Consider the following 72,089-nt stretch of genomic DNA (forward strand, 5'->3'; position numbering starts at 1 on the left):
TTCCTGGGGCCTCTCAGCTTGCCTGCCGGCCCAAGGCCTGAGAGCCCGGAGGGCTCCGAGGAGACGGCCAATCCGCCTCTCACCACACTCTCTGTTATTACACATTTTGAGCTGGAACAATCTCCAAGACAATATTAGTATGAAAAGGAAGCTGCAGAACAGTATATTTTACTGCCACTTGTGAAAGAGAAAAGATATGTATATAAAACTATTTTTTTAATCTCTGGAAGGGTATCTGAAAAACTGGTTGCTGGCGGATTGTGGGAAAGGAAATCAGAAGGCTGGAGAACAGGGTTGTGAGGGAAGCCTACATTTTATTCTACATCCCTTTGTATTTGTTTGGTTTTAAAACTGTGTTTATGTACTATCTAGCTTGATAAACATGAATGTGAACATTAAACATAACAGTACGTACAGGTGTAATGTATTCGTTGTCGCTCTCACACGCTGGGCTTCTGCACTGTTTGTGTAATAAACCATCTACCAGCCCCCAGTGCCGTGGGAATATCCCTGGAGTTGGGTGTTCCTGTGGCTCCATTGGAACCACTGCCTTGGCTGGTCTGTAAGATGCCTTTCCACCTGGGTGCTGGGGCTCCTCTGGCTGCTCCAGGCCGGTATATATCAGGGTGCTTTGGGGTGAGGAACTCTCAGTGGGGTGCAGGTACAGATACCTGAACTTGCTTAAGTAAGAAAGGACCACAAGGATGTGAGGGCCTTGTGGGATCTGAGATAGGGCGGGCCCCAGAAAGATGGGAACCACAGCTTCTCCTGAGTGCTGCTGCTTCCTTCTCCTCCCTGCAGCCTGGCTATGATCCTCAGTCCCACGGCCACCCTTCAGCTCCCAAACTTATGTCTCCTCCACTTAAGCCCAGATGGAACTCTTAGTCTCAGATCCACATTTTCCAGTGGGATAAATATGTCTGAGCTTAAAGCAAGTTCCTGTCTGTAGGGGGAATGACTATCCTGAGGGCTCTATCTTCTTTTATTAGTCTAAGGGTCATCATGAGGACTGGCTGGCAGGACCACTGTCTGTGTTGCTTCTTCCTCTTCTGCTTGCTGCTCTCTTCAGTTCTGTGCCCGTAGGTGCCCATGGCAGGACAGCGGCCCTCGGAATTTAGCCCTGTGGTGGTCACCATAATTGCTCTGCCTTACAGAAGACTCTGCTCGAAGGTGTCTGACTTCTCCCGGGGGGTCATTCTCTCCTTTGCATCAAAGCCCTTTCCATGGGGTGTCCTGCACCCCATGCCCACAGCACTCTGCACTATGCTAATCTGATCAATAGTTCCATTCTGTGGTGTTATTGCCCAGCTTGGCTGCTTTGTCAGCAAGCAAGCTGAGAGGTATGATCTGATTTCCAGTGGGTTCTGCTAAATTTGGCTGGAGGATCAAGAGGATCAGTGTGGGTAGATTTATTCCTCAAATAATCCTCCCCAGACACCTGTGTTGGCTGTCTTTGTGGAACAAATGGATATCGTCAGTGTTATTGATTTGACCTTTTCCCCCTCTCTTGGTGGGCAGTGTCTGTGTCCTCACCACTCCATTCTCTCGGGTGCAGCGAGACAAGTTAGAGCCATTTCTAGGAAACCCATGCTCTTCCCTTTGGCATTTTGGAGAAAGAAAAACATTTTTGACACGAGCACGAAATAATGGGGTTGCAATGCCCCAGATACAACTCTGATTGTGTGTCACACCGGCCCCCATGGAAAACAATTTGGTGGACATAGTTCTAATGCGGGCTTTTATTTCTGATGGAGGTTCCTTCTCTCCTGGGTTGGGCTTTTCAGTGATTTGTGGGTGGTACACAAAGGGGAATGTTCTGCTTTTTCCTTCATTCTGCAGCAGGGGAAGAATGTGGGCTCAGAGAACTTTCTTTTTAGTCTAGTAGTTAAATTGCCGCTGGCTGTGGCACTGTATGTTCCTCATGTAGGGGGTGGGGAAGGGCAATGTGCTCAGAAGTGTCAAGCTTGTGTAGCATAGTCAGTTTTTAAAAGAATAATCTTTATATTTATTTGGTTTTTTATTATGAAATTATACATGTTCATTAGAGAAAAATCAGAAAATCAAATAAAGATAATCAAGAAAGAATTATTAAAACATCACAGTGCTAACAGCTTACAGATATTTATCTTTTTTGACTTAGCCTGGCCATTTTTTGGGGTCAGGGGACAGAAATGGCATAACTCCTTCTCCACCACTGAAATAAAAACCAGGGCTGCTTTATGTGAACTGAAGTTAATAATAAAAAATCTTGTATTTGTATACTTTACTGAAGTTACAAAACACACTTAAGTATACCATCTTATTTAATCTTATAATGACCCTTTGATTTAGGTTATTATCACCCTCATTTTATAATTAAAAAAACCCTGAGACTCAGAAAGGTATGGCAACTTCCTCCAATTAAATAGCAGTAAATGGCAGAGCTGGGATTTGAACTGAAGTTTTTTGATTTCAGATTCAAGTGCAATTTACTAGATTCCAGTGGCCTCATCATTTTATGGAGCCCTGTGTATCAATCAGTGATTGCTACAATAATGCTGTGTAACAAACCACCTCAAAGTTCAGTGGTTCACTACAAGTATGTATGCTATCACTTATGGGTCTGCAGATTGACTGCAGTTAGCTGATTTAGCCTGGCCTCTCCTGGGAGGCTCCGCTTCAGGTTTCAGATTGGCCGTATTTGGCTTAAGCCTGTGTCTTGGGTTCACATCTGTTCCAAGTCGTGTTTATTCTGAGGACCAGTTGGAAGAAGATGCTCTTCTTATGGCAAATCAGTGGAATGCAAGATCTACGATGAACCACATAAGCACACTGAAAGTCCTTATTCCTACCATGCCTGGCCATGTTCCATTGGCCAAAGCAAGTCACATGGCCAAGCCCATGCAATGAAGAAGGTTATAATACCCAAAATGGGAGGGGAAGGGGAGTGAATAATATAATTCATCACAATCTGGCCTCACATTCATTGTTCTCCTGTATGTAAAATACACTTACCCCCATCCCAACACTCTTAAATTACTCATCCTATCTATATCAGGCTTGATATCTAAGATCTTGCAATTTTACCAAATCCTGATATGGCTCCTATTGACTGAGACACTTAGGAAACAAAGAGACAAGTTATTTGCTTTCCAACTACCCAGCATACAATGTTAACAGAAGCAGAATAAATTCAATAAGTATTCCCATTTGAAAAAGGGAAGAATGGCAGCAGGCACATCGCAGTCACTGATCCACAGCAGTTCTGAAATCCTGCTCTACAAGTGTAGCCAGGTTTTCTTATTGTATAGGTGTAGAGTGTTCTTTTACTAGGCCAGGGGTTGACAACTTAAAGCACCAGCTAATGAATATTTTAGGCTTTGCAGGCCAGATGGTATCTGTTGCAACTTCTCAACTTGGTGTTGTAGTAAAAAGCAGCGTAGAAAATATTTAAATATGTGGGTGTGGTTGTGTTTCAATAAAACTTTATTTACTAAATCAGGTAACAGGCAGGGTTTGGCCTGTAGGCCATGGTTCACTGACCCCTGGATTAGGTCCTAGTTCTGTTCCCTGGAAGTGACTCACTGTTCCATTGTTCTCCATGTCTTTTGGCTCCAACTTCCAAGAGGTCTTTCTTTGTCCATCATCTATCATGCATGTCCACTTCTGAAGAGAACTTTAGAGAATACTCCTTTCTTTCTGGATCAGCAACTTTTTCAGCCTGCTTTCTGCTTATAGAAATTTGAGGACCAGAGAACTTTTGACATCTCAAACAGTTAGTCTCAGGTTGATGACATTTTACCAATATCGATGTCTCAGAAGGTTTGTGAGTCTCTTATGTTTGATTTCAGTCAACTCCATGTTAGTTACATCTATAATAAATTTTGAGAGATGCCTCTCTCTTGAGACTGATTTTGGCTACCTTGGGTTTGTTAAGCCTCCATGGGATCATGCTTTCTATCTTTCTAGGAGCACTTTGTTCAGCTGAAAAGAACTGATAGGCACCAATTCAGTCCTTTCAAAAGTGACAAAGGTTGTGACAACTGCACCCTTGATATAGTCTTTGTCCTGAGGCTGATAAGATGGTAAAGTGAAAAACAGTTTTACTTTTCAAACCTTCAAGTCCTGGAATTTCTGGGCTTTCTATATTCTCTCACAGTCTTGTTGGCCAGCTGCTCAGTAAACTCAACTTTGTCTTGCAATACCTTACCCAGCTGGTAACAACCAAATTATACTATCAACGTTCTGCCCTGACACTTTCTTACTCAAGTTCATTAGGCACATTTTCTACCTTCCAAGTTATCACAGATGAGTTTTGCCAAGGGCTTCATCACTACATAACATGGGATGGCATGTTTCCAGCTCTCCATAACAGTTTCCTCATCATCTGCTGCCTAATCATCAAACCACAGTCACATATTTTAGATTTACGTGATGGCAGTACTCCACTTCTGCTAACAATTTCTGTGTTGCCCAGCTATTGCTACAATAATGCTGCATAATAAACTACCCCCAAATGCGTTACTTACAATAACAAGCACTTATGCTCGCATCCACAGGTCTGCTGGATGATTTTCATTCAACTGTTCTAGGCTGAGTTCAGCAAGTGATCCTGTTTTACGTTGCATATTGACTGGGGTTGGCTCCAGGCTATGTTTTGGGCTCAGGTCTTTCCCATCATTTCAGCCCAGGCTAAAAAGGGATAGCAGCAACTTGGGGATAAGCTCTTCTTATGATGTTATCACTGGAGCACTAGCCCAGTTGAACTACACATTTAAAGCTTCTTCTTGCATCATATCCGCTAACATTCCAATGGACAAAGCATATGACATGGCCAAACCTAACATCAGTGGAACAGGGAAGCATACCCTGTCCACAGTGGGAAGGGGAAGGAATGAATTTTTTGCTGAATAATAATTCAAATGATCACACTAGGATTCACTCTCAAGATATTGGTGTCAAAAGGAGAAGGAAAAAAATGGACATTTATCAAATGCCTTACTCAAGGCATCTGGTTTTTCAATTTATTCCTCATAACAGCTCTGTGACCAGGTTCTGACTAGTGGGATGCAAGTGATGTGTGCACTTCTAGACTGTATCCTTGAAAGAAACGGGCATGCTCTCCTGTTGCTCCTTTCCATCTCCTGCTGGCTGGGACGTGATGGTGGGAATTGAGGAGCCTCTTTGATCCCCCAGTGGAAGCCACATGTTGGTGATGGAAGGCTGCTTTCCCAATTCATTATGTGAATAAGAAACTTTGCTCTTGTTTAAGTCACATTTAAAAAAAAAAATCTTTGTTACAGCAGCTTCGACTGTACATGATACTTCTAGATTGTTACCCAATAGGGGAAAAACTACCTGGTTTAAACCATTGTATTTTTGGTTGTCTTTGTTAAAGGAACTTAGTTTGTTTCCCTTTTTTTTTTTTTTTGACTTTTTATTTATTTTTTATCTTTATTTAATCTTATTAAGAGCATTACAAATTTTATGTTTTTTTTTTTAACTTTTTATTTTATTTTGGAGTATAGCTGATTAACAATGTTGTGTTAGTTTCAGGTGTACAACAAAGTGATTCAGTTTTACATACACATATATCTATTTTTCAAATTCTTTTCCCAATTAGGTTGTTACAGAATATTCAGCAGAGTTCCCTGTGCTATACAGTAGGTCCTTGTTGGTTATCCATTTTAAATATAGCAGTGTGTACCTGTCAATCCCAAACTCCCTATCTCTCACCCTCCTCTTTCCCCCACCACTGTAACCATAAGTTCATTCTCTGTGAGTCTGTAATAACGCAATTGATATAAATTTAAACATATCTAATCTAATGTATAACATACAATTCATATAATAATAACTATTATAATTACTACCAATCAAGTGTGAGCCATAGCCAGGGCAGATTATCAAGCTCTTCCAAACTGTCAGTCTTAGTGCACAGGGGAGCTCCTCTTTCTTCTGCCTCCATATCCCCTTCAGTGTAGTAGTTGCCTCTGTCATCGTCAACTGTGGCCCACTTAGACTGCAACTAGGTTGTCTATAAGTGGTCCTGAGAACAGGAAGAGTTAGAGAGGTTTATGTGGGAGAACTCAGGCCTTGAGTGAGATATACTGAGTGTGGTTGGGATGTTGCAATGGTTTCCAAAATAAAATAGCAGAAGTGTTGTGTATTTTGTCCCCTTGGAACCACATAGTCCAGATTTTTAAATTATAGCTCAGTCCCTGCCAGACCCCTCTCAAATGCATATCGGTGGTTCAAGGAAAATTCATCACCATTTCTGGAAAAACAGCCTTACATTTAATAGGCTATGGACAGATGATCAAGAATATTCTCTATGCATAAGAAGAATAATGTATTTTCATTATATATTCAGGGTTTACGGAGAGATGTCATGAGACTGGCAAAAAGAGTAACTACTGTGCCTCAAAGAAAATCTGTCCTTTGTTCCGGCAATAAGCATTTATTGAGCATTTTCACAAGCCACGTGCTTCATTGGGGATACAAAAATGAACGAGATGTGTTTTCTACCTATAAAGTGCTCACTGTCTCATAGTTGCAAGAAGGCAACATATGTCATGCTTAAGAGAATGGACTCTGGAGTTGGTCTAGTTGGGTTCAATCCCTGGCTTTGATGCTTAGTAGCCTTATGACCTTGGGCAATTAAGTGATTTTTGCCTCACTTGCTTCCTCTGTCATATGGAGATAATAATGGTAATGTACTTCTTAGGGTGGTTTAAGCATTAAGTAAGTTAATACAGGTAAAGCACTTAGAACACTGGCTGGCACATACTAAGTACATATTCTATGTTGTCCACTATTATTCACTAGACCCTAAGCTCTGTGAGGACAGGGTATCTTGTCTGCTTTGCTCACTGCTGTATCTTTAGCAGCTAGTCTAGGGCCTGGAACCAGTAGGCATTCAATAACTATTTGTTGACTAAATTCATAAGTATTCAATTTATGTTTGTTGAATGAATAGATGATTGAATATAATGGCATTCAAGCTTTTTGCTCCTTGCAGACCCACCACCCTCCAAAAATGGGTTTTACTGAGCACTTACTATGCTCCAGACTCCATGTTAATTGATTTCATTTAATTATCCACAAGTTTGATGAGTTAGTTATCATCAACACTATTTATAGATATGGAAACCGAGGCTCAGAGAGATAATGTAACTGGCCTGAGGTCACACGAATGAATGCTAATTGACAGATTCAGGATTTGAACATAGCGCTTTCCTACTCAGGTGCTTGTGCTTTTGAACCCCTGCTCTCTCCTGACTCCTGATGTCCTGTAGATGGGCAAGCTGATGGCACCATCAGTGCTCTCACATGCACCAACCTGTATTTCCTTGTGCAGGTGCCATCCATCTGCAGCATGCAAAGGGAGTCGGGCACATTGGGAAAGAAAACACAGAAACCTGGTGTCTTGGCTGCCATGTGCTCTTCATATGGTTTACCAGCTGAGAAGTGGAGAGCGAGCTTTGGCTCTGAGTGCTGAACGGCTCATTGCTTTGGCTGCTCCTGTCTTCCTTCATGTTCAGGAAACAGAAGATGCAGTTGAACTTGGAGCTAATGGGTTTGTTCCATTCATTATTTACCCAGGACAGTGCTTTATCACAGGAGCTCCTAAGTGTCTGACAAAGAAGAAGGCATCTCATTAGTGCCTGAGAGGTTATGGGCTGGGCAGATGGTGGCTGTTTTCTTCTTTTCATGGACAGAAACACAAATGTCTCAGAGAATGGAGTGGAAGCTTAAATTCTGCAGACTTCAGCAGGCAAGTCAGACAATCTCTCTCTCTGCCCCTTTCCTTATCTTTTGTTAAATGTAAAATAAAACTCTTCCTAGCCGCTTGCTGTCAAGTTGGTATTTATAGGCAGTACAGTCCTAAAGGGACAAGAGAAAACTAGGAACTGCTGTTCCTAGATGTACCTTGATATACATTCTTGACTTAGCAACTGACCCCAGCCCAGTGTGAGTAGATGGGGTGGGGGTGGGATCTGCAGGTGACCTGGCACCCTTAATCATTGGCAGTGGTGTCTATACATAACAAGGTGTCATGTAGTGTCAGATAATTCTAGTTAATTAAATCTAGGTCTTTCATCTCCAGGAACAAATGGCTGGAAGAACCATGACTTGATGATTTAATAATATCCTCATGTTGGATGGAAAATAATAATAATCACAATAATAGTAACCACGCTGATAACAATAGATAATATTTACTGAATGCTTCTGTATGCCCACATTGAGCTAAGGGCTTGGCAGGCACTATCTAATTTAGTCATCAGGACAATCTTATGAGGGTTTCTTGTAACAACAATTAAGCACCTGCTCTCTGCTCTTCATTGTTCTAGGCATTTGGGATAGATCAGTAAGCAAAACAGTAGGGAAGAATAAACAATAGATGAAATAACTGAGTTATATGGTATGCTAGAAGGTGATGAGCTCTATGCAAAAAGAAAAAGTAGAGTGGAGAAGAGATTATTTAGAGTATGCAGAGGGACAGTTTGCGATTTTAAATAGGGTGTCATGGAGGAGGTGATGTTGGATCAAAGACGTGACAGAGGTGAAGGAGTGAGTGGTGCAGAGAACTGGAGGAAAGGGAGCCAGCAAAAGCCAGGGCTGAGAGCACTTTGGGTACTTCTGAGGAGCGGCAGGGGGAGGGTGGTGGCGCAGTGTGGAGTGAATTGGGGGAGGGGATCAGGAGATGCCACCAGAGAGGCGACGGAGGGCGCAGGTAGTGTAGGAATGTAACGAGGAGCCATCAGAGGGTTTTGAGCAAAAGAATATGATCTGACATATTCTGGCTGCTGTGGTAGATGATTAATTTATCATTCCTATCTTATAGCTGAGGAAACCGGGATTTAGGTGGGTTCACCTGTACAAGGCGACAGAGCTGGTAAGTGCAAGAGCGGGACAGACTTCCAGGTCTACCTGATTGCAGACCCCATGCCTTTACTCACCACACTCTATTAACTATATAATATACTCAACACTACCATTTCCCGCAAACAGATGATTTTCATTTGCTCCTCTTAAGTCTTCCCTCTGCTGCACCTGCCCCTCCGCTCCCTGCCCAACCAAGCTGGGATGTGGTAATTTTTGTTCAATCTTATAAAAAGCTTTAATTTCTTGCTATCAGTTCATCCCCTTGCGTGTTTGTTTATTTACAGATTCATTCATACTAAGAGGGAATATTTTGAGGTCCCATCTTTATCTTTTGTTACCCCACTAAGGGGGTGGTGAGTGTGCAAGGGTCGTGTTTCGGTCCATGGCCACTTTGGGACTAGCAGAACAATTTCAGGCACTGACCACTCTTAACATCCTCTTCAATGGCCTGGGGAGTTGATGGCAAAGGGATCATAGCCACTCAGTGGGAAATCGGGGCTTATTTCATTCCTTTTCCTGGAACTAGCACTTCTGTCTCAGTAGGGGCCCCTTTAATGAATCAATTAAGGAGGGCATTATTATTGGAAGCTGTTTTCAACCCAGTTAAAACCTTGCCACATGTCAGTTGTGATAATAAAAGTGAGTTAAATCTCAATTTTTCCTTATTAGGGTGTTTATTAGAAGATTGAAATGTTCATTAGCAGGAGTAAAGCCACACATCCATCTTCTGCTCAGCAGAAGCACAGTGGAACCTGTATCGCACTTAGGGTTAATGCGGTGGCCTTTTTTTATACATGGAGCTGAGTTCAAACTCTGCTTCTGCTGCAGGTAAAAATAAATTCTTCAGGTCCACAACTCGCGGTAGGGAATTTTCTTTTGCCTTGTGTGACCATGGAAAAGTTGACTATGTTTTCTTGTTTAGAAGTAAGATAATGGGTCAATATTTGCTATATTGATGAGCCAAATATAAAGTTTGGGGAGGATAGAGGCTCATGCCAGAATTTGTGATTAGCTCAGGGACTAAAAATCACAGATTTTGGAAGCTTTATAATTTTTGGCCATAAACATTTTCAAATATATAGAAAAGCCTAAGGAGCAAATTGTTAACACCCATAAATTCCTCCAGCCTTATCAAATCTTAACATTTCCCTTATATTTACCTCCACATTTTTTTGTTAAAACATTATGGATTTAGTTGAAGCCTCTTGTGAAGTCCTCTCTGACCGGATTACCTGCCTCTGCTCTGTTCCCAAGAGCTAACTATACTGTGACTTTGGTATTTGTCATCCCTTACAAGTTTTTATACCATTACTCTACATAATGTATATGTGTATTTATAACAATACATACTATTGTGTTTTTTGTTTTTGTTTTTATTTATGGCATGTGGGATCTTAGTTCCCCGACCAGGGATGGAACCCTTGCCCTCTGCAGTGGAAGCCTGGAGTCCCAACCGCTGGGCCACCAGGGAAGTCCCTATTGTGTGTTTTTTTAACATCTTTATTGGAGTATAATTGCTTTACATTGTTGTGTAAACTACCAATGACATTTTTCACAGAACTAGAACAAAAAATTTCACAATTTGTATGGAAACACAAAAGATCCCAATAGCCAAAGCAATCTTGAGAAAGAAAAATGGAGCTGAAGGAATCAGGCTCCCTGACTTCAGACTATCCTACAAAACATACTATTGTTTTGCTTGCTTTCAAACTTTGTTTAAATTTTTAGCATATAGTGTGTATCTTGTGTATATCTTTCTGTAGTTTGCTTTTACTCATGCAATATTTTGTTTTTGAGATTTATTCATGTTGACATACATAGGTTTAGTTTATTTTCTTTGTTGTATGTGTATTTACCTCAATTTATCCATTCTCCTGTTGATGAACTTTTAAGGTATTTCCCATTTTTCCTGATTACAAATAATATTGCAGTGAACTTCATAGTATGTCTTTTTGCTTACACTTGCAAGAATTTCTCTAGGCTAGGGTTTTTCCAACTTAAAATTAAAAAAGGAAGAGATGCATTTTCCATCACAAAGTAGTACATGCACATTTGCCTACTCATGTGCACACACACCACAAAAGAAAGCTTTGTGAGACGATATATCCTTATACCCATGAAGCTCTGTGATATTTACTTTGATTTCTATTCTGTTCTGTCTCCATTCTTTCCTATGCTATTCTATTTATTCCTTTTCCCACCCCTTTTTCAAAATTTAAAAAAAAAGTGTTGGTTGTGATTCACTAAATTGATTCCATGACCCAGGAATGGGTCACAGACTGAAGTTTGAAAAACACGCTTCTGTGATATATTAACAGGATGTAAGAATTTTGGACATCTTGGATTTTATTAGATATTGAGAAAGTACTCTCCTAAGTGGTGTACCCTTTATTTTTAAGTTTTTGGATGTTTTGCTTTAGGTGTATCTGTTTTCAGCAATAATAGTGGTATTAAAAACAAATACCAATATGATGTTCTCTGATGTTGTACTGAGAATTTAATCTGCACATACACACAGTGATATACCATATTTGGACTTATTTTGACATTTTTATTTTGTTTTTATCATTGTTTCCCCTTTCTTCTTTTATTTTTTGCCTTTTTGCCTTCTGTGAATTGGTAAATTTTCTATATTCCCATCATCAACCCCATATTTTTCCTCTGTTGGTTTAGAAGACTTCAGTAAAAAGACTGTAGTACTATTCTTTTATTGGTAGCTTCCCCTACCCTTAAAAAAATACACACCTCACTATAAATAATTATTAATAATTTCAAGTTGTTAAGTACTTTTATCCTTCTTTTTGAACATAATATGGACTTACCATCCTTTTCAATTGAGTATAACTCTTGTATCTTGTTATTGTGGTCTAAAGTTTAGCTTTACTTTTTTTATATATAAGAATGTTTTCAATTTTTATGACCAGTAGTTAATTAAATTTATAGACTTAAATTATTATCTATTCTCATTTTTAATTTCTTGCATTCCATGTTTTCCTCTGTATTCACTTGTCTTTTTGCTGAAGTACATCCTTTTGTGCATGTTAGTGAGGATGTATGGATAATACATTCTTTGTCCCTTTGTGATTAAAAATTACCTTTATTTTGTCCCTACTCCATTTTAGCATGTCTATAATTCTAGGTTGATATTTATTTTTTCTCAGCATTTAAAGACATAACTCCATTGTCAATTATCCTCTTTGTTGCTAGTGAGCAGTGTGCTGTCATTTTAAATGTCATTACTTTGTGGGCAATCTGGCTTTTCTCTCTGGGGCTCTGAAGTATTTTTCTCTCTTTTCTCTCTGATATTCCATAGGTTTACTAGTGTCAGACATGGATTTATCTTTATTTTTCCTGCTCAGTAGTCAGCGGACAGTCTTGATTTAATGACTCATATTATGAATTTTGGGAAATTCTTAGTTCTTTAACTTCTGGAACAGCACTGGAAATCTCTCATTCCATTCTCTATGCTTCTTAACTGCCTTTTAATTTATATTTTTGTTTTCTCTGTGATATTTTCTGAGTGAATCTGTACAAAAATTTTCAACATATGAATTCTTTGAAAGTTCATTCTAGAGTTTATCCCACTATTTGAAATTTAAATTCAGTGATATCTCTCATTTATAAGATTCCCCTCTCCAGATTATTGAGGTATAATTGATAATACAAATTATATATATTTAAGGTGTACATGGTGATTTGATATATCTATACATTGTAAAATGAAATGATTATCACAATCAAGCTAATTGGGATCTTTCTATTCCCATTTGGTTTCTGTAGTCTCATAATTACTTACTCTTTTTAAATGGAAGTTGTGACTTTATTAGTTTCTTTGAGTTTTCCAAACACAGCTTTTTAAAACTCTTTGTCAGACTATTTCATAAAGGTAATTTAATCTGGGATGAATTCATGTTCAGTGCATGATTCTGTTAACTGTTTTTCTTAGCATTAGATTTCTTCATGTGTTTTGAAATTTTAGTTTTCTGGCTAAATATTGGTGGTTTCATCTCTCTCTCTCTCCCTTCCCCCTTTTACTCTTTGCTCATCTTCCGTGTCCAGTGGTTTTGTCATTAATTCCACCTTGCTTCTGCCACTCCAGGTTTAAATCACTGGGACTCTTGTTCTGAAGGGACATTTGTGGTAGCACAGATCCATTCACTATGTCATGAGCTACTGAGCTCAATTTCTGATGGAGAGGATGTGTCTGGGACTTCCAGCCACTCTAGATTTGTAGTGTGTTAAAAGCTCTGGCCTTAGGGAGGTTGTGGGACAGGGAAGTCTCCCCACCAAACTCTGGGCCTGAAACTGTGAGCACTCTTTTATTCCTCTGTCTAGATGGTCAACTTCCTGGCCAACTTCTTTGTATCCAGACCCAGAATTCAGCAGGCTGCAGCTTTAGCTCCACTCACCATTTTGGATTTCTATTCTACTTCTGGTTCACAGAACATTTATCTTGTTGTTGAGCTTGTTTCTGTCTTTTTTTACTTTCTATTTTCATGTTTTGCCTCTCATCCATAAGTGTGTGGAGCAGAGAGTATGTTACAAAGTGTAAACTCCCTTGCACGCTTGCCCAGGAGTGACTGGTTTCCCTTCAATGGTCTTTCTCTTTTTCTTCTTCTCCCAATTTTTCAAAAGAGCTTCCAATATCCTCTGCTTCTCTTATCAAATCTATGAACCAGATATTTTTGCAGATTAGTTCTTTTTTTGTTACCACAATGTCTAGTTAACATTCATCAGCACACATAGCTACAATTTTTTTTTCTTGTTGTGGGAATTTTTATTCTCATAGCAATTTTCAAATACATAGTATAGCATTATTAACTATAGTCACCATGCTGTACAGTATATCCCCAGTACTTATTTATTTTATAACTGGAAGTTTGTTAGTTCTATTGGACCAAAACCTGAAGTTTAAATCCAAAGGCAGCTGAAGTACCATGGAAAGAGCACTGTTCTAGGTAAAGGAGATCTGGGTTTGATTTTGACTCTACTTCCTGGGATTAGTCATGCCACTTCTTTAAGGTTCAGTTTCCTTATCTGTAAAATGTAAATGGTAATCCTGCTTCTTAGGGCTATGTTGAGGATGAAATGAGATAATGTGTGTGTAAATGCACAATACCTAACAGGTGCTCAGTGATTTTTTTTTTTACAAAGAGAAAAATCAAAGGGATTTGGTGACCAATGCCCAAAACACTGGGTCCTCGGATCCCAATCTCAACCCACATTTGTGTAACTCCACCTGGAGGCTGTCCCCCCTCCACTTTTCCCTACCTTCAAGATTTCTGCAGGCAGGAAGCAATAGAGGAGCATTGTGAGTTGGTAGAAAAGCCCCATGGCAAAGGTGATGGAGCCCTGTTTCACATCTGTATGATAGATACTGCTCCGAAGAAAAATGACTTTCTGGGATGCATCAGGTTTTGCACATTCAGAGGTGGACATTCTGAAGACTTGTAGTCAGAGTACTAGGGGTTGGGACATGTGGCTTATCCTATTTTCTATCTCTTTGATTTTTTTCTCTCCCAGTGTTAGACTCTACTTGGAGGCTTCTCAGTACTGTCCCTTACAGGATTCTTTTCCATCCCTTCCCATACTCTCTTCTACCTTAGCATTCCCCTGGTTTTCTCTTTCAAGGTGATCTTGGGTGGCCTCGGCCTGCAGTGGCTTGAAGCAGGATTTCGGTTCCTGGCCAGAGACTGAAGTCAGGCTGTGGCCACGGGAGCACTACATCCTAACTACTAGACCACCAGGGACCAGTGGCCAGTTACAAGGTCCTGGCCCATCAGCTGTGTAGAAATGAATTTCCACCTAGTGACGGAAAGTAGTGAAACAAGTAAAGTGTTTATTAGGAGGAAAAGGGGTACGTGTGGACTCAGAGAGAGAGTTGCGTCCTCGTGGTAGTTTGAATCACTTATATGGGGCATTTCTTCTGGGTTTCCTCTGACCAATCATCTTGCTTTGCCTGGTTCTGAGTCCATATTTGGTCTATCTCAGGGTCTTCCCAAGTATGTGCACACATCTCTTAGCCAAGATTGATTCTAGTGAAGAGGCCTATGCATAGGTTGACATCACTCCATTTTGACGTCCAAGGAGCCTCTCTGTGCATGTATAGTCGGGAAAGTCTCCTTGACCTTGAGAATGAGGAATATGTGGTCTTTTATCTCTTATCGGGGTAGGGCTCAGCTTTTCTTCCCTTCTGCTATTTTGGAGTATCTGTCAGTGGGGGATGAACTCCAGCTGCTCAGCCTGGGGCCCAGCTATCTCCTGCCTCAAAGGCTCCTCTTTCATTCCCTTTGTGTTGAAGAGTTTGCACAGTGTTGGGGAGAAGGGATAGACTCCTGTCTATATCCCATAAGGGGATCCTTTCATTGCCAATGAATAAGGAGAGTGTCAAATTCTTATTCAAATCTTTTTTGCCTTTCTACTTTCCTCCTGATTCAAGTGTCTTCTTACTGCCGTACACCTGTCTGGTGTTATTTCTAAAGTAAGTTGTGTGATCCTAATTCAAATCTAACCCTAGTCCTAAACTTTCTTGCAGAATCTTCAACCTAAATTCTCTTTAAGTGTAAAAAGGACATGTTATAACACTTTCAGTAGGGATGCTAGGGAAAGTGGCATCTATATGGTTCAAAGTTTGGGCACCATTTGAAAAGAGAATGATTGAAGAACATTACTGTAGAAATTAAGGCATTCACAACTATTCATACAAGAGAGAAATTGTCAAAATAAGTGGTTCCGCAAATTGGCTGTGCAGAAGAATATTCTGGGTATCTTGTTTCAGCCTCAGATTTCTGGTCCCTACTTCAGAATTACTGAGTCAGAATTTCTGGGCATGGGACCTGGTAATCTGGATTTTTATCATGGGGCATTGAGCAGGGCACAGATGATTCTGATGTAGTCTATTATTGTGAAATACCGGACAAAATGACCCTAAGATCTGTCATAGTGTTACACTGAGTTGGGACTCTCACAGAATCTTAGATTTCAGTTAATATTTTTAAAATATTTGTGTCAAAGGAGGGATGAGTTGGTTCAAGTAATATCCTGACATCTCCGCTGAAAGATAAAGATCTTAATTCTCTAGTTCGTTAAAATCCACCCCCAAACCTAGTAAACAAAACCCATCCATCCAAAGCTAAGCAAATCATGAATAGACCTGGACTCTCATGCCAGCAGAGTGGGGGAGAAGTAGTCTGTTGTTTTTTGAGGGTAGGGACATGGATGATGAATTTATTTCACACATTAGAGCAGTTGTCCTCAACCTGGCTGAATATTAGAACCACTCTCCAGAGCAATTAGGTCAGAATCTCTGGAGGCGGGGCCCAGGTGTTGGTATTTTAAAGAGCACCCTCAGGTGATTCTAATATGTAGCTGTGCTGAGAACCACAGCATTAGAGAAGGAGACGTGCTCTCAGGGAAGCAACACAAGCGAATCTCCCTGGGTAAGAATAGCAGCTCCTTTCTCATTTAAACAATCAAGCTGGGTGGGCTTATTCTCTGGAAACTTTGAAGAGACTAGGCAGGGACTGAAAGGAAAAAGGAGTGGAACAGAACTTGATTTTCACTTTAATTTGGAAGGAAGCTAGAAATGCTGGATGAGCTTTTTCTAATGTCCTCAAATGTATCCATGTCTCTATTCCCACCAACACCCACCAAACTACTAAGTGAATGATTCTGATTTAAGCCTAACCTCAAAGAAACCAAAATAGAACAATATTTATAATAACCATACTCTGGAGCTCTTTTGATGAGGCTAAGCTGTGAAGCAGGCAGACTGCAGGGAATCTTACTCTTTCTTTCTTTCTTTTTTTGCTGCAAAAAGCTTTATTGTTTCCATTTGTTCCACAGCTCGGGCGAGGGCTCCAGGGTGTTTCAAAAGCTGCCTGGCGGCAGCAGAGAAAAACTCAGGTGGAAACCCTGACACCAGGGGGATGCAGAGAGGTCCCCCAAAGGCCACTGGGCTCCAGAGGCTCTAGTTGTGTTTGAGGGTGAGCCTTGGAAGACATACTCGCTCAGCCCAGCCTGGGGGCCACCAGCCCGCGGAGGGCAGTCAGGTGGTCTCCATCTTCTTGACGAGTTTCACCTCCTCATCTAGGAAAGTGGTTTGTTACTGAACGCAAGTTCGTGTGCCCGACATACAGTGAGGCCAAAGAAACTGAAATGCTGAAGTTTGGAGCAGAGATAGGTTTATTGCAGGGCCATGCAAGGAGAAGGGTGCTTATGCCCCCCCAAAACCCCGAATTCCCTGAAGGATTTCAGCAAAGCATTTTTAAAGGCCAGGTGAGGGGGTGTGGGAGTGGTCTCAGGGTGTGTGATCAGCTCGTGCACAATTCTCTGATTGGCTGATAGTGAGGTAAGAGGGCGGAGTCACAGGGGTTAACATTATCAACCCTTAGGTGCCAGAAGGTCTGGGGGCTACGTGCTCATGATCCTCAAGTAGTAAATTTCCCCCAGTTGGTGGTTGTTTTTAGCATCTGAAATACTCTGGAAATGTACAAGAGATACTAATATCCAGTTACTTCAGAGAGGAGCCACAGCAGCGGATGTGGGCCAGGGGTCTGTCCTGGGAAGGCCTCGGTGGGTCCTGCTCTGTTACAGTTCTCTAAGAAGCCAGAAAGCTGGGGGCATGTGCAGGCAGAACTCAGGGCATGCAGACCCCAAACGGCCTGGTTCAGGTTCTTCTCCAGGGCCACCGTGGCTTCCCTGGTGTCCAGGGCTTTACCCCGCTCATCTTGGGATGGCTTTGGCACGTCCCAGTAGAGGGAGCAGCCTCTGCACTGGTTTTGCATCTTCAAGAGACGCTGGGCACCCTCAAGCTTCTCCCCTCTGCCAACTCGCAAAAGACGTGGCCCAAGCCCCCTGGAGCACCACTGTTGCAGTTAAAATAGAAGCCCAGAGAGAGGTACGTGTGGCAGGCCCTCAGTTGCAGGTTGCCCTGGCGGCTGACAGCGACCTGGGGGCTCATGGTTGGTGGATGAAAAGAAGCTGACCACAAAACCCAGTGCTGGCTGGTCCTGGAGGCCGAGGGCAGCTGAGAACGTGGTCCTGGAGGCTGTGAGTGGAAAGGAGGTTACGGGGAGGTCAGAGACTGGAAGAAGGGGAGTCCCTGGGTCTGTTCTGTCCAAATGCTGTTGAAGCAAGAGACAAATCCACGGGGCCGCCAGCCTACTGCCTTATCCTTACTTTTTTGGGAAAGAAATAGGGAAGTTAGTTAAGGGTGGGAGGCAGGGCTAAAAGTAGGGCTGGGGTCTGTCCAAATAAATTTCTAGGCCCATTATGGCACTGCTTCAGCCTGGGGTAGGATAAAGATCACTTTCTTGCCCCTGGAAATACTCCTTTCTGAGCAGAAACAGTCGTCAGTCAGCCTATCCGCCAAAGCTAGGCCTACTCTGGGCCTTCTCCACACAAGGTTGACTACGTGACCCCAGCCAACCATATTTTCCGTTTCTTTCTTCCTTGTTCTTTGTTCTTTATCCTATAAAAGCTTCTTTCTTTCTGTGCCATCTTGCAGTTCTCTGAAAGAAGACCACCTACTACAGGAGGTATTAAATAAAGTTTGTGTGTATCACCTAAGTTGTTTTTTAAAATCTGTTTTTTTTTTTTTTTTTAACAGTTTCTGTTGATGAGGAGTGGGCTGCAAAGCTGACTGCTAGGCGCCTGACAACAATACACTGGTGAGAGCTGCACCTGAGCCCTTTGAATTACTGTTCTTCTCGTCCGTACCGAGGACCCCGGGCAAGTCACTCTCAGATTTGAGCTCCACTTGCTGTGTGCAGCTCTCTGATCCCAACTTTATTTTTTTAAAAAATATTCCTCCTGGATAGGTTCTGGGGTCCTGTAAAATTTCAGGATAGTTATATTGGGAATCCATAATGGATGACAGCTGTTCAGGAACTCTCAAAGCCTAGAGGTAAGTCCACAGAATAAACTGCTAGGGGACTTGGGAAAATAAATTTAGAAAAGAAATTCAGACCGCTTTGATCCTCCGTCTAAGCAGGCACAAGTCAAACTATTAAAAGCCATCAGGGCGTCTGCCTCGACAAAGAAATCGTCTATGAAAGAAATGAAAGACCTATTGCTAATGGCGATCTCAGAAGCCAAAGGTGCAAAACCTTGGGATGTTTTGACAGCTTTCCCAAATCAAAGTCTCTCTTAAAAAAACTGAGGTGTAATTGGCATAGAACATTATATTAGTTTCAGGTGTACAGTATAATGATTCAACATTTGTATATATTGTGAAATGGTCACCACACTCAGTCTAGTAACATCTGTCACCATACATAGTTACAATTTTTTTTCTTATGATGAGAACTTTTAAGATTTACTCTTAGCAACTTTCAAATATGTAATACAGTATTACTAACTATAGTCACCATGCTGTATATTACATCCCTATGATTTTTTTATTTTATAACTGTTCGTAAAAGTTTGTACCTTTGATTCCCTTCAGCCATTTCTCTTCCCCCCACTCCCACCTCTGGCAACCACCAATCTGTTCTTTGTATCTATGAGCTTGGTGTTTTTGTTTTCTTGTTTTTGTTTAGATTTCACACAAGTGAGACCATGCATTGTCTTTCTCTGTCTGACTTTATATTTCATTAGCATAATGCACTTGAGGTCCATCCATGCTGTTGCAAATGGCAATATTTCATTCTTTTTCATGGCTGAATAATATTCTGTTGTACACATATATACCACATTTTAGTTATCCATTCATTCATTGGTGGACACATAGATTGTTTCCATATCTTGGCTTTTGTAAACAATGCTGCAATGAACCTGGGGGTGTAGATAACTTTTTGAGTTAGTGTTTTCATTTTCTTTGGGTAAATACCCAGAAGTGGAATTGCTGGATTATATGATAGTTCTATTTTTAGTTTTTTGAGAAACCTCTATACTGTTTTCTGTACTGGTTGCACCAATTTACACTCCAAACAACAGTGCACAAGAATTTCCTATTCTCCTCATTCTCACCAACACTTGTTACCGCTTGTCTTTTTGATAATAGCCCTTCTAAGAGGTGTGAAGTGACCTCTCATTGTTGTTTTGATTTGCATATCCCTGATGATTACTGATGTTGAGCACCTTTTCATGTACTTGTTGGCAATCTGTAAGTCTTTTGGAAAAACATCTGTTCAGATCCTCTGCCCTTTTAAAAAATCAGATTCCTTTGCTGTTGAGTTATATATGAGTTCTTTATATATTCTGGATATTAAGCCCTTATCAGATATTATTTGCAAATATTTTCTCCCATTCAGTAGGTTGCCTTTTCAACTTGAGTTGATTTTTGTGTATGGTATAAGATAGTGGTTCAGTTTCACTCTTGCATGTGGCTGAGTTCTCTGCCTCTGCTTCTAAAAAATTCTCTATTGATTCCAGCTTCACTCACCCATTTTAGCTGCTAATCCTATTTCTTCATGAGGAAGCAGAAAGGAATGTCTTCCACCCTTTCTTGGCCCAGCACAAGCCTCAACTTTCAGGGTTGTATAACCCTCAAAGAGAGTAGCAGCACCAAAGACAGCTTGCGGGGAGGTGCCTTTAAAACTCTGTCTAAGCTGCAGCAAAGGAAAGCAGTGTGTTTGTCGGGCAATGCAGCCTTGAAACAAGCCACACAGCTAGTTCCTCCCTGCACACCCCTACCATATAGACATTCTGGACCCTCTATCTACCTTTTCCACTCCACCCCAATCGTCTCTCTCTCATGAACTCTACTGTACAAAGTCTGCCACATGCAGTTTTGTCCTTATTAAACGCTGCCTGCTCTTGTGTTATGTCTTCTCCCCAAAATGGCTGCATACAGAGGGCTGAGGACTTGCTGTCACCACTTTTGTCTCCGACCCAAAGCCCAGTGTGGTAGGTAAGCCACGAGTGCTTGCTGGTGGAATGGACTTCCCACCAGCGCCCTTCCCTCTCCATTTCTCCCTTCCACCTCTTGCTTCTGGTCTGCAACAGCAGCCTGCTGGCACAATGCTCACTTCTAGCAATGCTGTTTCAACCTAAGCTGGAGGAGAGAGATTTGACCTGAGGAACATAAAGACATAGGTGAGGGGAAAATATGACCAAGAAAACGTTCGTGACCAGCTGAGTCACCGTCACACAACATTACATTGTGACAGCATGAGGGCTCCCGGCAGGGGCCCTGCAGAAATAATCTTTCTTTTCTGAAGGCACTTTTCTGAAGGAGGGTGACTGAGCTGAGGAGGTACCCTGGGTTGGGGGCAAGCTGGCCCTTTAAAGGCCATGAATGGCCGCTCAGAAGCAGGGAAGGTTTGCAACCAAACCGTCCCCTCCAAACTGGAGTTCCCTGAGTGCGTATCAGAAGAAGGGCTGCATTAGCGGGTTTGGAGAGGGAGCAAAGATGCTAATGAAGCGTGAACTGGCTGCTTTCCGCAGAGCCTTCTGGGCACCACGCCACCATCTCGCTTTCTTTCCTGCCCATTTATTTATTTATATTCTTAATTAATGGAAATTTCAACTGCCATTAGATCAGGAGGAGTCAGTAATAAACAGCCGGGGCAGTAGGCAGCAGCTCTACTGGGGAAGGGCAGAGGCTCCTCTTTCTGCTCCCAGATTCCGGTCACATGGCTGGCTTGGGTTCAGGGAGAGAAAAATCCGTATGCTGGTTCTATGTATGAGAGCCAGGAGCCTGGGCCGATGGGCCACTGACCTCCACGGTATCTGAGTTTCTTTATCTTTAGGCATCATTTAGCCTTTCCCTGTTTAGCTGTGCTGCAATCAGGTGGCCCAGGTTTGAATCCTACCTGATTGCACAATCAGGTAACCTTGGGCAAGTTAATTAGCCTTGCTGTGTCTCCTTCTTCTCTGCTAAAGAAAGTAACGGTATCTATTGCAGAGGGTAGTCCTGGGTCTCAAGTGAAGTCATGTGTGTGAAGTGCTTGGCACAGTGCTTGGTTTGAAGTGAGTGCTCACTGGATGTGAGCTCCTCTCATCATCATCTGGAACCCGCATGTGCGCATATCAACATGGCTCCTCCCTCAGGTGCCTCAAGCAGTCCAGTGGAAGCTTCTTCCAGGAGTAGGGCTGGTGAGGCCCCTCTTTCAGGAATGTCCCAGGCAGTCCTCTGCTCTGGGTTCTGACATCTGATTTGGGAATGGCAGTGTGAGTTGGGTTAGGTGGGGTTTTTGAACCCACAGTCTTGAATTTCAGATCTATTGGCATCACTTATGAAGCTTGAAAACCTCTGCATGGGTATAACCCAGGGCTCCAACGTTAACATGGGTCTCAGGCTCAGCCAAAAAGCCATTGATGGATTGGGACATGGTCAGTCATAGAGCTGGAAGTAGTAATTGATATCCCATAGCAAGAGGAAAGAAAGCTCCCCAGCTTGGCTTCAGTGGAAGGCTTCAGTGGGCTCCCAGATCACCAGGCTGAGCCCTGTGCAAGCAGAGTCAGGAGGGGGAGTGAGTGAAGCTTCAATCTGACATCACACCTTCTGGGTTTGGCTCCTGCTCCACAGCTTACAGGCTGTGGCACCTAGGACAAAGCTTGTAACCTTTCCAAGCCTCAGTCTCCTGACATGAAAAATAAACATGATACTAACAGTGTTCTTTTCGTGAAGTTGAGAGGTTGACATGAGATAACATACGAAGTGATTAATAGAATGCTTGACAAGTTCTCAGAACTGTTAGCTATTATGATTAGGTCTGTTTTATTCATCCCTGTATTTTCAGTGCCTATCACAGTGTCTGGTTATAGTAAGTACTCAATAAATAAGTTGTTAAATGGAGAATGTGAGACTTGGGACAACCCCCTAACCTTTTGGCCTTGCTAGCCCTGATGGAGGGGTCCTATCAGATGGCCTTGAATGCCACTTCCAGATCAAGACATAGGAATTCTGTGCCAGGTTCACAGAGAGTAGTGTGTTGTTTCACCTGAAAAAAGAAACTTTTTCCCTCCTTCTTGAAAGATGACATTATGTATTGACAAAGAACAAAGTAGCTAAGGTCCTGGGTGTCACTGGAGGGAAAAAAAATTGAACTGCTGTGTTTGAGTTAAATTACTAGCACCTTTTTGGGTAAGAAGGATCCACTAGTTATCTTGGCTGTGCTATTGGATTTCTTTTCTAAAGGAAAGGGGCAACTCCAAAGGTGAGCAAGACATTAGTTGGTATTAAGAAAGAACTGGAGCACAGTTGGGGAAGAATTGTTATTCCATCTGGTAAACCCGTGCTCTGTCCTCACCCTGACTGCCGCATTCACTTTGCGGCTCACCTAATGTTGGGTAGGACACAGCAGAAATAGAAAAGGACCCCGGAAGGGCAGAGCAGATGTGTATGGGGGAGGGGCAACTTCCACACCGAGAAAGATGAAATATTTCGTTCTGAAAGGGGCAGGGGAAAGGGGTGAGCCCACTCTGAGGTGGTGAGTATAATGAATGGGAAGCAGTCAGCCAATTGCAGGCTCCCCCTTGCCCTTTCCCCTGTTCAGAGAAGGAGGCAGCACTCGACAAAATTAAAAGAGAGCAAATTTGGAACTGATGAAAGGAAATGCTCTCCACACAATGTGTAATTAACCTATGAAGGAACCTAACCTGCTTGCTATTAACTGAGGCAAGCGGTTAGCTGGGCTTTCAGAGGGTTGGAAGAATAACAGCCGTTTTGGCAGTTACACTGTTTAAGGCTGCAGTTCCCGAGGTAATTCATCCTCTGCTACAAGACACGAAGTGATGGCCGGGATGAGAAAAGGCACCTCCCCTGGGATGCAAAATAGGGGAGGTGAGATTGGGCATTTAGATGGCAGTGAGGATATTGGTACTGCAAGAGGCCGTGGGAATGATCCAGGGAAGCGAGAAAACTTGACTGAGGTCGGACGGCCACTTGGTGGTAGAGCTCAGTGTGCCAGCATCCTCTGCCAGTGTTGGCCCCATTAGAGCATGTGGCCCCAGGAGGGTGTCAGGGTCCTGGCACTTATTCTTGTTTCTGCCTTTCTCTTCACCCCCTCCTGTGCTCATGCCCAGTTAGCGGGAAGTGTATGGTCGGAATCCAAGCCAGGGAAGTCCAGGATACGGTTGGTTTGGGGAGCTGTTTAGTGTATGTTAGTCCTGGGCAGGAATTCCACCCCACTTTTTATCCATGTGATCTCAAGTCTCCCACAAAGAACAAGGCAACAATACAGAATAGAGTAGAGCAACGCTTGTTTTTAGAGAGTAGGTTGGTATTACCCATTCAAATGCCATCCTCACTTCGTAGGTGTGTGTATGACCTTGGGCCCTTACTTAATCTCTCTGAATCTGTTTCGTTATCTTACAACTACCTTCTTCAAAGACATGTGAGGGTTAAATGAGACAATACTGAAAAGCAGTTAGCATGCAATGGTACATGGTGACCATTCAAAAACTGGCAGCTAAAATTATTATTAGAACTGGAATTAGCATGAGCTGACCCATTAGGAGAAAATCTTTTAGATTTATTGTCTATTTTTTTTATTCTCTCATTCACTCAATAAATACTTCTTGAACACCTAGGGTGCACTGTGTTAAGTACTAAATATGCAGTGGTAAATGAAATATGGTTCCTATCCTCTTGGAGCTCACAATTAATTGGAGGAGACAGTGTTACAAAAGAAAATGCAATGCTGTGTGATACAGGCTGCTTTAGAGTTAGGGATCTGTCGCGTATTGTGGAATCATAGAAGTAGCTTTTGTCTGTTAAATATTTATGAAGCACTAACTATGTGCTAAGCTCTGGGACAGGCATTCATCAAGTTACCAGTCAAGTAAATCCCACTCTCAGGAAAAGTGACATCTTGGAAAGGCATTCTGTATTTATTGGGAATTCCAGAGAACATTCCAAGAATCTGAGCTTGCACTGACAATGCAATCAAACGTAGCTCCAAGTGAGCACTATTACCAGAGAATATTTTAAATCTCTCAAAGGTGGTTTAAGGCAACTTTTGTTGTCTTGGGAAAAGATGTTGGTCAAGAAGCCCCAGAAAATGATCAAGAAAGTTCCTGGAAACTAATAGGAACCTGCTGTATAAAAAAATAAATAAAATTCAAAACTTAAAAAAAAAAAGTTCCTGGAATATAGCCTGGGTTCTTCTAAGAATTTGTAGGCCCTAGGCCCTCTTACATTTGAGGCCTTAACCTAGATCTTATCAAACATTCCAAGCATATGATATGATACGAAATGCCTCCATACTCCCTGGTGAATTTATCTTTTCTTTTTTTTTCCCGGCTGTAAAAATTTTTAATTATTTTCTAGTTTTGATTTTAAAATTATTTATGATGGATGATTTTTGGAAATTACATCCATATTCAAGAATTCTCATGGAATGAAAAGATCTTAAATGATTTTCTAATATAATGACTTTTTTTGATGAATACTAAATTGAGCAATTAATGAAGTTGACATAATATTACATCTTGTAGACATTCAGTTAAACACAGTAATCTTAGTGTTACACTTTTTGTATTTGCAACTACTTCCTTTTGTTTTTTAGGTTCAAGACATTTCTTTAGTCCTTTAAGAAGCTCTTAAGCTGGAGGCCTGGTGCCTCCGGATTGAACAGCCTTGGGGCAGCAGCAGGTGTCTCCCTCAGGCCAACTCCCTTCCCTTGTCTCAACCTAGAGGACCTCTGAGGATGATATGATGAGGTCTCTCTCGAGATGCTGTTTATGAGCCACATAAGAGTAGATTTAGGTCCCGGGGCAGGGTAGTAACTTGTGAGGCAATTGTTGGCAGGCCATTTCCCCAACACGCTAGTGAAGCTTGATTATCTTTTCTCTTGGACCATCTTCCTTCCTATTTATCTTTCCCCTGTTCTGCTTCTTTTCACCCTATCTCTTTTACCTCCTCTCCTGCCTGTGGCTTTGTCCACCAATGGAGTAGCCAATGGCTCCTCTAGACCTGCCCCACTCTGCTGGTGCACTGAACTCGCTTCTCGTCCCAGTGAAAGCATCATGGAAGGAGGGATGGCCATAAACCCAATACTTGCAGAATTAAAGACAATTATGGAGGCACTTTGATTAAAACTGGAAATACAAAGTGCTCGCCATGTATTTCTTTACAAAACCAATGTCCTAATGTCTTTTCAGAGTAGCCAGTGTGAAATGAGCTGCTGAACTTTAGTCCTTGGTAAATTTTACTGAGCAGAGAGACTGCTGAAATTTTCTGGTTAGACTGTATTAGAAGCGTTCTTTGCTGCTATTGTTCTGCACACAACACTCTTCTGTCTGTCTCGTGGCTGCATCCCTTACATCTCAGCTGCAAGTCACCTCCTGGTGAGCCCGTCCTTGACCTCTCTGGGATTCTCTGAGCACTCTTGGTGCTCCCCCTGACCTTAATAGTGTTCACACACCCATTGAAGCGATGCCCATCTCCTGTTGTAATGGTTTGTTTTATTGACACGTCTGACTCCCCCTGTCAACTCTTTCTGGGCAAAGGCCCTGTCTCCTCCAGATCTTCAGCTCTGAGCACGGCAATTGGCACACAGTCGGGTCTAAAGCAATGAGATGACTTTTTGGAAACCTGGACCCTTCTTTGCACGCTGAGTTTTGAGTACTTTTCAACTCTGTCTAGCCGAGTCAGGAAAGACTACATGCTCGGTCTCTCTTCAAGAATAAGTCATGTTGAACATCCACTCGCCCCGTGGTGTCCCTTCCCCCGAATGTCCCCAAACCATGAATCATCAGACCCAGGATCTACCACCACCATAGATATTTTAAACATCAGGATAAAGAAGAAAGGGTGCAAATAGGGATAAATACCTCTAGCCATAAAAGTGAAATAAATCACTATCACTTCTCTGTGGTCAGAGATGCTTAATAGACAGAGATCACTGCCAGATTGTAAAAAATGTGTTTAGCAGGTGATGAGGGCAAACCTGAGCTGCAGGAATGAATAACCCAACTGCTTTTCTCATCTTAGAGTGAAACAACTTTTTCTTTGGCATTAGATGAGGCATGTAAGTCTGCATCCACGGGATTTGATTCTGGAAGTGCTGGTCTTACTTTCAGGACCTAGAGAGTGTGAGCTGTTGAGGGTCACTGGCCACTTTCAGCTGGGGCTGGAGATGCTGTTTAAGGTTCTTCCATTGGCCTGGGAGGCCCCATTATGAGCCCCTTCAGTGCATCATGTCATGCATGGTCATCTGATTAAAATATGATAAAGTTCCCACTGACACCCCTGTCTACCTTCCCAATCTCCTTTTCCTCCTTTCCAAGCATTTCTCTCTCATGTCCTCTGCTCAGGCCTCACTAGGCTACTTGGACCTTCCCTGGATGCACCTTGTGTGTTCTTGCCCACCTACTTCTTTATGTCTCTCTGTCAGCCCGCAATGTCCCTTTACCCTGCCTTGTTCACAAGGCTTGTTCTTCAAAGCTCAACCTAAAAGTCAATGCTCTTCTGACTGGAAACTCTTCACCTTCCTGGAGGAACGGGTTTCTCCTTAATCTTTGATCCTACATGACCTTATGTATCCCTTAATTATGGTTCTTAACCACATTCTGTCATAGTTTATTTCTACAATGATTATAATAATTAATCCATCAACAAATCCTGTCAGCACTACCTTCCAAATATATCCCAAATTTGACCACTTTCTACCACATCTGCCTCTGCCACTCTGGTGAGAGCCACTGTCATTTCTTACTGTGATTGCTGAGATGCCTTTGACCTGGCATCCTTTCCTCCGTGTGGGCCTCCTACAGTGTACCTTCCACATAGGAGCTAGACTGATTCTTCTAAAAAGTGAATTAAAGTATGTTATTCTCTGCTCAGAACTTTTAGTGCTTCCTGTGTGTATTAGTCAGGGTTGTCCAGAGAGACAGAAACAATAAGATGTGTCTATATGTAGAAGGAGATTTGTTATAAGGGATTGGCTGACAGGATTAAGGAAGCTGGCAAGTCCAACATCTGCAGTGTTGGCTGGCACTCTGGTGACCTAAGTGGGCCAGTAGTACAGATGAAGTCTGAAGGCAGTCTCCTGGAGAATTCCCTCTTGCTGGGGGAGGCTGGTCTTTTTGTTCTGTTCAGGCCTTCAGTTGATTGGATGAGGCCACCCATATTATGGAGGGCACTCTGCTTACTGAAATTCACTGATTTAGATGTTATTTTAATCCAAAAACACCCTCTATAAAATTCCCATCAGGCAATGTCACTTGGTCCTCATCCCATTCCCACCTGGCCCTACGTGACTGAACAGCCTCTGGGTATCTCTCTTGTCTTTCCTTGTGCTCCAGCCACTCCAGCCTCTTTGCTGTTCTTTAAACATGGATGGCACATTCCTGCATCAGGGCTCTTCTCTGTGCTCTCAGAGAGAGCTTAGAGGAATGCTCTCCTCCCAGATGTTTGCACGTCTGTCTCCTTCTCCTCCCAAACATCTGTCTGTATTCAAGTGGCACCTCCTTAGAGAGGCCTTCCCTGACCTGTTTCTTCACTCACATTATTCCCCTGGCTCCTGTTACCCTCTAGTGCTTTACCTGCTTTATATTCTTCCTGGTTCTTACGTGACTTTTTATCATGCATTTATTCATTCATTTTCTGTCTCCTCCATCTAGAATGCAAGCTCCATGCGGGCAGGGACTTCATCTGTTTTGGTCACTGTTATACCCTCAGCACCTAAACCAGTGCCTGGCACACTAGAGGCACTCAACAAACATTTATTCAATAAATGAATACATGGAAAATACAGCTAACGTATATTAAGTGCTTACTCTTCCCTTTTATGTTGATAAAAACCTATGGAGTAGACTCTGATCTTATACTAGACTGCAAGATCCATGAAGGCTGGGACTTTGTGGGTCTTGTTCAGGGCTGTATCCCTAGCACTTAGAACATAACATGTACTCAAAAAGAATCTGCTAAATGAATGCATGAACAGGGCCACATGATACAGACTAAGAGATTGAAGCATAGAGAGGGGAAATGATTTCTTAAGCCACTCTGTAAATATAAGTGCAAGAGCCAGGATTTCAACCTGGATGATCTAATCCCACAAACCCAACTTTAATGATGTCTGTTTCATGACTCGACCAACTATGATCTCTGTAAGGATGGCAGCTGTGACATGTCCACCTTTATTTCCCCAGTTCCTGGCACAATGCTGGCACTAAATAAATGTTTACGAATAGAATGCATCCTAGTTCTCTCAGCTTCCAAGCTCTTCCATGATGGAGGTAGACCCTGAGGGCTCAGAGGTCAGAATTTCTAGTAGGTGACGTTGCACTTAGCCTTTCAGTGCAGGCATAGGGTAAAGAAGTCAGACTTTGCCATGAAACAGACCCAGGTCCGTTACCTCTAGGGGTGTGAACTTGGGCCTCAATTTTTCTGTCTGCACAATGGGGATAACATTAGCTTCTACTCTAAGGATGATTTTTAGGGATCACTAAAATAATGTATGTAAATCAGTTAGCTCTGAGCCTGGCACACTAATTGCTCGACAAATGCTAGCTGTTGTCATTTGCTGACCTCCTTCCTCTGAACTTCTGCAACACATCTCCTGTTATTTGCACTTGGTGTAACACTTCTTAGGTATCATAGTACATCCTTTACCTGATGGGGAGCCTCTGGGACAAGGGGGTGGATAGAAACATGCCTTGCTCTTTGGTGTTTTTGCGTAGGGTGAGAGTGGTGCTTTGTGCCTCATGGTTGTTCAGTACTTAAATGAATCGATTTATTCCTGCAGCTCCCACAAGAGAGGTCATGTCACCAGATCTCCATGATGATTCCATGAAATTCTGAGGCAGGTTTCAGCTGATGGACTTGGGAATTTTTGTCTACAAAACTACTGGGTGACAGTAGTTTAGGTGGCCTGAAAACAGAATACAAATGTATACCTTAGTGCATTCCTTCAAACTCCTGTCAGCCTTTCTTTTTACCCAGGAGAAGAATCATAGTAATGCAAATGTCAAACAAAAATACTGAAAAATTCTGCTTTGACCTTGATTCCCAAACACTTGAAGTGCAAGCCAGAGCACCTAGAATTCCTAAGGAATCTAGGCCATGACGCAAGCTGAGTGATATTGGTAAGGGAATAGGGAGAAATGGGGGAGAAATATTGGATAACATGGTCACAGAAGGAGACATTTGAGCAGAGATCTGAATGACAGGAGAAACCATGCCATGCAAATCTAGGGGAAGGAAGATCAACCAGGCAGAGGGAATAGCAAATGCAAAGGACCTGAGACGTTAAGTATTAAGTGTGTTAGAGGAACAGTGAAGAGGGCGGTGTGATAGGAGCATAGTGAGTAAAGGGAAGTGGTTGGAGATTAGGAAGCTGAGGAATTAGGGGGCTAGATCATCCAGAGCTTCACAGGCAATGGCAGGGAATTTGGATTACATGGTAAGCGAGATGGGCAGCCACCGGGGAGTTGGGAGCAGAGGAAAGGCATATGATTTACTTTTCTAAAAGATCTCTCTGGCTGCTTGGTGGTTTGCAGGAGGACAAGAGCAAACGTAGGCAGACTAGTTGGAAAGCTATTAAGTTTGAGAGAGTATGGTGGCCTGATAGAGGTGGAGGTAATGAGAATTGGTTTATTTTGAAATACATTATGAAGGTAGATGCCGTATAATTTTTGGACGGATTTGAAGTGTTTGAAATGATATACAGGATAAAAGGAGGTTTTTTTTGTTTTTGTTTTTTCCTGGAGCAACTGATTGAACGATTTGACTTGATGAAATGGAGAGGACATAGAGAGGAAATAGCTTTGGGGGGACAACTATGGAAATCAATCAATTTTGGATATGTCAAATTTAGATATCCTAGTAGAGATGTTGAATACAAAGTTGGATGGAGAGGGCCGGAGTTCGAGGGGGAGGACAGAGCTAACGGTGCGCATTTTGGGATCATCAACGGAAACGGGTTTTATTTTTGTCTTTTTTCCCCCTTTTTTAATTGAAATATAGTTGATTTACAATATTATATTTCAGGTATACAGCATAGTGATTCAATGTTTATATAGATTATACTCCCTTTAAAGTTATTACAAAATAATGGCTGGATTTCCCTGTGCTGTACAATATATCCCTGTTGCTTATCTATTTTATATGTAGTAGTTTGTGTCTCTTAATCTCATACCCATATCTTGGCCCTCCCCTCTTCCTTCTCCCTACTGGTAACCATTAGTTTGTTTTCTATAACTGTGAGTCTGTTTTATTATATACATTCATTTGTTTTATTTTTTAGATTCCACATATAAGTGATAACATAGTCTTGTCTTTTTCTGTATGACTTATTTCACTAAGCATAATATTCTCTAGGTCCATTCAGGTTGTTGCAAATGCCAGAATTCATTCTTTTTTATGGCTAAATAATATTCCATTGTGTGTGCGTGTGTGTGCGTGTGTGTGTGTGTATGTGTATATATATGTATATATATATACACACACATATACATATACATATATATATATACATATACATACGTATACATATACCTATATATGTGTGTATATATATATATATATATACATATATATACACATACACACACCATATCTTCTTTATCCATTCATCTGTTGATGAACACTTGGGTTGCTTCCATATCTTGGCTATTGTGAATAATGCTGCTACGAACATTGGGGTGCATGTATCTTTTTGAATTAGTATTTTCTTTGGGTCTGTATCTAGCAGTGGAATTGCTGGATCATATGGTGCTTCTATTTTTAGTTAAAAAATGATATTTAAAGCCATAGAGTGAATGAGATTATCTAGGAGTGAAAATAGGGAAGGGAGGAGTGACAAAGTCTCAGTCCTGGGACACCACAATATTTAGAGGTTGGGAAGAGGAGCCAGCAAAGGAGACTGAGAAGTAGCAGTGATGTTGGGGAAAAAAACCCAAGAAGAACGTGGTGTCTCTAAAGTCAAGTTAAAAGTCCATGTTAAGGAGGGAGTGATTGCCCATGTCAAATGTCTCTAGGAGGTAAAACCATGTGAGTACTGAGAATTGACCATTGACAAGATACATACAAGAATGTTCTTAGAAGCACTGTTTATTTTTAGCAAAAATATTGGAAGCATTCCCAAATGTCTATCAACAGGAGAATGGGTAAATATATTGTGCTGTGTTTGCACAATGGAATTCTATTCACCTGAAAAAATGAATGAGTTAGAGTCATGTGGATGAATCCCACACATATGGTAGTGAGTGCAAATGTTGAAGAATGTGTGTAGTTGAATACCATTTATAAAGTTAAAGCATGCAAAACAAACATATTGCTTACAGAAACTTTCATAGTAAAAGTATAAAGAAATATGTGGAAATAAAAAATACTAAATCAGGACATTAGTTACTTGAAGAGTGTGGGAAGAGGAAGCCATCCAGGAGGGATACACAGGAGACATTCGACAGTGTTGGTAATGCTTTGCTTTTTAAGCTTGGTGGTGGGTACACAGATAATCACTGAATTATTTATACTTTTTTGTATAATCTAAATATTGCCTAAGAAATTCTAAATGAAAAGGAAAACAATAATTTAACCACTGAACTTGTCAATGTGGAAGTCATTTGTGACCTGGATAAAAGTAGTTTCAGTGAAGTGTTTATAAGCAAGCTGATTGAAGTGGGTTTGAGAGAAAGAGAGGGAGAAAGTGAAAATGGTGCAGACAGACAACTGTTTAGAGAAGTTCTGGTTATAAAAGGGGGACAGAATGGAGTGGTAGCTGGAGGGGGTGTCGGATAAAGGAGGATTTGATTGACAGAGTGACTGCAAATGAAAAGTTTTCCGAGGCCAAGTAATGTATGAAATTAAAATATAGTTTATGTTTAATTATTTATCCTTAGCAGATAATCCAAACCCCTTGGTTTCCCTTTGGTGGTCTGGCCTTTAACTATCGGTGTTCATTAGCATCTTCACCAGAGAAGGAAGAACTCAAATCAGTCCCTTTGGATACTGGTGAAGATAATTTAGTAAAAGCCTCAGTTGGGGAGGCGTTGAAAACAACTCATTTAAATGAGGTTTGGGATTACTCATGGATTAATATAGATGGAGCGTTGAATAAAAACATCACACAGAATGTGCAAATTATTTCAGGTGTTTCAGAGTGTGTGGTTTCTGGAATTAAGAAGGTTGTTCAAACTTGTGTGCAAAGACCACGTATAACCATACCTTTCAGGAAAATTTCTTGAAGGTGGAGAGGCTTTTCAAGTAATTGTTATTCTGCATGTAAGAGCTGTTGCCATTAAGGAATGGGCCTTGTATTGCTGTGGTGGTTACTATTGTTTTTCTAGCAGCTGGGGTGGATCTGTGAAGATCCTCTTACCCTATCTCTTTTTTTTTTTTTTTAACATCTTTATTGGAGTATAATTGCTTTACAATAGTGTGTTAGTTTCTGGTTTATAACAAAGTGAATCAGCTATACATATACGTACATCCCCATATCTCCTCCCTTTTTTGTCTCCCTCCCACCCTCCCTATCCCACCCCTCTAGGTGGTCACAAAGCACCAAGCTGATCTCCCTGTGCTATGCAGCTGCTTCCCACTAGCTATCTGTTTTACATTTGGTAGTGTATATATGTCCATGCCACTCTCTCACTTCATCCCAGCTTACCCTTAGCCTATCTCTTGAAGCTCAGTTAGACCAAGGATACCTATGAGCAAGATAATGAATGTAATAATAAAATATAGATTATACTATAATTTACAGAGACTCTATTGTGTATCATGTAGTTTCCTAGGCATTATGGCCCATTCCATTAAACTCTTACAACCTCCATGCAAAGTAGGTTTTATTATTTCCATTTCAGGTGAGGAAACTGAGGCAGTACAGAATTCCACAGATACTAAATTCTAGGACTGGGATTGGAGCCCAGTCTAATTCCAGAGCCTGGACCTACTTTTCCAGAGCCTGCTCTACTTTTCCGTGCAGCCTCTAAGGATGGCTGTGATCAGGCCTGTGACACAGATTCAATTTTACCCCCTCTATGGGACTGCAATTTCTGACCAAGAAGGCCAATCTTCTTGTTTCATGGTGTTTGTGTTGCTACTGAACATGAGACAATATGGGTAGGAGTGGTCATTGTGGGAAATACAGCAACACATCAGTTGGAAGTTTTGAAGATCTGCAGTGAATTGGGAATAAAACTGTGATGGCACGTTTTGAGGCCTTTTACTTGATAGAGCATCCTGTGTTTTAAAACATCCACAGTGACTGTTGTTGTTCTATATTATTTAAATGAGCAAGTGTCCTAGTTTCAGGAGGAAGAGATTTTTTTTTTCCATCAAATTTACCACTCATCTGTTTAAAGGATGTGGCAACAGCGTGCATAAATCTCCAATCAAAATATTACAGAACAAGCCAATTTTGATATTAAAAATGTATGGCCAGACACAATGTGCTGAAAATAAGTAATTGCCATGTGATGCCTTTTCTGCTTTGCTTATATTGGACTGTTTATCCCCAAATTAAATCTTGTGTAAAAATATACCAGACTAAAAAGGAGTTGAACTTGGCACAGAACAATTAAACTGATGTTATAAAAGTGTGTCTGTATAATATGCCAGTATTGCAGTCATAATTTTATAGCAATGAAATTTTTGTAATATCTTAAATAGATTTTGAAACATTCAAATTATATATGCCATTACATATAATGGTGTTTTATGGATATTGGATAATATAGAAGAATTTTTAAACTCCTTTAGTAGAAGAAAATCTTCAAATGTTTTGTAAGTAACAGGGACTCTCCCTTTGGAGGATATCCTTTGGAGGATTTCTAGTGCAAATTGGTACTTTGTTTCTTTTGGGTTGAGATCCAGCTGGACTTTTATATAAGCAGGCTAATACCTTCAGGCTTCAGAATAGAGACATCACCTTCTTCCACAGAATACCTCCACCACCACCACCATCGCACCAACGCTGAGACTGATGATTGCCTTCTAGTTAGGAGTACAGTATTAGTCGTCTTCCCTACAACATTTAATTCTCAAAGTGGCCTGTGAGATGATCCTTATTAGTTCATTTTAGAGATTGAGAAACTGAGGTTTAGAAGGTTAATTAACTTGCTCTAGGTCACACACCAAGGTCTCTGCCCCTGAGAAGCTTGATGTACGTAACGTTTGACAATTTACAGCATGGTTCTAGCTGTATCACCTTGGATGGTTCTCACAGCTGCTGTGCCGTAGATGAGGCAGATGAGGCATGCCACTCAGAAGAGCCAAGTGGCTCTCAAGGTCACCAGTGGTGAAGTCTAGGCTTTGGATTACTGACTGGTGTTTTCCATCAAACCTCACAGAAAGCTTCTCCATGAAAAGAAAGCCCTTTATTGATTGGGCCTGTGGTGCACCTGCAGGGGAGATATGGAGGGCAGAGACGGGGAGTGGGGGAATGGAAAGGAATTCAGACGAAAACGCTCTTTTTCTCACAGCAGTTTTCTCTGCCAGTCTCTGTGGCCTTGCATCTGATTCTTCGGAAGAGAGAGATTGCAAGCAAGAACCCAGAATGTGGATTTCACACAAACCTTTTGTGACACGTTGGGAATACCCCAAAGTGCTCTTTTAGGATAAAGAATTTGGACTATGGTCCCCTGGGGTGTGTGGGATGAGGGAAGTCTCCCCTCTTCAGTGGCTGGACTGCAGTTCAGAGTGGTGCTGGTACAGGGAGACTTGGGGGTGGGGGCCATACCTGGGAAACGGCTCCATCACTTGGGAGAGAGTCAGCACGTGGGTGTGGTGGCCAACATTGCTGACAGGAGTGGAGAGGAGACAGTGCTGGCTGCAAAGGTGATGAAGGCACTTTGCTGTATCCTGGGTTCTTCCAGAAAAAGCTGGGAAGACTTTGGGGAGGCATGGCTGTACAACAGTAATTCAAGAGATATAGGTATATACACACACATACCCATATACATACATACATACCTACCTTTGGAGGAAGAGAAAAGCCGGTGTTGGAGACATAGTGAGATCAGGGTGATAGAAGATATTAGAAATGGACAGAAGCAAAATAAGATAAGGTCAGAGAGGTGGTTTGGTTCTGGAATATAAATCTCAGATTAGTAAAGTTACTTTGATAGGCCACGGGCCTCACTTGAAAGTTTGTGAGCAGGGTAGAAGGGTGGTCAGAACTCAGATTTAGGAAAATGAATTAGGAGGTGATGTACTAGATGTTTTAGGGTGGAAAGTCTCCTAGAATATGAAGAGCCTGGTTAGGAGTCTTTGGGTAATACAGGGGTACCACATTTAGCACAGGACATAGGTTTCGGAAAATGGGAGTGCTAACTAAATTGGTTCTATAAAGACTCAATATAGCAAAAGAGCGATTCAGCAATGGGTCATGGAGGTTGAGATGCACATGGAAGAGGAAGGAACTGAGGAGAGATTAGAGAGGTCAGTGGTCCTGGTGAGGGGGAAGAGCTGGTATGATGTGAGGAATTGAGTAAGGCAACAGGAAGGCGGGAATGTGTATGATTGCGGAGTACACTCTTTGGAGGTAAAAGAGTTGCAAGTGAAGATAAGAAATTGGATAGAGAAGTTCTTTGGAGGTTAGAAAGTCAAAGAACTCAGGAATCGTGGTGTTTGGGACCAATCACGATGGTGGTGGGACCAGGTAGAGATCCTGAAGATTTCAGGGAATGAAGAACAATGTCCATGAGGACAGTAGAGGACAGAGCTGAAGGTGGCTCAGTCTGCTCCAGAGAAAGGGACCCGGGTTTTTAATGTAAGAGGGTGGAAGAACAGTCTGGGAGTTGCAGGTAGGAGGATTCTGGACCCGACTCCCAATCCTGAACAACGAGGGGTATTGGGTGAATGAGAAGCTTCCACTTGCGATGCTAAAGGGGGAAGTAGGGTTCCCAGGGGACAACCACATCAAGATAAGGGTGTAAAGGGACATTCAGTGGAGAAGTTAAGGGTGTAGGGGAATTTGTTAATAAGGGAATGGAGATTCCAGACAGCATGGTGCAAGGATTTAGGAGAAATGTGAGTGCTAGAAGTTGGATCGGGGAGAAGAAACACCAAGCTATTTGGGAATAAGGGAAAAGAAGAGGATAAACCACTAGAAGGGCCTCCGGTTAGGAAATAGAGTCACATGGCTGCACATTTGCCAAGACAGGAGGTCCTGACAATGTGCTGGGGGTGAAGTGCTGTTGGCCCTCAGGGCTTGTCTGCAGTCAGAAAGGGAGGCCTGGTCTCTGGGTGGGTGAAGTGCTGTTGGCCCTCAGGGCTCCTCTGCAGTCCGAAAGGGAGGCCTGGTCTCTGGGTGGCAGTAGTGTGGGGAGGCATCCTACAGGCTGGCATGTTCTGTGTGGAGACGGAGCTGGGCGGGCAGTGTGCTCTGAGCATTTGCAGCTGAATACCAGGCTCTGACAGGATGATTGCGCTAAAAAACAATCTGTCACCTCCATGCATGAATCCCACGTGGCTCCACCTCCTCTTCATCCTGAAGTAAAAGTGCTGAACATAGTTTACGAGACCCCCAAACATCTGCCTCCTGGCTCTCTTTTGAGACTTCTGTTTTGCCACTTCCTTTACAAACCATGTTCCAGCCATCCTGAGATGCTTCTAATTTCCTCAACATTTTTTGCAGCTTCTGACTAGAATTCTTTCCTTTCTACACACCTTTCTCTGACCTCTGTGCACCAATGGCCTAGCTGTGGCCTCCAGCTCAGGAATCTGCTCCTCCAGGAGGCCTTTCCTGACCACCTTATGTTGGATTAGATGTCTCATCTCTCACAGAACCCCTACTATTATCAATACCCTCTTCTATCAATACCTTCTTACTAGCTCTATCATGACGTGATCTCCTCTTTATAGAAAGCCTCCACCAACAGCACTTGACTCTGAGAACCTTTCGAGCCAGACTCATGTCTTATTCACCGTCACATTCTCAGCACCTTTCATGACATCTGGCATGTAGAAGGCTCTCCGTTAAGTATTCAGAGAGTGACTGAGATAACAGGAGCTGAAATAGGTCAGTGCTGGGGGGAATAAAGTGAAGGCATGGATTCCAGAGGCATCGTGATAGAGAATTGGCGAGAATTAGCAAATTTATAATGTGTGTGCATGTGTACATATAGACGTGCACACTTGTGAGTTTAGTGGAGGAGAAAAGAAGGTCTCAAAGCCCACCTTGGGGTTCTGAACCTGGGTCATAGGTAAGATTAGTGTATCACTGGCAGAAATAGGGAGGACAAGTGGAGACACATCGTTGGAAACAAAACTGATGACTTCAGGATCGAGGCTCAGGTTAAGATATACAGATGCAAAGAGGCAACTGAAAATGGTAATCTTGGATGCAAAGTGATAAATTCAAAGTAATGAAAATCAAGGGAGGAGAGAGAGGCAGAAGTGGCTGGTAAGGTTGTAATGAAAGAACAATCACTGGAGATTCACCCTCTACAGGGATTTAGTAGAACATCATCATCTTATTATTATTATTATTATTATTATTATTATTATTATTATCCTCCCCCTTAATACATGAATACCACAGATTCGTTTAGGCTTTTTTTTTTTTTTTTACATAAAACATAGAATCTAAAAAAATATATACCAGTGAGCTTGTTTATAAAACAGAAAGAGATTCACAGACTTAGAAAACAAACATGGTTACCAAAGTGTGGGGAGGGATAAATTAGGGGTTTGGGATTAACATATATACACTACTATATATAAAATAGATAATCAACAAGGACCCACTGTATAGCACGGGGAACTATACTCAATATTTTGTGATAACGTATAAGGGAAAATAATTTTAAAAAGAATATACATATATGTATGTATAATTGAGTCACTGTGCTGTACACCTGAAACTAACATGACATTGTAAATCAGTGATACTTCAATTAAAAAAATCATAGTAATCTCTGTTACGTCCTCTCAACCTCCCAACAATTTTATGGGGTATATAGGGTAGCTATTATTCTCATTTTGCATATGAGAATGAGACACAGGGTGATTGTAATCTTAATAGGGACAGAACAGACTTCAGAGTGGGTCTCCCGATTTCCAGCTGTTGCACATTCCCCTGGACCACCCAGCTTCCCCTCAGAGAGTGAGAGACACACCCTAAGTGAGAGACTAGACTTCTCAAGTGCGTAGTAGGCCTCCACTTCATTATAGTTTTTAACATACTGGAGTTGGAAGTAAGACCCATGTATCTCTGGTTCTCAGATCTCCTCTGCAGCCCATGTCATGGAGAGAAGTCACTCTGGCAGTCTGCCACTCCAGTGGCATGTGGCCATTTGTAACTGCAAGGTTGCAATTTGGCCAACAGCTTCACAATTTCATCCTTGAGTTCCTTCAGACACTTGGGTGGGTGCCATCCATTCCTGGTAATTTATCTGTTTCTAAATTTGTCAATTAGGTGTAAAGCATCTAGTGCTTTACCACCACATTTTCTCTTCCCCTAATCCCTGTGTTCTGAAAGATAATTTGTGGCTAAGAATCTCTTTAGCATATTTCTCAGTAAGCACTTTATAAGTATAGCTGGAGTTTATGTAGGACCAAGACTGAATTTGTATTGGCTAAAGACTCAGAACATTTATCTGTTGAAGTTTATATCCAGATAGAAAGTGGGGAGAAATATGCCTCTTCTCTCATCAAGGGTTGTGGTTGAGGTTGGGGATTGCATAGGAAAACAGTGACCTCTTACTCATGGATGATATTTACCACCCTCCCCTCACCTGCCCCCAGCATCTCATCAGCCCTGATATTCCCATCCTTCTAATGAAGCTACTATGAAAAAGTCTACAAATGGTCTCCTGAATAGCAAACCTAAGTAGCTGGCATCTCTTTTGTTCTACTGGGATTTTCTGTGACATTTGACACACGTTTTCAGGCCCAAATCCTAGGATTCATCCTTGGTTCTTTTTTTGCTCTTGTTTTCCTTATGTTGTTGATGATAACATGTTTTGGTTTTTTTCTTCTTTTTTATCTGTTAATATGGTGAGTTGCATCTACTGATTTTTTGAATATTAAGTCAATATTGCATTACAGAGATAAATTCTACTTGGCCACAATTTATTATCCTATTATCCTTCCTATATATTGTTGATTTGTTAAAATTTTGTCTAGAAATTTAGTGTCTCTGTTCATGAGAGATTTTGTTCTGTCATTTTCTTTTCTAGTAATGCTTTGTTTGTTTTGGGTGTGAAGATAACATTGGCCACATAGCCTGAGTTGAGAAGTATTTCCTCCTTTACATTTTTTTCCAGGAATTTGGTTTAAAATTGGTATTATTGCCTTAGTGTTATTAGAATTCACCAGTGGAAACATCTGCACCTGGATATTTTCTTTTTGGGAAGGTTTTTTTTTTTTTTAACATCTTTATTGGAGTATAATTGCTTTACAATGGTGTGTTAGTTTCTGCTTTATAACAACGTGAATCAGTTATACATATACATATGTTCCCATATCTCTTCCCTCTTGCGTCTCCCTCCCTCCCACCCTCCCTATCGCACCCCTCTAGGTGGTCTCAAACCACTGAGCTGATCTCCCTGTGCTATGCGGCTGCTTCCCACTAGCTATCTATTTTACGTTTGGTAGTGTGTATATGTCCATGCCACCCTCTCACTTTGTCACAGCTTACCCTTCCCCCTCCCCATATCCTCAAGTGCATTCTCTAGTAGGTCTGTGTCTTTATTCCCGTCTTACCCCTAGGTTCTTCATGACTTTTTTCTTTTTTTTCTTAGATTCCATATATATGTGTTAGCATATGGTATTTGTTTTTCTCTTTCTGACTTACTTCACTCTGTATGACAGATTCTAGGTCCATCCACCTCACTACAAATACCTCCATTTCATTTCTTTTTATGGCTGAGTAATATTCCATTGTATATATGTGCCACATCTTCTTTATCCATTCATCTGTTGATGGACACTTATGTTGCTTCCATGTCCTGGCTATTGTAAATAGAGCTGCAATGAACATTTTGGTACATGACTCTTTTTGAATTATGGTTTTCTCAGGGTATATGCCCAGTAGTGGGATTGCTGGGTCATATGGTAATTCTATTTTTAGTTTTTTAAGGACCCTCCATACTGTTTTCCATAGTGGAGGGAAGGTTTTTAAGTACAAATTCAATTTCTTTAATAGAAATAGGTCTATTCATATATTTCTTTTTTTTTTTTAGAGATTATCTACCTATTTTTTGTTTTCAAAATTGAAGTGTAGTTGATTTACAATGTTGTGTTAGTTTCTGATGTACAGCAAAGTGATCCAGTTTTATATATATATATATATATATTTTAATTTATATATTTATACCCATTCATCTGTTGATGGATACTTAGGTTGCTTCCATGCCTTGGTTATTGTAAATAGTACTGTTATGAGCATTGGGGTGCATGTATCTTTTCAAATTAGAGTTTTCATCCTTTCTGGATATATGCCCAAGAGTGGGATTGCTGGAACATATGGTAACTATTTTAGTTTTTTTAGTTTTTTAAAGAACTTCCATACTGTTCTCCGTAGTGACTGCACCAATTTACATTCCTACCAACAGTGTAGAAAGGGTTTCCCTTTCTCCACACCCCCTCCAACATTTATTATTTGTAGACTGCTACAATGAGGTATCACCTCACACCATTCTGACTGGTGTGAGGTGATACCTCATTGTAGTTTCGATTTGCATTTCTCTGATAATTAACGATGTTGAGATGTTGAGCATCTTTTCATGTGCCTGTTGACCAACAAGGCTATATATTTATTCCTCTTTTCTGGTTTCTTTTTCGGTCCTGCTGACTTCTTTTTTTTTTTTTTAATTTTTATTTTATATTGGAACATAGTTGATTAACAATGTTGTGTTTCAGGTGTACAGCAAAGTGATTCAGTTTTACATATACATGTATCTATTCTTTTTCAAATTCTTTTCCCGTTTGTTACAGAATATTGAGCAGTGTGCCCTGTGCTATATAGTAGATCCTTGTTGGTTATCTATTTTATTTATTTATTTTTAATTAATTAATTAATTAATTAGTTTATTTTTGGCTACATTGGGTCTTCGATGTTGGGTCTTTGTTGCTGCGCATGAGCTTTCTCTAGTTGCAGCGAGCGGGGGCTACTCCTCATTGTGGTGCGCGGGCTTCTCATTGCAGTGGCTTCTCCTGTTGCAGAGCTCAGACTCTAGGCGTGTGGGCTTCAGTAGCTGTGGTGCATGGACTCAGTTGCTCCGTGGCATGTGGGATCTTCCTGGATCAGGGATAGAACCCGTGTCCCCTGCATCGGCATGCAGATTCTCAACCACTGCCCCACCAGGGAAGTCCCTGGTTATCTATTTTAAATATAGCAGTGTGTACATGTCAATCCCAAACTCCCAATCTATTCCTCCTCCCCCCAACCTTCCCCCCTGGTAACCATAAGTTTATTCTCTAAGTCTGTGAGTTTGTTTCTGTTTTGTAAATAAGTTCATTTGCATCATTTTTTTTAAGATTCAGCATATAAGCTGTATCATATGATACTTGTCTTTGTCTGGCTTACTTCACTCAGTATGATAAAGCTACATATTTATTCTTGAGTAAAGTCGATAGTTTGTGTCTTTCAAGAGATTTGTCCATTTCATCTAAGTTGTTGAATTTATATGCATAAAATTGTTCATATTATTCTTATTATCCTTTTATTACCTATAGAAGCTGTAATGATGTCACCTTTTAGACCCGATATTGGTAATTCGTGTTTTCTTCTTTTTTATTCCCTCTGCTCAGTGTTACTAGAGGTTTATCAATTTTATTCATTTTTTTTTCAAAGAACTAGCTTTTGGTTTCTTTTTTTTTTTTCTATTGTTTTCCTATTTTCTATTCCCTTGGTTCCTGTTTTGAACTTTATTATTCCTTTCTTCTGTTTATTTTGGGCTTAATTTGCTCTTTCTGGTTTACTAAGTTTGAAACTAAGGTAATTGATTGGTGACTTTTCCTCTTTTCTGATATAGGTGTTTAGTGGTATAGGTAGCCCCCTAAGTACTATGTTAACAGCATCCCACAATTCTGGTATGTCGTGTTTCCATTTTCATTCAGTTAAAAATTCTTTCCAATTTTCCTTTTGATTTCTTATTTTATCCTTTTTTTTTAGAACTGTGTTATTCAGTATAGTAATGTTTGGGGGATATTTTCCATATACCTTTCTGCTATTGATTTGAAATTTAATTCCATTGTGGCCACAGAACATACTTTCTATGATTTGAATCCTTTCATATGTATTGAGACATATTTCATAGCCCAGAATGCTTTTTTAAAATCAGAGGGATTAAACTTTAGGGGATCACATTTATGATGGTCAGTCAGCAGTGCCCTGGTTAGCAATTTCTGCTTTTCAGTAGGTAACATCTAAATGGCCTTCTCCTTGTAAAACTCCCTTGCTTCCTCGCTTCATCCTCCCAACCCTTTATATCCCTCAAGTAGCAGAGAGGACTTTTCCAGAGCAAGCATGAAATTCACTTACCTTATTTGGTAGAATGGGAGGGAGGAGTGTGGAGTTAGGCTGAATAAAGTCAGAAGAGAGGAAAACAGGGCAAATAAAGAAGTAGTCCAAGGAGAACTGAGCTGAGGCTATAAAGAAACATTTCATTCTGTGGCTCATAAATGGACTCAGGCAATTTAAAAAAATATTTTCAGCAATAGCAGCTCAAAAATTATTGGATGAAGAGTTTTAGCCTTGGAGATCACTTTGACAATACTCATTTGGATGTATGAGGTCCTGAGAGCTTTAGAAAAAATTAATCATTATTTTTAGTTAAACATGTCATTATTTTAATGAACATTCCAAACTCAGTGCAGTATAAGCATGAAACAATTTTCCTTTCTCTGATTATTGCTTTCCACCATATTTTGTCTAACTTCCTTTCTTAAAATGGTATCATAGATGTTTTCCCAGAGTTTGTGATCACTTTCAGTTATTAAAAGTCCAGTACAGTCTTATTTAATTTCCTAGTCCCATTTCTTAGACTGACAATGGCAGAGGGATCTACCATGAGGATGAGACAGGACCCTCTTTTGTGGTCTTTTTATCCTCAAGCATGTTGGGAAGAGGGACTGAGATTAGCAAATGGACACATAGCTCATATTCAACTGTTGCTTATCATCTTGGTCAGCCAAGTGAGGTGTGTGTGGTGACAGTGGAGGAGCGGGACCCAAAGAATCATTTATAGAAGCTGGGAGAGCCTGCAGACAGGGAAGACTGGCATCCCATTTTCTAGGTGAACATCTGCTCCTGCAGTGATGTTGATAATCTGCACGTGGGTAGAATTAGCCGAGGTGACCTGCAACGTTTTTCCTTTTGACCCACAGGGATCTCTCATGTTCTTGATGTGACAGTGGACGTTTAGTCAACTGAGCTTGTACTTCTCTCTATGCCTTGTTGTCTCCCTCTCATTCAGTTTTCACTTGCTCAAACAGGCATCCAATCTGTTACCTAAGCAGATATTTAACAGGGGAAGAAAGGGCACTGTCCCTTTTTTGCTGGTGTCCTCAGTCTCTAAAAATACTTCAAGCCCCCGCATTTGTCTTGGAGGATGTTAAGAACCTTAGTTGGAGGGAAGGGCAAAACCGTGTACCCCCTCCTTTAATGTAGCAGACAGCGTGTGCTAAGTTCTATCATGGTGACAAACTCCCCGAAGTCTCAGAAGCTAAACACAACCAAGAAACACTTCTTAAGTTACTCATCCATCCTAGTTGGTAGGGAGGCTCTCATCATCATTACTGACATAGAAGGTACCAATTGAATGGTGCCAGCCACTATGTCAGGGAGAGAAAAGAGCTCTGGAAGGTCTCACGCTGACCATTTGCCATTCTGGCCTAGAATGACTCATGGTCTACCACTTGTCACATGGTCCTATCTTAACAAAAGGGCCAGGACATGGAACTCTACTGTATGCCCCAAAGGGAGAAGAACCAGAATACTCTACTGACAGCACTAGTGACCACCATATTAGTTTCCATGTCATGCCGTCCAGTGGTTCTCTCTCTCTCCTCACTCATCCCCCAGTCTCCTGCTTTCGTAGACAATTAGGAGGTGGGGTGGCATATAGGTGGCTGGGGTCATGGTTAAGGAAGGCAGAATCTTATTCCATGTATTGTTACACACATGTTCATGTGCATATGAATGACACCTATTACAGCAAGGCAAAGTTCAAGACTAGTTGCAGGGATAGAAAGACTTGGGTTTGTAGATTCACTATCCAACTCAACATGGGGCATACTTGAATACAGCCTCCATTATACATTATAGTGATTAGAAAAATGTATGAAAAACAATGTGGCAGAGGCTAAAGTGATGAGCTTCAGTATAGAGAAGATCTGGTTTACATATTTTAAGACCCAGATATATTCCATGGAGACTAAGGGTCAATGTGAATCCAAGGGCTGAGGTAAAGCTATAAAACTTGGTGAAATGGCAGTATAAGAAAGCTGAGATTCTTTATACTTTACAAATACTTGACTGGTAAATAATATGATTGCAATGTCTAGACTAGTGACAGGGATTGCTATCGAGAAAAGTGGATAAAAACAAAAGTTAGCAAGAAATGGCTGAAAAATCCTTAAGTCTTTTAAAATTTCACCACCTAAACATGGGTGCGTTTGCACCTTCTAATTTGTTGAAGTTAAAATAGAGCCGTTATGGCATTTCTCCCTGCCAGTCATCTTCTCATCCTTTGATGTCTTTGTAAGGATCTTCTGCCCTTTAAAAAGTAAGGCCCCTTCATGAATCTCCCCAGACCACTGTAGCCCACAGTCATTTCTCCCCTCTTTGAACCACTGCACTCAGTCATTGCAACACAGCTGTTCCCTCTCTGAGCCTCAGTGGCTGAGCTGAGTGGTGATTAGAGGGCAGGGACTCACAGTGTGTTTGAAACACTACCATGCAAGGATCGTACTGATGTTAGAACTAGTGACAGACAAAAGAGGATCTATTGGGGGTGTTTGGGAGCTAACAGGATTGTGTGAAGGATGGTTGGTCTGCTCTCTTAGGCAGATTTTCATTATAAATGAGACATTTCAGTAACATTTTCATTTTTGGAGGGAGCAGGAGAGTGATATGTTGATTTTGGAATCTGGGTCTCAGACACACGGCTTTAAGCTTCTGAGCTGCACAAGTCAGCTCAGGAAAGATAGGTGTGTGGGAGGAGAAACCGAACAAGCCTTAACCCCTTCCAATTCCTACATTACAGTGTTTCAGCAAATATTTTGCCAAAGGATTTTTTTGGTGAACTTCAAACTGCAGGAGGTTCACTTTAGTGGCTCCAAGAGCTGTGCAAATGATTTTTTTTTTTTTAAAGGAAATGAACATTGTTTCAGCTGACATTTAAACCTCTATTCTCTTTTACTAGCCTGTTACCTTGCTTCATATGTTTTGGTCAGACACACTTCCCAGAAGAAAAGGGTATTTATAGGATTGTAGGACTGTAATATGGAATCCTGGTATCTGTCATTTTCTGCTTATATAAAAATTCTAATAATAAGGCTCAGAAGCCTGACCAACTTATGCCTCTTATGGATATGGTAGCTCCCATGGAAACAGCAATTTAAAAGATGTAGAGTTTCAATAAGAATAACCTTACCTAGAGATCTTTTCAACTCTATCTCCTCTTCCTTTTTTTTTTTTCAATTACTTTATTTTTTGGCCGCATTGGGTCTTCATTGCTGTGCGTGGACTTTCTCTAGTTGCAGCGAGAGGGGGCTATTCTTTGTTGCAGTGTGCAGGCTTTTCATTGCGGTGGCTTCTCTTGCTGCGGAGCGCGAACTCTTAAGTGCATGGGCTTCAGCAGTTGTGGCGTGTGGGCTCAGTAGTTGTGGCACGTGGGCCCTAGAGCACGCAGGCTTCAGTAGTTGTGGCTCGTGGGCTCTAGAGTGCAGGCTCAGTAGTTGTGGTGCACAGGCTTAGTTGCTCCGCAGTATGTGAGGTCTTCCCAGATCAGGGATAGAACCCTTGTCTCCTGCATTGACAGACAGATTCTTAACCACTATGCCACCAGGGAAGTCCCATCTCCTCTTCCTGACTGGAGTCTGAGACACTGTAAACCCAAGGGTTGTCTGAGACAGTTTTGGTTCTTTATTTCTTTCTATTGGTCACAAAAATACAGTGGAAATTTTTAGGCCACATAACCAGGTTTTTGGTTCTGTAAATGCAGTCTGCATGAAAAGGAGTCCTTTAATGCACTTATTTGTTATAATCTTGGGAGTCTACATCAACGGTCAGCAGACTACAGCCTGTGGACCACACTGACCCACCACCAGTTTTGGTGAATAAACCAGGAACACAGCCCTACTTGTTCTTTACATATTGCCTACAGTTGCTTTCTTGCTACAATGGCAGAGTTGAGTGGTTGCAACAGAGACTGCTGCTTGCAGGGACTGAAATATTTACTATCCGGCCCTTTACAGAAAACGTTTGCCAACTCCTGCTCTAAATGACTGACCCAGTAATGAGGAAGAACAATTCCAATATCAGCTTCTCAGAACTTTTCCCTCCCTTCCTCCCTTCCTTCCTTACACCCTCCCTTCCATCATTCTTTTGGTTCAGAATCTTCAGGAGAGTGTTGAACTAATTACACTCCTTAGTTCATGAGCATTATCATCATGAGTCTGAGAAGGGCCCTCTTTTAAGTTTTATTTTATCCCCATATCCAACTTCCATCACCCTCCTTCCCAGAGGCAATCATCTACTTTTAAAATGTGTATAGTTTTGTTTACATGTGTTCTTATCAAATGTTTGTTTTTGTTTTGCATGCATGTAGTTTTGGTTTTTGAAATACGTGTATATTCTGTATTATCTCATTATATTTCTGACTTTTCCACTAAGAACTATGCTGTAAGATCTCTTCAGGTTGGTGCATGTGAATGTATCTGTTGCATCTACCACACAGGGTGCATCCTCCACATTTTACTTATTCCCTCTCCCAGTGATGGACAGCCAAGTTCAGTCCACTGTATACAGGCTGCTAGGTTGTCACCTGCGTCACTCCAGGGGCTGCCATTGGCATAGCCTACAAATAATTTACAGTGAACATCTTGAACGCATCCCCTTTTGGACCTGTGTGAAAATTCATTTTAGATATATAATCGAGGAACAGATTTGCTAAGTCATAAAGTATGTGCATTTAGTTTTGTAAGTAATGCAAGACTTGTTTCCCCTGAAAATGGCATTGGTCTCCATTCCCCACAGCAATGCAGGGAAATTCCAATATAACTGTATGCCGTGCCCCAATGCCTGGCATTATCCAGTTTTCTAATTTTTGCCAGTTTAATTGGTATAGAGTGAAATCTCAGTGTTGTTTTAATTTGCATTTTTCTGACTACTGATGAGTTTGAGCATCTCTCGATATGCTTCTCAGGTTTTGGATTTCCTCTTTTACAAACTGTCTATTTATATTAGTTGTCCATTTTTCTAATGGAGATGCTCTCTTCTTGATGTTAATTTGCAATTCTTCTAGTTTCTAGATATTAATTTCTTAACAGTTTTAAGCAGTGAAAATGTCTGTCTTCTAGCTTTGTCCATGATGTCATTCAATTTACAGAAATAATAAATTTTGTTGCCATAACATTCATTGAGTTATTGTTTTAGGAGTTACAATTAGAAAACTTATTTAGAAAGTTCTACACTTTTACACCACAAAGCTATTCTCCTATATTTCTTCTATGTGGTATTAATTGGGGATTCAGTTATACTTTTCTGTAGCAAATCAGTTTTGGCCAAATGACTAAATAATTCTTTCTTCATTGATTTGTAGAACTACATTACTGTGTATTGTAGTCCTATAATATCATAGACCTCTAAGTTTTCTCTTCAGTTCCTTTGGTCTATTTACCTGTTTTTATCTTAATATCAGAGGTATTTTTTAAAAACTGTCATAACAATATTTTGCAGGACAAGTCTCTCTGATTTAGTCTTCTCTTTTAACAATGGCTTATCCATTAGTAGAGATATTTTTCCATATACATGTTAGGGTATGTTTATCATGTTTCATGGAAATTTGATTTAACATTTTAATTTGATTGCTTTAATTTAAATATTAATTCAGAGATAATCAGCATCTTTAGACTATTGAATCATCCTATCCAAAAGCCTGGGATCTCTTCATTTATCTGTTACTTGCGTATTATCCTCTTCTATGTCCTTTATTTGAGTTTTACATTTTCTTTATAGATGTCTTGTGTACTTTTGGTGAAGTTAACTTTTAGATACTGATACTTTGTAGTTGTTGATATTGCAATTGGTATTTTTCTCTCTTTAAGATGACATTTTCAGTTGGGTTTTACTAGTCTAGAGAAATTACTTTGATTTTTGTAGGTAGATCGTGTATCTGGCAGCTGTTGATTGTGTTGAGTCTTCTAGGTAGTTTATCACATTTACCTAGAAGACAATTTAAACACTCTTGCAATCCTTATACCTCTTATTTTCTTTCACTTTGTTTGTAACATTGACCTCTTATACTAAGTTAAATTAGTATAATGATAGAATGCATCACCATAGGTATCAAACCTTATCAACTGCTTTTTCTGAATCAACTGGTATTATTATATAATTATTATATTATTTATTGATATAATTTTAATAATTTATATATAATTATTATATATTTAATTGACATATAGTTGATTTACAATGTTGTGTTAGTTTCAGGTATACACAGTGAGTCAGTTATATTCTTTTTCATATTCTTTTCCATTATAAGTTATTACAAGATACTGAATATAGTTCCCTGTGCTATACAGTAGGTCCTTGTTTTTATCTCTTTTATATATAGTACTGTGTATCTGTTAATCCCAGACTCCTAATTTATTCCTCCCATCCTTTCCCCTTTGGTAACCATAAGTTTGTTTTCTATGTCTGTGAGACCGTTTTGTAAATAAGTTCATTTGCATCATTTTTAAAGATTCCACAAATAAGCGATACCGTGTGATATTTGTTTTTCTCTGTCTGACTTACTTCACTTAGTATGATAATCTCTAGGCCCATCCATGTTGCTGCAAATGGCATTATTTCATTCTTTTTTATGGCTGACTAACATTCCATTGTATATATATATACCACATCTTCCATGTGTTGGTTATTGTAAATAGTGCTGCTATGGACATTGGGGTGCATGTATCTTTTTGAATTAGAGATTTTGACATTTCCAGATATATGCCCAGGATTGGGATTTCAGGATCAAATGGTAACTCAATTTTTAGTTTTTAAAGGAACCTCCTTACTGTTGCTCCATATTTTTCTTCCTTCTGATCATGATAAGTTATGTTGTTAGATTTTTGATGCATTCCTGAATAACTTCACTTGAGCTTGATACATATATATCATTGTTGATTCTGCTAGCTACTATTTTATTTAGTATATTTGTATTGAAATTTATAAGTGAAATAGCTCTAGAATTGTATTTTCTTATGTTTATCTGGTTTCAGAATCGAAATTCATTTCTCTCATAAAATGAGAGAATGTTCCCTCCTTTTCTATTTTTTAGAAACAGTGCTTAAAACTGGAATTTATCATTCCTTGAGAATTTTATAGAACTTTCCAATAAACTATCTGGCTAGTTTCAGGACAGAAAAGTCATTGAATTTCTTTTATAGCTCTTTTAAATACTTACTGGTTTCTTTAAGCACCCCAAATCTAGTTGTTATAATTTTGACAGTTAAAAATTTTTAGTCTTTTATTCATTTCATCAGTGTTTTCAAATGTATTCACTTACAGCTGTTTCTTTTCTTAATTTCTTCCGTCCTTCCATCTATCCATCCTTCTTTCATGGGGAGGACATGAAACTTTCCTCTTTTTTCCTTGATCAGTATTTCTGGAGATCTGTATTTTATTTTTATTATGAAACAAACAAAATATCTTTAGAATCTGTTAATCTTTTGTTGTTGTGTGTGTTCTCTATTTCATTGATTTTTGCCCTAACTGTTATTATTTTCTTACTTTTCATTTCCTTGAGTTTGCTCTAAGGCTCTTTTTCCAGCTTATTTAGTTGCATGCTTAGCTAATTTACTTCTAACTTTTCTTGTTTCCTGATAATTTGTTTAAACCTATAAATTTTTCTCTAAGCACGGCCTTATCAGTGTCCCACAGAATTTGACAGGTGTTATTTTAATAATCATTCAGTCTTGAATATTTCTAAATTTCCTTTATCATTTCCAGTTTAACCCAAGAACTATTTAATAAAATGTGATTTTATTTATATAACGAATATGTTATATAAGTTACGCTTTTGTAGATAACTTCTAATTCTATTTCATTATTGTTGAAGTCTGATATTGTTCTTCAGTAATATATTGAGATTGCTTTAATGGTCCAATATGTGGCCTATTTTTGTAACTGAGATGGGATTAAAAACTGTATTCTTTATTTATTAGGGAAGAGTTCCCATATGTATTCTGTATATATTTGCTAGAATTTACTAATTATGTTATTTAGGCTTTAGATATCTCTGCTATTTTCTTCTGTTTGATATGTTGGTTTCTAACATATCCACCAGACCAATTGATTAATCTCTTTCATACTGTAATTTAGACAACTGTTGCTTTGTGTCTCTGATGCTGTATTAGATACATATGTTTATGTTGACTATGCCTTCTCTTTAATCCCTTCCCCCTCTTATGAATTGATGTTCTTTGTTCCTTTCAAATTTTTTAGCTTTAAATTCTATCCTGTCCAAATACTAAGATCACTACTAAACTTTCTTCTGGTTCATATTTTACTAATACATCTTTTCCATCCTTTTATTTCTGACCCATCTGTGTTTTTAAGTATGTATCTTGCAGTCAATATATTGTTGCACTAAACAAACAGAAAGGTTCTATATTTTAATTGAGTTTGATTAATTTATATTCTAACTACTATTATGTTAGAACCTAGGTCTATCATCTTATTTATTTTTTCCATTTACTGTCCTTTTGTTTCTTTTTTCTTCACTCCTGCTTTTCATCGGATATATTGACATACTTCTAATTCTGATGCTGTGGTGGTTGCTCTTATGACCCAAACTTATATTTATTTATCCCGATTGATTTTTAAAGTCGTTCTTTCTCCCCCCTCCTTCTTTCCCATGTTCCCTCCCTTCACCTCTCTCTTCCTCCCTTTCACTTTCTTCACTCTTTATCTCCCTCTCCTTCTAATAACACACAATACATTAGCATGCTCTTATGTTCTTTAGTATCTTTACCTCCTTACCTTCTCAGTTGTTAATTAGGATCAATAACAGGTTGTTGTGATAAGTATGTGTAAATACCCAGCACAATTCAGGACACAAAATAGGTATCTGATGACATTATTTCTTTTTCCCCTTTAAAAGAAAAAGTTTTTCTACTGTCTTCCCCCAAAACTAATGTCAATAACAGAAAGTTTTTCTGTTAAAACAGTCAGTATCAATCGATACATTTATTGAATTCCTCTAAGGTGTTATAGCACATAGAACATAGAAAATGGCACAGGTGCATGACATCTGAAGAGCAGTACCTCTATGCTGTTATTTGTGTGATGGATAAACATGTTTGTGATAGTCCAGATGACTTGACATACGTAAAGCATGAGTGTGAAGACATGGAAGACAACAGAGACATGGAGCTTTAATACCTCTTTCTCTTGGCCCTAGGGTCTTCCTTTGCTCACTCAACAATGGTCAGGTAAAAATCTCTTCTTTAAAATCCCTCAGAATGGCATCTAATGATGGTTGAGATTTAAAGTCAAGTTACTACTATCTATTTTAATAAATACATTTTCTATGGAAGATGTCTAGAATAAGTTTCTTCTGCTAGTAGCCACAGGATCCTAATAGATACAGGGATTCTAGTACCACATATTGGGTTTTATAGCTCAAACTGTTCTGGGGTTTCTAACACAGGTTGGAACTCTAACTCATACTCATTCCAATAGCTCCTTGGAGCTTTTTCTTTTTCTTTTTTTTTTTTTTAATTATTTATTTAATTATTTATTTATTTTTGGCTGTGTTGGGTCTTCGTTTCTGTGCGAGGGCTTTCTCTAGTTGCAGCAAGCGGGGGCCACTCTTCACCGCGGTGCGCGGAACTCTCACTATCACGGCCTCTCTTGTTGCGGAGCACAGGCTCCAGACGCGCAGGCTCAGTAATTGTGGCTCACGGGCCCAGTTGCTCCGTGGCATGTGGGATCTTCCCAGACCAGGGCTCAAACCCGTGTCCCCTGCATTGGCAGGCAGACTCTCAACCACTGCGCCACCAGGGAAGCCCCTTGGAGCTTTTTCAGTAACAGGGTGCTAATTTAGTAATAGCCCTGAGCTTTTGTGAATATCCTGTTATAGATATTTTATAAACATTAACCATTTAATCCTTTACAACAATCCAGAAATGTTGATACATAATCCCAATAATTCACTTGGGGAAACTGAGGATCTTAAGTAACTCACCAAAGTCAGGTAACTAGTATAGGACAGAGCTGGGATTTGAATCTGTCTGTGCTGACTCTTCCTGTCAGCAAGAAGAGGTCTTGCTGTCTTTCTGTCTGTACTTTTCTTCCTCCGACTGTACTGCAACTGCTCCAATACAGCTTCAAAAATCATAAATGAGGGGAAAACCCCATACACACCTCTGAATCTCCCCGTATTTTATTTCAACCCATTGTAAGGGGCTTACTTATACAACTTATCAGGGACACATATATGACAAAAAGTCAGTACCCATCAAAATCATTTCACTTGTGATCTGAAATCATATTGAAATGCTGATCTCCAGAGAGATGGAATGCTGGTGGGTTATTGTATTTCTTGGTTTCTTGATTAAAATAATTAATTTTGCCCATACCTCCTCATTTGTTTTTCTTTCCCTAGTGGTGAGGTAGTGGACGGAGCTGGGGGCTGGGAGAAGGAGCTAGGCAGGGGAGGCAGATCTGGCGTTACTTTCATTGGCAGTGAAGGCCATTAATAGCTTAGGGAAAGCAGGCTTCCTTGCTGAACTTTGCTGCCAGAACTGCCTCTCGGGAGGTGGTGGGTGGGGTGGAGGGATGCCTGGGTTTGGACATCCCTTGCTTGGTGGGGAGAGGATGCTGGGGCAAATGATGACAAGAGGGCTCCCTCTTTCTCTTTATTATGAAGAGTTTCAAAAAGGTAAGTGCAAGAGAAGGAGATGGTAATGGGGAACAGGAGACAGCACAGCCTGGAGCCCAGGCCCAGCTTCCCAGGGCATCTCCATCTATCCCAGTGAGGCTAGTGCCTGCTGTCACTGACTCTCGCTCCTGAAGCAAATCTCTCTCTTATGAGGCTCTGAATCTCCCAAGAACCTAGGAGTGCAGTACATATTCCTGAAAGTCACAGTGACAGGTGGGAATGTAGCCAAATGCCCCACACCATCCATTTATCATTCCATGTAACAGGCTGCTGCTGTGCAAGGTTCCTGTGGGCCAACTCTCCCAGCCAGCTCCTCAGCATCCCGACCTCCTTCAGGGAGCAGGCAGTTTTACCTTGACCGACCTTGGGGTAGGGTGGTGAAGAGTTTCTGAGAAGTGGATCAGCTTTGTCAGAGACCCTGCCTAGTGTTTTATTTTGTGCTACCCATACACAGTAAGCTCATTTCATTTCCATAATAACTCTTAAAGGTAGATATAATTTCCCCTATTTTACAGAATCAGTAACTGAGGTCTAGGAAGTTAAATAAGTTCCCTAAGACCCCTCACAACTAGTAAGTGGTAAGAGTGGGATTCAAAGTCATGTTTGGTTCCTTGTCATCTTTCTGGTGACATTGATCCCTCTCAGCTGTGCTATTCACCCTGTTGAAAGGACAACCCCTCCCTGGTCCTTTAGAAATGTGAACAATAATGATAATGATGAACAAGGATGGTGATCATCCCAGGAAGAATGAATAAAGCTTCCATTGAAAGCTCTTGGAATTTGTTTGAATTTCATCTTGTCTGAGTTACAGAAATTAATGAGCTACCAGATCTGGACCTGGTGTGCCTTGATAAAAGGACTTATTTTTAGTGCTTTAGCATTTAAAAGGATCTGTTATAATTTCATGCTTAAATACTACTAAATAAGGGCCTGTATTTGTCTAGCATAATTGGAAGAAGCAAAGGAAAAGGGAAACAGTTACTTCCAAACAAATGGCATGACTGCATCTTGGGAGAAATTTGAAGATAGAGAAACCCCTCAATAAAACAAACACCAGGGCTTTAATTATCCTCCATGGAGAGCATTTCCCACAGACCAGAGATGGCCTTTAAGAACACAAAGTCCCACACAGCGAGGCTGGGGGTGTGTGGGTAGCTGTAGGGGTCAGAAGCCGGTGGGGGGGGGGTGGTGTGTGTGGCAGGATTGCCTCAGTTAAGGAGTGATGCTCTCCATCAAATAGGTCACTTGAATTGCCTTAGGACAGGAGAGAAAACACAGGAGCGCTTCCCTCCCTTTACTGACTCTCTCAGGGATGATGTGTTGACTTGTCCTTTTGCCTTTAACCTCACCATCTTAGTGGCCTCTGAGACCACCTAAGTCTAAGTACCCAAGGCAATGAGAAAAAGTTGGCTGAAATAAAGAAGGATGGGAGAGGGTAAAGCCTATGATGCAGTAAAAGGACTGCTCTCCCAGACTTCCAGATCAGCCCAGGGTCACTGAGTCTCTTTCCTTCCTTGCTCTCAGTGCTTTTTCTGACCTGGAGCCTTATCCTCAAGGAGCACCTCTGGGCCACTCCCCTCTCATGGCCACACCGCTCTCTCCTCAATCTTCACCCAGTCCCTGCTCCGTGGTCAGTCTCTTCCTCCCACAGTAAAATTTTGCTCTCTGTGCATTTGCATTTCTGCTGACTGCTAAGATCAGTTTAATTTCATGGGTGTCATTTCCTTCAAGAAGTCTCTCTCTGAGCAGCCGCCCATTGAATCCCCGATAAAACATATTTTCCTACAGTAATGATTTTATGGGCCCATAAGTCATGAATTTATTATGATCTCAGCCCGTGCTGCTGATTGCTGTAAAATGCAAAGTAATTAACAGCTAGCGGTAGCAGTTATTCCCACCTGGTAACATGTTCCTTCGTTCGCTGATGGGTTTGATTAAAGTAATGACTAAAGAGCGAAGCCCGGCTGTAAAATATTAGCATGATTAATGCTGTATCCTAATAAGAAACAAAACTAACGGGCATGGTCTGAGAAATTAAAAAAAAAAATGTATACACACATCCTTCCTCTTTCACCCTCTCCCTGCCTTAAGCAATTGTTCTGGCTCATTTGGGTATGTCTTCCTTCTCATTAAATAATGCATGGATTCCAAGGCCAGGGGCTGGCTAACAGAGCATGTCACATAGTTTCCATAACATCTTAAGTGCTGGTGTTAATTTTTTCCCCTTCTTCTTGGACTTGCAGAATGGAGCTTGGATGGCAATATACTTTGAACTACAGCCTAGGTAGCTACGAAAGTGTCCCCTTTCTCTCTGCATGGGGCATGAGGTCTTCATGGTCCACTTGCGGCATGAGCAAAAAGGGCTTTGGTGACTTTGCTTCTCCCCTTGACCAGCTGGAGCTGGGAGGAAGCTGTGGAGTTAGATAAAGTGTTACTAGGGCCATCCCCAACCAGAGAGCTACGACTGAAGTTGCTGACCTTCAACTTTATCTTTTGTAATGTTAGGAAAAACTTATCTGTAGTGTTGCACTGCTCTGTGGGTAAACATATATGCCTACTTGGTGCCCGAACACTTAATCATTCTTATTCCTGGTGATATAAAGAGGTACAACTTTCTCGAAGCCCCACTTTTCCTGAAGATCAAGTTGGAGGCCCTCTTTTTTTTTTTTTAACATCTTTATTGGAGTATAATTGCTTTATAATGTTGTGTTAGTTTCTGCTGTATGACAAAGTGAATCAGCTATACATAAACATACATCCCCATATCTCCTCCCTCTTGGGTCTCCCTCCCACCCTCCCTATCCCACCCCTCTAGGTGGTTACACAGCACTGAGCTGACCTCCCCATGCTATGCGGCTGCCCCCCACCAGCCATCTATTTAGGAGGCCCTCTTGACTGTGGGGTTGGAGGCAGTTCTGCATGTGAAACTCCAGAACATCTTGACCTCTCAACTCTAAGGTCACCCCACATTCCAGAGAATCAAGGGACGGTGCACAGGCACAGCCCTCCTGAAGTAGCTGTGGGCAGGCAGAGATTGGCAGGGGGCTGGCAGTGGGCTGGAGGAGATGGCCTGCTGAGGGAGGTCATGGAGAAATGGGAGAGGTATGCCTTTGCCTTCCTCCAGTGGCCCTGGAATTAATTTCACACTGACCTCTGTAGGCTGGGAAAGAGACAGAAAGAGGGATATGCAAGAATATGTGTGCAGTAGGAGGATTCTCAAGCATTTGACTCTGGAAAAGTTCAGGAGGGTCTTATGAGAGGATTGTTCAGCCAAGGGTTGGAAGACTGGGTCTGTGGGGAGACAAGAGCCCACTTCATTAACTCATTATTGAACACCTGTTATATGCCAGGCATGGGACTATAGTCTCTGCCTTTAAGAAACTCCCAGATTAAAAACTTAACTAAAAGAGAAGATGATAAATAAAACCTCATTGGTGAAAGCATGAGTAAAAGAAGAAAGGGGAACATTGGGACTCTTGGTCATCATTGCCTTGGAGAGGGATGTGTATGAGGGGCTGGAGAGAGAATGCCATACTGCTACATAGGAGACAGAGGTGGATGACCCAGGTGGTACAGTTTGTGAATTTGGAAGGAAAGAGACCGTCTCTTATGGGAGCAGTGGGCATCATTTTTCTGGCCCACAGCCATGGCGAGCAGGGAGAACGGTGTCACCAGTTTGCATCTCTCCTTGCTTTAGGAGTGTTCAAAGCACTTCAAATTACAATGAGATCCCTGTGGGGGGAAGACGGGAGGGACAGATGTCTATGGAACCATCTTAAGGATTTGAGGCCCTAATTATGAAGAAGAAAATAATTGGTCCAAAGCTGCTCTTAGTAAGGGGCTGATGTGAGGTCAGACCCCATGTCTTCCCCATTAACCAGTCATGCCCATTTGCTTAACGGAATGTGCTTCAGATGCCAAGGTTCCGGAGGCCATGCTTCCAAGCTGACAGGCCACCCAACTCGGTTTGAGCAAACTACAAACAATGGCAAGTTTCACAGCTCAGCTATGAGTCCCTGGAATGTCACATATGCTGCCTGGGAAAGAATCTGACAGAAGGGCATCAGGGTTTTTTTCCTGCAGTAAAAAGACAGCTGCTTCCCAAGTGCAAGGTATTCCTGTATTTTCCTCATCAAGGATGAAGCAGCAATGAGGTGAGTTTGTGGGTTAGGTGAGAGGAAATCGATCTCTAAAAATACTTTTTATTTTCCTCTTCCCTTCCCTTCTTAATAAATTAAAGAAAAACCCCTTGTGGCATGATGTTTCAGAAATAATACAATAAACACGTGCCTCTCTGCCTTTACTCCTCTAGCCCTTGCTTCTCAGGGGTAGATGAAGGAAGAGTTATGAGGATTGAGGTGCTGGCACCAGGAAGATAAATGCAAAGCCCTCCCTCTTTCCACCGCTGAGCAGGTCAAAAAATGATTGTGTTGGGTGTGAAGGATTTATGTCTGCCGTGAGTCAGTCAGAGTGTCGGGGTAAATCAAGGCTGACATTTTTAGCATCTGGGAAAAAAAAGCAATTGCATTTTATGCCTACATTTTGCTCGGCTAATCAAGGTGCGGAAGAGACAGTGTGCCTGGGGAAACTTTTCTACTTTTTATTATTTAGGTTGGGTTTGGTTTGCCCCATAGATACATGGAGCAAGTCTATAAGGCCTCAGTTTAGAGTCAGGAAGAAAGGAAAAGGCCCTCCCTGTCAGATTCGATTTAGAGAGAGAAGTTGGCAAAATGTATGGATGGCTGAGGAAGGGATCTGGGGAGGAGCTGGACATGGGGTGAGGGGCATGCACCTGAGCAATCTTAGGAAAAAGGAAGTGAATAGACATCTTTGCAAAGAGTTTTTCTCTTAATGGGTCTCCAACAGGACCTAGGATATAACAGACCCATTAAAAAAAAAAACTAGTTTGATGCTTTTTTGGCCAGCTGCTAATTGACCACTAGTCAGTCCTTGAACTGAAGTAACCAGCGAAATAACTAGGTAGATGAGTTGAAACGGTTGAAGCAGTTGATGTATATTGACGTAGTTCAAGATCAAGTCACAGTTAAATGTGTGCAAGTGGAAAAGAAAAACGAACAAATTTACTAGTAATATTTCTTTTTAGCTTTCCATTTCCAAGGCTAATTATTGGTTTATCTAAGTGCTTTGCCTTAGTAAATGAGAATGTATTTGGATTTCAAAAGTCTTCTATTTTGCACCAGGGACTAGATTCAGCAAATATACTTTCATATGTTAACGGATAGTAATCATGATAGCTAATTTCTTGAGAGGGAGGGGATTTCTCATTAAATCTCCAATGCCTCAGGAGATGGTTACAATCTCTGTTTTACAGAAGAGGAAACTGAAGCTTAGAGAGGTCGAGTAATATACTCCGGGTTATATCTGGCTCTTCCTAGCTGGTAAGAGCTAAAAAGCTCTTTGAACAGGGGCAATTCTCCCTCCACAGCCTTCATCACTAACTTCTATGCGTGCTGCTTCAGATTTGATCTCAGCAGAGATGCACTGTTATTCTAACTACGTTGGGACCAAGAGGTTTAACAAAAACACATTTCATGAATGACTAGATTTTCCTTTTCATGGCCCTGAAAAGGCTTAGGAACCAGCCACACGGGTCCTGAAAGTGTGAGATGATGATGATAATAGCTAAAATGTATTGCTTACCTGTCATGTACCAGACACCATGTTTTAAGCTCCTTATGCATATTTACTCATAGAAGCCCCACACAGCCCTAAAAAGTGAGCCTGTTATGAACCCAAGCTCCAGATGAAGAAACAGAGGGCCCAAGATGTTCAGAAAATTTCCCCTGCATTTAAGAAGTGACAGCCAAGAAAGGAAGTCAAGCAAGTTGGCATCAGAGCCCAGCACTGCTAGATAGAGCTAGGAGTGGCTTGGCCAGGCCAGAATATGTTTCAGGTGAGACAAGAGTACTGGCAGTGGTTAGTTCATTACCTTCCTTCTCTTGTGTTTGTCCTCAAATGATTGCTTTGTGGTGTCTGATTTAAGAGACTTCTGAGTTTTCTTACAAAAAATTTAAACTCTTCATCTATTAGCACATACTTAGTTTAAAAAGAAAGGGTCAATAAAACTGGAAGGAAAAAATGTTATCTTCAAAAAGAAAGAGGAAGAAGAAAACATTATCTGAGATTTCAATCAGTGCTTCCCTTATTAGGGCCCTAGGACCCCTAGAAGTCCTGTAAGGGGGTAGCGGGGACCTTAAAGTTATCTTCAGTATATCGAAAAGCTAAATTAAAATTGATTTACTGATCATAAGGCATCAGAGTGTAAGTCAAACACCAAGTTCGTGGAGTTATATTTGCTCAGTGAGGTTATGTGGATTATCGCATACTGATTGGTCTTTGATGAATAAGGATAGGGAAATGAAATATTCTTTAATAAAGGTTGTCAATTAGGCAAAAGATATTAAAAATAAGAAACCTTGTAGGGAAAAGAATAAAAGAGGTCTTTGGTGACAGAAAGCCTGGGAGCCCCTGATACAAAGGTTTTTTCTTTTTGTTTCTTGTAGCTTGGCTATTTGTTGGAAATGTTAGCAAAATATCTTTCAAAGCCCAATGAGATAATTTATGTAAAGTGTTATGCAAATACAAGTTTTTTTGTTATTAATGTTAACAATAATAGTCATGGTAATGATCTTGCTATAGAGCAAGTGATTTCAAGTAACAATTGCATCAAGAACCTTAATTTTAAACTTTTCCTTTCCTGAAGTGAGATTTGTTTTCTTCTACACTAAATATCATATTAGCGTAGGTGTGCCCTGAATGCCGTGTGCTCTATGTGCTCCTGTGTGTGTGCATGTGCAGTGTGTACATACACACATGCCATGGTTTTGTGAAAATGATGTTGCCCTCACCCCCTTTGTCTTGTGCAGCTGCACATTACAAAACTCTTTGTTCAGAAAACTTATTTGAAAGGGTGATGAAGCATTTGGGCTGTGGTGTGGGTTTTCACTCCCACATTTTTGCCATTAATTAGACAAACATCACCACCAAATCCTCTCCTGCCTCTGTGGAGGCTGAAGTGTCTTGTGAGAAGCTAGATTTGAAAATCTGGCTGTCATTGTCTTGGGCCTGTGCCTCTGTACGCAAGGTGGTTTGAATGTCACAACAAGGTTGTGAAATTGGTGTCCCCAGGTGCACACACGAAAATGGATTTGACTTAATTCTTCCTTTTAAACTACTTGTTTTGATGCACTTTGGAGACAGTCTGAGTCACACTATTAATTGGGCAGAGATTAGCACATAATCAAGCCACATCTGCTTAAAAAAAAAAGTCAGAGCTCTCCTTATTAAAATAGAATAAAGTGTAAATTGATCTATAGCAATTTAACTCTGCACTCCTGGTTAAGAAAAGGATATCAAGTGGAATGAGATCGGTACCTGCTCTAATCTTTGTTATCAATCACTTCTTAGTCTGTCTCTGTACTTCCTTTATCTTATTTCAAAGAAAGCCCTTGTAGTTCTCACATGGCTCTCTGAGGTTTAGTCTATTCGCAGCTTCTCTGCCTGCCTCATGGGTTTCTCTGGCCCTAGTTTCAGGCTCACACTTACTGCCAGCAGGCAATGAGGCCTCCTGAACACCCACAATTCACTCTGAGGGTCCACTTCTTACTCTAGACCTCTCCTCTGCTTCTCTCTTTGGCATGAAGCTAACTGTCTTCTCTTGGTCTGACTTGGGTACTACTGGTCTCTTTCCAGCACCTAAAGCAGTAGGGCATCCCTCCCCATCACCTGCGAGCACACACGAGCAGGTGTGTTCTAACCCATTATCGCCCCCTTGCCAATCATTGTTGTGTTATCTCTTCCTTGTTCTGAAGCTCATTATTTATTACTCACCTTTACATAGACTAGGCCTCTTCTACAATACCATTTTTCACAGTGTGCCGAAGATTTTGCTGGGGACTTAAAATAATTCCGCCCTCATCTTATTATTTGTATTACTTAGATTGAACAGGGTGGTGAAAATGGCAGTGTATAGTGGTTTCTCACAAAGAGGAAGCACCACCATGGCCTCCAGGGGCTACAGGCAGTGGTTCACAGGACAGTCATTGAGCTAGTGGGGGACATGAGTTGATTTGAATCGGTATTTTTTTCTTCACGGCAATCTGGGCAGCTTTAGGGAGCCAGAACATGGAATGAAATGGTGGCCAAAAAGACATGCCAAGAGAGCACAGCCATCTACCTCACAGCCTGGCAAAAGTGGGAAGGTTTTAGGCTTTCGAGTGTGACATTGTTATTGAAAGTGGTGTCCCGATTCTCGCCGCTCAAAAGCCAATAAAGAGACAAGGTTGGTGGAAAGGCAAGTTTGCTTTATTTTGGATGCCGGCAACTGCGGGGGAGGGTAAACTCCTGTCCAAAGGCCGACTGCCCTCCCTCCCCCCACTCCCCCTCACTGACAACCAGTGGGCAAGAACTTTTATAGACAGAGGGAGGGGGCTACGTGCAGAAACAGCACAGTCAGCTCTGACAGTCATCTTGAAATTGGTCATGTGGTGGTTTGACCAGTGTCATCTTGATTTTTTTAGGTACAGTTAATCTTCAGTTCCAGAGTGGTTTGTTCCCATTTCCTTGAGCTCAGTTCTCAGAATTGTGGCAGCTTATGCCATGGCTACAGTCTGGTCACCAAGTAGTTAACTTCTTCCACCTGGTCGGGGGTTTCAGTATCTATAAGACATCTCACATGGCTCAGAATATTATCTATAGCCCTTGAGAAGGAACTAAAGGTCCTTGACTTTACTTAATGACTAAACTATTATTATTTTGTCCTGTATGACTGCTTTTCTTTGCTTCTGCATTTTCTCACTTCTCTGATTAAACTTATTCTTTGGCTAAAGTTTTTCCACAGACAAAAGGCAGGCAGAGGATGGGGGGGAAGGACCATAGGATTCTGCTCCACTTCAACATGAGTTCAAATCCTGACTCCATGATATTTTAGCTGTGTGACCCCTTAGTCTCAATTTCCTAACCCATAAACCAGGAATGATGATACCAACCTCACTGGGGGTTGTGAGGAAAAAAATGAGATAATATATCTAAAGCAGCTCATAGAACACATTGCAGGTCCACTGATGTCAGGTGCTATAGTAGATTAACAGAGAGGTGGATATCCTTGGGGGTATGTAAAACTTAAATTATTACCACAGTCATACTTCAAATGAATGCTGAACACTGATGAAAACAGATGAGCAGAGAACTGCCAGAAATGAAGTTCCTAAGGAAACTATAGCCTTTACTATATGCTGAGCCCTGCACTTCCTGTGGGCAGGGGATGCTCAGAGGACTTTGCCCCTTAAGTGGCAGGGAAGCAGGAGGCAGTGAGCTGACCCGGGTTAGTGCTCAGCCTTCAGGCAGCACCTCGGGTGGTAAAAAGGCATGACTCGAATCTTTAAAAGTTGAGAGAAGGGAACAGAAGAGAAGTCTCTACAAAGAACTGAGAGTCAGAAAGAGACTTAGAAGAACCCCAGAAGGGTAACTTAAGGGAAAATCAAGTGCCAAGGTCTGAAGGTTGAAACATGGGGAAAAAGAAGAATGCAAACTGTGGGATACTAGAAGCAAGATTCAAAGTTTCTGTACCTGTTAGAATCCTGTTAGAATTTTGGTCAAAATCAATAAGATAATAGAAATTCATGAAGAGTCTTTAACTTATGATGTCAATTACAGGGGTATAGTGTCGTGTGTATGTATGTGTGTGTGTTTGTGCACACACGTACGCACATGCAAAGGATGATAGTCAGTCCTCTTAACAAAGATTAGTTCCTTCAAGTGTGCCCTGGGTTCCATTCTTTATTGCCTCCATCAGGTCTTCAGTTTTCTCCTCTTTTCAGCATCATCAATTTCTCCCTTTCTTACTGCATCGTTCTCAACAGTTTGCACACATGTTGTATTTTCCAAGTTAAAATCAGATCAAAATAAAACCCTCTGTTGACAGCTTATTTGCTCCAACAAATGCCTCAGTTCTCTGCTTCCTTTCAAAATCAAACTTCTAAAAGTTGTCCCATTGTGTTTTAATTTTCTTATCTTGTGCAGTCTTTCTCTAATCCCCTCCTTTGCCCTGAAGGTGGCTCAAGGTCACTGCCTACTTATTTATTGTGCCATCCAAGGGTCACTTTTTCAGTCTTCATCAGTCTCCCAGCCACCATCTCCAGGGCCAGCCATGCTCTTCTCAGCATAGTTCTCTCTTGCCTTCCATGACTCCACACATTTCCTGGTTGTCCTTTTCCCCTCTGGTTCCTCCCTTCAGTCCGGGCTCTCTGAGTGTGGCTGTGCTCTAGGGCTTAGTTCTGGGCCCTCTTCTCTTCTTTCCATATACTTATTTCCTGCATGATTGCTACTATCCCTGTAGCCCTAAATGCCATCTATATGCTGATGACTTATAAATTTATGTCTCCAGTCCAAAACTTTCCTCTGAGACTCAGGCTCGTATATCCACCTGGCTACTTGACATCTCTACCTGGATTTCTCACAGGCAGCTGAAAAGAAAGATGTAAAAATGGAATTTTGCATTTTCCTCCCAAACCTGTTCCCTTTTCAGAATATCCTGTCCCCATAAAAGATGCCACCATCAGTGCAATTGTTCAAGCCTAAAGCCCTCAATTCATGAACAGGTACTGCCATATCTATTGCATTCATTTGTTCAGTTAGCATTTACAGTTGATTCTCATTATTTGAGGCAGTTATGTGCTATAAAGTTGCTGAGAACACCAATTTAGTGAATTTTGAGCCATTGCTTCTAGGGAAATTACAGGGTTCGGTTCCTGTGAGCCTCTGGTCAAACATTTTTACCAACTGCTCAATACATTCTATGTGTGTTTCTGTTTAAAGACACCTCCTTTAATGTATATTGTTGATTCATTAACACTGAACTCATGGCCAACAGCACTATCACTCATGCCTGAATGAAGTTTATCTAACACACATATTTTCTCCGTAAGGCACATCACAGCCTTCTTGCACTTAGGAACACTAGAAAGCACTTGAGTACTACACTTGGAGACCATAACAAGCAGCAAAAGCACCAATAAAAAGCACAAAAATGAAAAAAGTGGCACTAAGTACACAAGGAAAAGGACACCTCTATACGGTATAAGAGCTGAAACAAGAAGGCAAAACGTTGCCTTGTTGGACCTCAGCCAGGAACAAGTGTGATAGGCAACTCAAAATTTTCACCTGTTTGCAAATGCTCCTGTCTGTGAATGAGGGCAAAAGTGCCACAATTATCGATTTGGGGGTTTCATTTAGTGAGTAGGTGAATTTGCCAATATGGAACCTGTAAATAATGAGAGTCCACTGTGTTAATATTTATGTGCCAGATGCTGTGCTAGTGAAGATATGCTGCTAAGCAAAACACACATGGCCTCTTCCATCATGGAATATACTCATTCTGACTCCGGAGTATAATTTGAACTCATCTGCTTTTCTCAAATTCTTCCTTCAACTACTCTGGTTCTTACCACCAATATTTCTCACTGGGGCAATAACTTGTTAAGTGACCTCCTTCAATTTTGCCCCTTCCAATCCATTTTACAAACATGGCCAGAGTCACCCCTTCAAGCATGAATTGAATTATGCCACTGTCTGCTTTTTATCCTTTAATGGCTTGCTACTCAGATGTCTACCATGGCAGCAGCCTAGTTTACCTCTGCAATCTCATCTCAAACCACAGCCTCCCTTCACTCATGCTCCCGTTATACTGACATCCTTTTGGACCTTGTGTTTGGCCAGGTTCTTTCCTGCCTCTGAAACTCTGCACATGTCTTTCTCTTTGTCTGTGCCCAGAGCTCTCAGCAAACTTCTGTCTATCCTCAGGTCGAATATAAACTCTATCCTCTCAGAAAAGCCTTCCTTGAACACAGGGTCTGCCCTGTTATACTCCATATAAATATACCTTGTTTATTATTTTTTAAAACACATTATTTTATAACATTCCTATATTTTTGCTTGCTTACTAGTTTACTATGTCACCCTACTAGACTTTAATTCCATGAGGACAGAGATCATGTTTGTTCTGTTTACTGCTCATTCCTTGTACCTAGTACAGTGCCTGATTACATTAACCATGGAATCAATATTGTGAATGAATGGATTTAGTGAATTAATAAATGAATGGCTTAGAATGTCAGAGGGCCACTGTATACCGGCTTGTACCAGCTAAGGTAGAGAAGCCCCAGTATTGTCTTCATTCAAATTTCTTTTGCTATTTCCAATCATCCTAGGCAGCTGTATTCTAGTTCCTTACTCTGGACTTGTAATTTAGCATTTTTGTTAGGTCCAGTAGTCCATCCTCTAATAAGCAGAACCAGATATTTGTCATAGCAACCTAGCTTCTTGGAGCAGGTTCCCAGGGCTCACTGCATCACCATCATCCTAGAAAGTATTCCTGATGCTCTCCTAGCCAGTCAGTTCCTTTGGGGGCTCCCTTCAGACGATCCTACATCCTCACACATTCACCAGCCAGTATATCTGGTTTACTTTAGGTCCTCTCACAGGTGAGCAAGAGCTGTCATGCAGACCAAATCTTCTGAACCATCACCTGAATCAAAGCTGCCCTGTCAATCATCTGTGACCCTGAAATATTCTGAGTTGCACAAAGGAGAACTGGTATCAACGGTCAGAAATTTCAGAAAGTCCTCTTTGGACCCAATATAAGGAAGAACTTTTAAAGTCAGCTGACTGAAGACAAAATAGGCTAGTTGAGTAGGTAGTGAGAACTCAGTCCTTCCAGGTGCTGAAGGGCTACTGTCTGGAATTCTGTACATATGTATGTATGTACATGTATGTATGTATCTGTTTCTCTGGAGAACTCTGCTTGATCCAGAGATACAGCAAAGAATGAAACAAAGTGATCTCATGAAGCTTAAATTTTAGGTTCCACAGAGGGCTAGTATGTTTTCAGTGGTTTAAGGTTTACTGAAACTTTTTTATGACTCAGCATATGGTCTACTCTGATGAACATACCATGTGCTTGAAAAGAATATGTATTCTGAAGTTGTAGGTCAAGGTGGTTGAAAATCTGGTTTAGATCATCTGTGTCTCTCCTGATTTTTTTTTTTTCATTTAAGAGTTCTATTAATTGTTGAGAGATGTGTGTTAAAATATTCTGCTATGTTGCAGAATTGTCTATTTCTCCTTTAATTCTGTAAATTTTTGGTTTATATTTTTTATAGCTCTGCTATTAGGCACATGCCACATCGATGATTGTTATATCTCGATAAATTGATCCATTTATCATTTTGAAATGTCCTTTATCTTTAATGTTACTTTTAATCTTGAAGTCTATTTTATCAGATATTAAAATAACCACTCTGGACTTCGTACTTATTACTATTTGCCTAGTATATATTTTTCCATCCACTTACTTTCAGTCTATCTACTTACTTCTTTTTCAAGTGGAATCTCTTATAGGCAACATGTAGTTGGGTGTTGATTTTTTAAATCTATTCTTACCATCTCTGACTTATATTGAGGTGTTTAGTCCATTAAGTTTAATGCAATTTATGTTTGGATTTTGGTCTGCCTTTTATTATTTTTCTCCTTGTACAATTTGTTTTTCATTCCTTTGTTTCTCCTTTCATTCTTTCTTTTGAATTAAATAATTTTTAGAATTCCACATTAACTTACCTGTTAAATTACATTTTAAAAACCTTTTTTTTTGGTGTGGTGGTTCTAGGAACTACAATATAAATTCTCAACTTTTCACAATGAAGTAAGAATTAATATTGTACCAATTCATGTAAAATGTAGAAACGTTGCAACTGTATAGGTTCATTTACCTCCCCCAACCATGCCTTTATTGCTATGGTTGTCATATATATTAAATCTAGATAAACCCTGTAAGACTATGTGTTATAATTATATAACCCTGTATGTTATAGTTTTTTAATTAAAAGGAAAATAGTATTTTATATTTATATATACATTTGCTATTTCCAATGTTCTTTATTCCTTCCTAAGGATCTGAGTTTCTATCTGGTATCATTTTCTTTTAGACCAAAGAGCTTCCTTTACCATTCATTATAGTGTAAATTTGCTGGTGATGAGTTCTCATTTTAAAAAAGTATCTGAAAATACCTTAATTTTGCCTCATTCTTGAAGTGTATCTTTGTTCAATACAGAAGTCTGGGTTAACAGGTTTTCTTTTAGCACTTTGAAAATGTTGATCCATTGTCCTTTGGCTTGTAAGGTTTTCAACAGGAAGGCTACGGTAATTCTTATTTTTTGTTCCTCTGTATGTAATGTGTTGTTTTTCTCTGTATTCTTGCAAGGTTTTTTCATAAATTTTTGCATTGATTGTGATATGCCTCGGCATGGTATAATTATTTTACTTAGGGCCCTGAGATTCTTAAATCTGTTTGTCATCAAATTTGGGAAAATGTTGGTCATTATTTCTTCAAACATTTTTCTTCTGCCACATAGTTGCACCCCTCGTATTCTGGCAGTCCAGTTATGCCCAGTTATGTCCAGTTATACATTGGATGTTTTGATATTTCCCTCGGCTCTAGCTTTAAAAAAAAAAAAAATCATTTCCCCCATACTCTTCAGATTAGATCATTTCTATTGATCTATCTTCAAGTTCCCTGACTTTCCTCTGTCATCTCATTCTGCTGTTAAGCCCATCCTGTGACTTTTTAAATTTCAGAATCTGTTTTTTTCCTGGTGCAGAATTTAAAGTTTTTAAAAATAGTTTTTCTGCTGAGATTTCCTATCTCTTGTTCACTGTGAGCATGTTTTACTTCATACCATTGAGCATAGTTATAATAGCTGCTTTAAAGTCCTTCTCTGGAAGGGAACCCTCCTACACTGTTGATGGGAATGTAAATTGGTGCAGTCACTATGGAACACAGTATTGCGGTTCCCTAAAAACTAAAAACAGAATTACCATATGATCTAGCAATCCCACTCCTGGGTGTATATCCAGAAAAGACAAAAATTCTGATTTGAAGATACATGCACCGCAATGTTCATAGCAACACTATTTACAATAGCCAAGACGTGGAAGCAACCTAAATGTCCATCAACAGTTCAATGGATAAAGAAGACGTGGGAGATACACACACACACACACACACACACACATATATATATATACAATGGACTATTACTTAGCCATAAAAAAGAATGAAATAATGCCATTTGTAGCAACATAGATGGACCTAGAGATTATCATATTAAGCGAAGTAATCAAAAACAATATCATATGATACCACTTATATGTGGAATCTAAAAAAATGAGCCAAATGAGCTTATTTATAAAACAGGAACAGACTCACAGACTTAGAAAACAAATTTATGGTTATCAAAGGGGAAAGTGGGGGAAAGGATAAATTAGGAGTTTGGGTTTAGCAGATATACACTACTATATATAAAGTAGGTAAACAAGAAGGACCTACTGTTGGAAATGCAAAAGAATATGAATATATATATATATATATATATATATATATATATATATATATATATATATATATGAATCACTTTGCTGTATACCAGAAACTAACACAACATTGTAGATCAACTATACATCAATAAAAGTAAATAAATAAAAAATCCTTCTCTGCTAATTCCAACATCTGTGACAACTTGCTAATCTCTGTTGATAATTTTTTCTCTTGCTTTTCAAATTTTCTTGGTCCTTAGAACATCAAATAATTTTTATTTTACCCACAACATTGTGGCTGTTTTGTTGTGGACACTCCAAATTAAGTCATATACCTCTGAAGGATGTTGACTTTTTGTTTTAGCAGGCAATTAATTTGGTTGGATTTAAACTGCAAATTTCTGTCTGTTGGCCAACAGCCAGGTCTCATTTTATCCTTAGCGGAACTGCTTTTGAGTCTGTCTGGCACTGCATAGTTCAAGGGCAAGCCAGAGATTTGGATAGGGTAGAGTTTATGTACAGGATTTGGTGCCCCATCTCTCTGGATCATTTGTTCGTGAGATTCCCCCTTTCCAGTGGCTGTAGTTGCACCAAACTCTATCCTCTGGTCCTTCAGGCCAGAAAGATTGTTCTTCTGTTTTGATTAGTTTAAACTACCTTATAAAATTCTGGCTCATTATTTTTTTTTTATTATTGAAGTCTAGTTGATTTACAATGTTGTTTAGTTTCAGGTATGTATACAGCACAGTGATTCAGTTATACATAACTATATCTAATATCTAAATCTATATCTGTACTTTTTCAGATTCTTTTCCTTTATAGGTTATTACAAGGTATTGAGTAGAGTTCCCTGTGCTATACAGTAGGTCCTTGTTGGTTATCTATTTTATATATCATGGTGTGTATATGTTAATCTCAAACTCCTAATTTATCCCTCCCCCCCCACCCTTTCCCCTTTGGTAACCATAAGTTTCTTTTCTATGTCTGTGGGTCTATTTCTGTTTTGTAAAGAAGTCATTTGTATCATTGTTTTTTGATTCCACATATAAACAATATCATATGATATTTGTCTTTCTCTGTCTGGCTTACTTCACTTAGTATGATAATCTCTAGGTGCATCCATGTTGCTGCAAATATTTGTTTCTTTTTCATGGCTCAGTAATATTCCATTGTATAGATATACCACATCTTCTTTATCCATTCATCTGTTGATGGGCACTTAGGTTGCTTCCATGTCTTGGCTATTGTTAATAGTGCTGCAGTGAACATTGGAGTGCATGTATTTTTTTGAATTATGGTTTTCTCTTGATATAACTAGCTCATTCTTAAAGTTGTAAAAATGGGAAACTCACTTCATGCAATTTCCTCCTTCAAAGTCTTGCTGCCCCTGTAGCATTTGCTTACTTTTGTTTTTCACTTTCCAGTCTTCAGGTTATTATTTATTTTCCTTTTTGGATTTTATCCAGAGTTTATAGTTGTTATCTGAGGGAAGGTTGGTATGATAGGAGCATGGTGTTTATTGGGCCACACTGGAAGTGACACTCTGAGAATTATCTTTACTTTTGGACAGACGTAGCTCCCAGCCCTCATGAAATGGGTGCCTCTTGGGATAGATGGAAATGAAGGACAGAGTCAAGGGTCAAGGTTGTGGTGAGACCACCTAAGAGGGTCAGAGGCACACATTTGTTGTAGTAACATGTTGCTGACTTTCATATCAGGCATTTGGTAGAAACTAATGAAGAGGAAAGTGTGTCTGCCATCTGTGTGTGGTGGTAGTTGGAGTTAGAAGAAAGAAAATGCTTGGGTTTGGTAGACAGAGTGATGAGGATCAACTCTGCACTACAACTCACTTGGTTTGTGACAGTGGGTACAAGTTATCTAAAATTCCTCATTGGAAAAATTGATGTAATGATTCCTAGCCTGCCTTGTTGGTTGTTCAGATTCAATAGGTTAAAATGCTTAGGGGCTCCTGCGACTTAACAAGGTACTCAACATTGCTTCCCCCTCTTCTTTGTACTTTGGGAAATGGCCTCCTTTGCCTTGAAGTACACATCCCCCCATGTGATCGTGGAGAGAACTGAAGTTTAGTCTGCATCCCTGATGTTTACACAACAGGATTTCATTGGGTTCTAGAGTTAATTTTTATTAAAATAAAAAAAAAATCCTACAGTAGATGAGCATGGTCTTTGAAGTCAGAGACCTGGTTTGAATCCCAGCTTTGCCAATTCCACACAATATAACTTGGGCCAATTATTTTCACTGAGCCTCAGTTTTCTATCTGTGAAATAGGAATAATAGAAAACACTCCTCATAGGGTTTTAGGAAGATTACATGAGATCACATACATAATGCTCCTAAATCATCCATCAGGGCCTGGTACAGAGTAGGCGTTCAGTAGATGTTAGTTATTGTCATTATCATTGTTATTTGTTTAATAAAAATGGGGGCTAATATAAAACCATTGATTTTTAAAACTGGGAAAGATTCACTGGGAAGAAGGAAGAACCAAAGGAAGTTGTGGGTGAGGGTAGGAGGAAGTTTATTTTCATAAGTGGGAAGAAAAAGGGTGTGTTTCTTTTTAAAAACATTTTTTAAATATTTATTTATTTTTGGCTGTGTTGGGTCTTCATTGCTGCGCACAGGCTTTCTCTCTAGTTACGGCGAGCGGGGGCTAATCTTCGTTGCAGTGCACAGGCTTCTCATTGTGGTGGCTTCTCTTGTGGAGCACGGGCTCTAGGCACGTGGGCTCAGTAGTTGTGGCTCACAGGCTCAGTAGTTGTGGCTTGTGGGCTCTAGAGCTCAGGCTCAGTAGTTGTGGCACACGGACTCAGTCGCTCTGTGGCATGTGGGATCTTCCCGGACCAGGTTTCGAACTCATGTC

The sequence above is a fragment of the Balaenoptera physalus genome (assembly GCF_965194825.1).
Source record: "Balaenoptera physalus genome assembly, chromosome: 1".
NCBI lineage: Eukaryota > Metazoa > Chordata > Mammalia > Artiodactyla > Balaenopteridae > Balaenoptera > Balaenoptera physalus.